General features: G+C 34.1%; 3 protein-coding genes, 1 long non-coding RNA gene and 1 other non-coding gene across 7 annotated transcripts; 1 reads left to right on the forward strand and 4 right to left on the reverse strand.

Annotated features, from left to right (window-relative positions):
* Positions 1-898: 898 nt before the first annotated feature.
* LOC112278427 (uncharacterized) lies at positions 899-6357 on the reverse strand. Its single transcript, XM_024511908.3, has 3 exons — positions 2063-6357; positions 1732-1864; positions 899-1610 (listed from the first exon to the last, which is right to left on the reverse strand). Exons 1-2 carry the CDS (start codon positions 5225-5227, stop codon positions 1733-1735), a joined length of 3297 nt encoding a protein of 1098 aa, XP_024367676.1. The 5' UTR covers positions 5228-6357; the 3' UTR covers positions 899-1610; position 1732.
* A 10711-nt stretch (positions 6358-17068) lies between these two features.
* On the forward strand, positions 17069-17139 carry TRNAG-CCC (transfer RNA glycine (anticodon CCC)). Its single transcript has one exon. It is a non-coding gene; the product is annotated as a tRNA-Gly (tRNA).
* Positions 17140-17363: 224 nt separating this feature from the next.
* Positions 17364-28495, reverse strand: LOC112278366 (uncharacterized). 2 transcript variants are annotated; one of them, XM_024511717.3, is made up of 21 exons: positions 26678-28495; positions 26181-26296; positions 25591-25799; positions 25192-25311; positions 24947-25078; positions 24644-24769; positions 24342-24400; positions 23929-24028; positions 23309-23426; positions 22820-23044; positions 22355-22676; positions 22099-22192; positions 21691-21799; positions 21093-21364; positions 20725-20852; positions 20038-20461; positions 19406-19689; positions 19082-19301; positions 18609-18851; positions 18155-18240; positions 17364-17968 (listed from the first exon to the last, which is right to left on the reverse strand). In XM_024511717.3, the coding sequence occupies exons 1-21, from the start codon at positions 27556-27558 to the stop codon at positions 17821-17823; spliced, it is 4416 nt and encodes a 1471-aa protein (XP_024367485.1). In that variant the 5' UTR covers positions 27559-28495; the 3' UTR covers positions 17364-17820. The 2 variants fall into 2 exon arrangements, with proteins under 2 accessions (XP_024367485.1, XP_024367484.1); XM_024511716.3 differs by having other exon boundaries at positions 19406-19692.
* Positions 28496-32354: 3859 nt separating this feature from the next.
* LOC112278395 (putative xyloglucan glycosyltransferase 9) lies at positions 32355-37960 on the reverse strand. 2 transcript variants are annotated; one of them, XM_024511812.3, is made up of 7 exons: positions 37650-37960; positions 36431-36836; positions 34959-35821; positions 34407-34715; positions 33994-34284; positions 33737-33850; positions 32355-33606 (listed from the first exon to the last, which is right to left on the reverse strand). In XM_024511812.3, exons 3-7 carry the CDS (start codon positions 35658-35660, stop codon positions 32941-32943), a joined length of 2082 nt encoding a protein of 693 aa, XP_024367580.1. In that variant the 5' UTR covers positions 35661-35821; positions 36431-36836; positions 37650-37960; the 3' UTR covers positions 32355-32940. The 2 variants fall into 2 exon arrangements, with proteins under 2 accessions (XP_024367580.1, XP_090103510.1); XM_090247384.1 differs by having other exon boundaries at positions 36431-36839; positions 37650-37945.
* Positions 37961-40954: 2994 nt separating this feature from the next.
* Positions 40955-45473, reverse strand: LOC141045023 (uncharacterized). Its single transcript, XR_012216899.2, has 3 exons — positions 44879-45473; positions 43540-44497; positions 40955-42834 (listed from the first exon to the last, which is right to left on the reverse strand). It is a non-coding gene; the product is annotated as an uncharacterized LOC141045023 (long non-coding RNA).
* Between the last annotated feature and the right edge of the window lie 26616 nt (positions 45474-72089).

Raw genomic sequence — 72089 nt, forward strand, 5'->3', positions numbered from 1 at the left:
TGCTTGTCACTACTTGGTAATTAGGGTTAGATATTTGCTCAGTAACACTTGTGCCGTTTACTCTGGTCATATAAATTTTTCCTCGCCATTACAGCCTGCGATAATCAGCAGCAGAACGTATAACCTAAGTCCACACATCATGGACTGTGACCTCCTGGACCTGACCTTCTCTAAAGCATCAGTAGAATTTGTTCAAAGTGCAATGGACATGAGACCATGGATCTGGGATTAGGCACACTCTAGCAGGTAATAGTCCAGTTTAGGATGCGAGATTCAGATTCATGGCTTCACAAATACTCCAGCATAAGCTGCGTTACCTGATAGTCATTGAGATGGAATTATTTTCTTCAGTGGCGACTTCTGTTCAATTTTCTTATTTAAGGTGACCTTCCCATGAGTGTTGATATTTTTAAAGCGACCGTTCATGCTCTTTACTACCCTGGTCCGTGTCTACGTTTCACGTGGAAAAGATTTATTCTCTGGAGAGCATGATGTTGATTGTGGCTGCGTTCAATTCCTGAAGATATGAAATAATGGATCTATGCACATGCTCAGATTTTAAGACTCTGCCACTTGTATATCGTGATTAAAATGATTAGGTCGCTTTTCAGTGTATATTACAGTATGAAAGAACCAGTTCAGATCTTGACTAAGTGGTTGCACTTGCTTTCGGTATCGACGAATCAAGATTTAAATGCATGGCGGAATAGCTCATGTTGTGAACGGAAGTTGTTAGTGCGCGATTCAATGAGTCGATGCCCCTTCCCGCAGTTAAAAACGTTCTTCTATCTAGAATTCATTTATTCATTATCAGCAAAGTAAACTGGAGATGAAGCACGACGTTTCTGCTTGTTCCATGTTCATAAGACAGACCTCAACTTTTGTTTGGAGATGGAAGTAGTCCGCAAGCATCGCTTGAAATTCAATAAGTTTGTATGCCTCCCTTTCAGACCAAGCAGCAAGACGAGATGTCAGAACTGCTCTTTCGACATCGACCACTAACCAAATTTGAGCTTTCTTTCATATCAAGGGACGGTAGGCGTATAAGAAGTGATTCGGCAACAGCAGAAGGGCTAGGAGAGACATTGTGAGCTATGAAGCGTTGTTTTTCATAGAAGGTTTGCCCTGTCGACGAGTTATGGCTCATCTCTACATCGGTAACGGTGATCAAAATTCTCAACCTTACACGCTGAGAATCCTAGACAGATTTTCTAGGTCAGCGGACAAAATTGCTACATCGTATGAAACCACGTCGAGGAGATCGAAGCGCAGTCTGATTGATGATACGGTAATGTACATAGTCAAGTATCCCAGAAGACATGGATTTCTGCGGCTGTGTACGAGGCACACAACTGAACTCCACCACTAACCTCTCCGCGGAGCCACTTCTCAGATTCACAGTGCGTTTTCGACCATCGTCTGAAAAAGAGGGCCGGATATAAGCATTTTATGCTTGTTTGACAGCTGTAAATGTAGTCACAAGATTGATTTGCCCAAGAACACGCGGGCGAGAACCTCATCTGCGAACATTCGCGCCCGAGAGTTGCGTGCACGATGTCGCTTCATTGCCTCTTTCGAGATGCTTCTTCGCATTCGAGCAATTGCTTCAGCTGCAAGAAAATCGATGCTTTGTTAGTCTCATGAAGCTGAGGGTATTTTAAGAGTACCGGGCTAAGTGAAAACTTCCACATGAAAAGACAGAGCTAGTGTGAAGCAAATGCGATTAAGAACCTTAGATGTAGGTCGTTTTGATGTGATAAGGCGTAGGTGATCGCCCTTCAGAGAGCGTCAGTTTGGGAGGTTGGATCGGCTTGTGAAACCGTTGTCTGCATAGGACGCGCCTGAGAGTTCTGTAGATCGACAGCTGCTCATAGTTTCACACGGGCAGGATAACAAATGTTAGTACGACGCTTGAGTAATGACGTGTAACGGAGCTATTGAATGCTATGGAGGATGCTTCAAAATCTGTATCATCACATGTAAGCAAACTCTAAACCCTAAATCTTCAGAAAATTAACTCGAGATGGAGGATTCCCTAGAACCGAAATGCACTTATGCTCACCACGAATCGGGCGCGTCGTCGTGGTTTGGAGTGAGCCTTAGTGAGGGCATTCCTTGGAGTTCCCAAGCCTTTACGTGGCTGCGCCATGAGACTTGCTGCGGGAGATAAAAGCTCTAAGGACGCCGCATATGCTGGAGATATTGAGACCTCCTCCTCACGGTTAGATCTAAAAGATAGATGCGCAGAGGTGTAGTCACCAGAGTAGCTAGCGGAGCGCCTCCTCCCTGAGTACTGGCGCAATATTCGAGGGCTTAGATCTTGAATGAGTTGTCTTCTGACAGAACTACTGCAGGAAGCTAGAAATTGCTCTGTGGCAGTGTACATGGTGTGAGGGAGCCTGATCGGACGTTTTGGAGATGTTTGAGTACTCGAGGCCTCTTTCTGCTTTGCTACCGACTGCGTTGTAGGTAAAACGTTGCTGGAGATTGGCTCGCCTTTGCTGTTGAGATAGCCGCTTGAAGTTGGAGCTCCATGCTTGTCTAGGAGACCAGTTTCTTCGCCCAACGCTGATAATGATGTCTTTGTTTTCGTCGTTGTTAAAGCCTCACTGAGCTCTAGACGTTGAAAGTAGTTGATAAGAGAAGCCTCTGAGTTGCGTGTTGTGACTAATCGGTGCTGGCTTTTAGTTTTGGACAACGATTTGCCAGTTTTGGAGGGCTCGAAAAAACGATCGTTGTCAGAATTTCCTTTCGATCTGTGAGCATAATAATCTCTTGCAGAGATGTCCGCTGCAGCCGGAGATAAAGCAGGGATTGATGTAATTTGAGGTTCACCAGATTGCTGAAAATCAGTGGATGGAGGAGGCAGAAACCTGCTGTTCAAAGGGCTGGGCAGTTCAGGGAAATCCTCTTGAATAGATTCGTATGATGCACTGGAGCTCGTTATGGATGCCATGTGTTCAGAATGGTTCACCCGTCGCGTAAAATCTTCTATGTCTCCGCTGGATAAATTGATGTTAGACGCTGATGTTTGGCTACGACTCCCATCTGGACCAGACAAAATGCTGGTAGGTGATGAGGGTGCATGGATGTGATTTTTCTGCACCCACGAAGGAGAGTTCTTCATCTCTGAGCTGCACAGACTTCTGGGCTTCAGAACCGGTGAACTGGTTGTCGATAGTGATTCAACCAGTGACTTCTCGGAATTGCAATAAGTCGAAGTGAGAGATTTCGATACTCTGATTTGGCATCCTTCTTGAGGCGTTGAACTGCATCGACCGACAAAACTATGGCGTTTCCGGCGATCGGGTGAACCGGGAACCCTTGGAGGAAGGCTTCTACTGGACGCATGCTGCACCGATGCACGGTCACTCTGTTTCCGATGTGCTGGCGAAGAGGCTTGCATGCACGGCCCGAAGAAACTAGCGAACGGGTGGGAAACCCGAAGCTCCCGAGAGAAGCTGTCAGCACTACGATACGTTGGGACAGCAAGTCGGGGAGGCAACTGTAGCATGTTAGGACTTCGTGCTACAGTCTCTGCTTTGGGTTTCCCTGGAATATCCTCCCATTTGAAAGGCACAGCAAATGTCGGCGAACCTCCATGCACGCTGGGTGTGCTCGAAGGTGATTCAAATGCCTCCACCAAGAATTTTGCTGCTGCAGATCCATCGAGGTCGATGTGGGCATTCCTTTCACGAATACTGTACCGTCTACTTGATCGTCCTAAACTTGCATCTCTTGAATGGCCTCTTAATCGCGGTTGACCATAATATCTATAGCTGCTGGTCCGTCCCACGTCACCTTTTCCAGTTTCTGGGGAGCTTCGTACCGATGAGCTTCGTGCTTGATCAATTCCTTTACAGGTAATACTATTCTCCACTACCTCAGCGAAAGGTTTTACATCGGATTTCGACTGAGTTTCCGAAAAATTGCCTACCTCTATCCCCTCTCGTGTCGCCCTGCGAGCTGGTGCAAGATTTGCAACAGCGGCTATGGTCTTGGGTCTACCAGGCTCTTCCTCCCACTTGAAAGGAACTGCAGCTAGCATAATTGGAGCGTGGTCAGGTGACGAGTCACTCACATTGCTCGCCTTAAGGGTCTGCGGCTGCTTGCAAATGATAACAATCTGCTCTTGAATAGAGCTGTTTTTTAACCTGGATATTGGAGTTGTCAGGTGCTCTTGTGAGGACTGTGCAGATCTATGAGGACTGCCTCGAAGTTTAGATGGAGAATTCCCCTGTCGACTCTTCTCTCCAAGATTTGGCATGATCTCTATCCCTCCGAGAGCGTTCCCACTGAGCTTGCATTGCGACTGGGTTAAAACCGGGTACTCCTTGCTAACTGAGGTGGAGCTACTCTTGCTAGAATCGTTTGACGACAGTGGTAGTCTTGTCCCCTGCCTGTGGTGAAGGTCCTCTCTCGTTTTGGCTTTCTCCTTGTCGTAGTTTACGGCGTCTTCTGGCGCAAGTCTTGGGCTTAAAGGGTGAGCCTTCAAATCACTCAACCTTCGAAGAATCTCACTCCTTCCTGGTGAAGGTGGTACAGTCAAACTGGTGTTGCGAGCTTCAACCTGCCACATGCTTGGACTATCTCTTAATTGCGCATCACATCCTTGTATCTCGTTAGCAAATGCATTGAGTAACGCAACAAATCTGGTTGAGCTGTGAAGTTTCTCCAGCTGCCTTGGCGGCTTGAGGTGCCCGTATCGGTCTCTATTTAGTTCCTCAGTCCCGTTGCGTGCTGATCGAAAGCTTCTACCTGGAGTCTCCGCCAAGCTCCTGCTGTCGGCTATCTTTCCTGTGTTGGTTTCTCTGGAGCTGAGTGCATCCTCCTCCAGCAAAGCCTGCAGCCTCTCGCCATCTTTTGAGTCGAGCTCGAAGCGGAAGCAACTTGCTGATGCTGCGATTCCTTGGCTGCCCAGCGGCCAACCTGCAGACTCATCGTCGTTGAAACTCACATCTCCGTTGATCTCGCTCCAACAATGACTGACTTTGCTACTGAGGTGTGAACTTGTGGCAATTTGAGATGCCGACTTTGTGACGACAGGACAATTCTTAGGAGATGTGGGAAAGAAAAGAGGAAGTTCTCCGTTATTGACATTCAAGTCACTAGTGTCTGTGAGCAATCTAGCATGCTCTACCCTAGTAGTCCGTTCATTATTGACATAAATGTCCCCCTCAAAAATGCGTTGCTTACTGCTACATTTGCTACTCTTATTTTCTCCCATCGGCGGCCCCAGCTATCTCTCCGAAAACCATTCATGTACAATGTGCTACATGTAGAATATTCGCACACTTTCCTAAATTGTACGTATAGATGGGCAGCAATGAAACTTTCGAATTGCACTAATTCCAATTCTTCTCGCATGTACCTTCTAGCGCCGTGAAGAAGATAGGCGGTCTCTTCTACTCGAAGGCTCGACGGCCTCTGCTGTCGTCCCTCTCCTTCCAGAAGGAACTGCTCAGATGCAATAAAGCCTAGACTGATTAGCACTGCTGAGCTTAGACAGCTGACAAATGTGATCAGGGGCAAGAACACAGGGCTCAAAAAGTGCACGATCTAGATGAATATAGACTGCTCTGCCGGAAAGCACTGAACATTGGTCATGTTCAGATGCAGTGCAAGGAGAATTGAAATGAAAGGTATTGCGATGGAGCTCCTGGCTTCGGACCCATGAGAGCAGTTCAGGTACAATGAATGTCGGTGGCGTTCGATGATGCTGCCTCTGCCATGTGTCAAAGGCCACGACATCGAAAAGCAACCACTAACGCGTACAGAGGAAGAGAATTCTAAAACAAAAACTCAGACATCCTTCTCGGCTATGCGAGGGATATCAAAACTCTTGTAGCTCTCCAAAAGCGTGTACACCTGCGGCTCTGGTGCTGAAACGTTACTTCATAGTTGCACGAGCAACACCTTCGGAACGTGTAGGCATACATTGATGGCTGCTAAAAGTTTGTAATACCTAATAACAGGCCCAAAAATCTGCCTTTTAACCTACAAGAGATGAAATGGTCTCGCGTTCGTGCAACGCTCAAATCGAATTTACAGACACTTCAACCGAGAGGTGTGAATATCTGCACCAGAGGTGCGTGAATAAGATATCAAGATACGTCACAGATTTGCTCGACACCGGCCGACTTTCAGTGGGCTGAGCTACAAGCAAATGGTCATTAAGTGGGTGGTACAATTTGGGGGTTGAACAGGTTACCGTGTCGATTTGACACACCTCCAGCGCTCCGCCCGAATGCAGATAAATCGATCAACAACGGAAGGCTCTCGACCAGGTTCGAACGACCTTGCCGATGATTAGACTCGCCACCGCAAAAATGGAAAAAAAAAAAAAAAAAAAAAAAAAAAAAAACTCTTGTTCTCAAGTCGAGAAGAGTCTTTATCACCAAGAGGCTCACTAGAGAAGCAAATGTACTCCCTAACCCTCACAACACAAACAAGTCGGCTCCAACTCAACAAGAAAGAAATTCTGACTTGGAACTCAAAACGCAGGGCGATTCTCCACCAGATTCTTCCAATCGAAGGCAATTCTTCGATCTCGAGCTGGCATCGCAGCTTTTTCAAGTGTGTCTCGAATGCGCACTCTGTAAATAATGCACCCAGGGAGCCCCGTAGAGCACAGTGATACAAGTAGACGCAGTTGAACCAGTCCACTATCCACGCCCACGCTCTCGGAGGAGGATCTCACATTCCGAACGCGACCTCATAAAGACCAGGGTAAGACTGTTCGTAAGTATGCTCCCATTCAAATTGAATCCTATACACTGCACTGATGAACTGAGAATTGCGATGATGAAGAGACGGAATTGTCGATGTGGCTTTGGTGGCAGCGGCAGGCGAGCGCATCTCATGGTTGACTCAAGTCGTCGAAGGGTTGTCGCCGGAGCTCTGAGTTGTCCCAGTTTCATCTCTCCAATTGTTTGAATTAATAATTCCTCAAAATAAATATATATATATATATATATATATATATATATGCAAATATAACAACAAGCTTGTATAACCATAGCCTCAATGCTGCATATGTACATACGTACACACTAATGATACTCCGAGGCAGCTGGCTATAGCATGTTGCAGGAGCAAAATAATGCCATCCCTGCAGGAGGTCCAGCCTTAGAAGTTTGAAGTCAAGAGATGATTATATTTAGGTGGGTATTATCACGATGCTCATGGCTGTGCATTGGCCTCGGTTGCCGTGACACTGAACTTGCACTGCATTGGTGGCATGGATCTGCCGTGTGCGCCTTCCCTACCAGATTAGACCTGCAGCAGCGACAATAATTGGAAAGAAATTTCCCCGCATTAATTGTGAGCAACCACGTCTAAATCGAGCTTGAGCGACATAAGGACGGGTGATTAGGATCCCTTATGAAGGTCTGGGCGTGGTCTCTCACTTTGCTGCTGGGGCTACGGTCCCTGCTTCAACCCTGGCCGTGTAGCGTACGAACACTCTCCTGACCCACGTGAGCGCCCAAAGGGCAGCTCAGTGAAGGGGGTACCCAATGCCAGTCGCAGTTGTGCTCTCTGCAAATCCTGTTTGAAAACTGTATTCAAGGTTAAAGCAGGAAGGAAGAAAATAAATAAAATGAATAAATAAAAACTTCCACGAAATACCGTGGTCGCTGTGACCAGCTTGAATACCTTTGCTTGCATGTACTGTAATACGGAAAGGCTCCGTCGAGGGGAAGACTCTTACATATAACTGCTCACTACATTCCTCCAAACCATATGTGGGGCAACAGTAAGAAAATTTCACCTCCTTTTTCACTGTCTCTTTCTGCTAGTTCACTGAGGCTGTCTTTTATCTCTTCAAATCCGACGACAAATCCAAAAAACTTTATAGAAAAAAGGACAATGGAAGGGTTTAGATTCAGTATCGGCTTCTAGCAGCGGACCCAGTGATACGCACAATTCGCCAGCAATTCAAGTTACACACAAGCGAACCATTTGCAGGACGCACACACATGCTCGGCTCAGCATTTTTTATTTTTTATTTTTTTCCGAATCCCCTACACCCATTGAATAACGCGTCCTCTTGGAATGGGTTCCTCGACTGGTGTGGGAGAGAGATTGCACCACTGTTGCGCTCGATGAACGAACCGCCGGAAATGCTAACCCTTGCAAAATTCCTGGGGCGCTTCCTGGCCTACGAGACTGGTCATCTGCGGCCAGGCAGGGATAGCGGTACCTTTCGATGAAGTGAGGGATGCACGGATTCGCACTGTTTTCAGACCTTCGACAAGGGAAAAGGGGTGAGGAACGATTCAAGCACCAGTTTCTCAACAATCAGTTAGTGTAGGTGCCGCCGTGGAAGAAGATTCCACCTCCGCCCCCGCTGTGTTCAGATACCCTGCGGGCTTTCGAAGGGTAAGCTTCTACCCCCCATGGGAACACAAGCCTCGTGTTCCCAGTGTTCCCAATGTTTCCAGGGTTCCCACTGTTCCCTGCGCACTGTAAACATATGATATGTGGATAAACTATACTTTTTATATTATAATTTATATTAAAAAATATTTTAAATTTTATTGAATTTTTTATTTTAATTAATTTATTTATTTATTTATTTATTTATTTATTTATTTTTAAATTTTACTTTGAATAATAAATAAACTAGTGACTAAAAATAATTAAACTGGAAAGTATCAAATTTGTCTTTTGGATCTAGATCATATATGAAATTGGTTATTTATTAGATTAAATTATAAATTGACACATATGTATACATAGTATTTATAATAAATAAATTTACTGTAAATTCATAAAATATGATGTCAAAGATTCTTATGGATAGTACAAATTATAATTAGATTATAAGTGCTTTTAAAATAATAGGAGAAAATAGAATAATTCTATTGTTATAATATCCGTCTTTTGTATAATTATAGTAAAATTAATGATTTTTTATAGTTAACAATTATCTTGAAAAAAACAATAATAGAATGATATAATGTTTATATTTGTTTGTAATAATATTATACTTAATGCAAAATATTATGTGTTTTTTTATTTATGAAACATTTTTTAAAAATCCGTATAGCACAAAATAGGAGTTACAATAAACATAAAATATATGTGCATATATATATATATATATACCTTAAAAGATTATAATAGAATAAGTACAAATAGTAATTATTTTTAATAGATTATAGTGTTGCAAAACTTATGGAATTAAAAAAATTGCTACATCAATCCTAAAAACACAAAATTTAGTATTACAAGATATACAAGATATTTTATTCACTATCATAATCATACAAGATATGTTATTCACTAGGAGATTAAATAATAAATTTTATATTTTTATGAACATTAGCAAATACAATGTAAAAAATATTGGTTATTTGCAACATTTTTTTTGTGCATAAAAAAATAAATATCTATATATGTTTTATATTTAATAAACATTTGTAGGACACTTCTCTTTCAAGATCTTTTCAATACATAGTAAATAATTGTTTGCAATGTAATACTATTCTTTGATATATTCTTCTAACTATTAAAAGGATATGTGATGACACAAAAAAAATTATATGAGTGATATATAGGCGACTGAATATATTATATGATTGTAATACCAATATATATAGAGAGAGAAAAATGAAATAAAATAAAATAAAATAATACTAGCTAAATTGATTTACAATTTTATATTCTAAAAAAATTAATGATAAATATGTCTAAATACATGTGCAGAATAACATCATAGTTGTACAATTTTGATGATGAATTTGTATGTGTCTACACTTTAAATAGTAAAAAATAACTTTTAAAAACAATATAAAACCTTTTCTACATCAAATTAAGACAATCTTTATAAAAAAAAGATATTTTATATGGATATAAGTAATTATCATTATAGGCATGGGATGAATATATATATATATATATATATATATATATTTTTTAGAAGAATATTAAATAAACCTATGCTTTTATTAAATAGATCCATTTCTAAAAACAAATATAGTAATCATGATAAATGTGGTTGATTTTTATTGGTTGCAAATCCAATAGTAGGAAAATGAGTCTTGAGGGCAATACTTTTTTTCATGACTTGATTAAGATAGGTGGGTTTATTTAACATTCCACTTATTTTATTATGATTTTAAATTATTTTAAGAAACAAAAACTAGTATTGCTTTAATAGTTATGAATTTTCTTCATTGCTATTATCAATATGATTATTATTAATTAAACCACCAATTTAATTTGGATTTATTTCTTTTAATGTTTTATTTTTTTATTTTTAATATCTTATTCTCTCAAGAATGTTGAAATCATGAACATAATAATTAATTATAATCAAGTGTAATATCTCTCTTTCTTTCTATATATATATATATATATATATATATATCATTGCAAAAATATTGTAACATCTAGTTGTATAAATTTATGTTTGAAGTAAAGCTATAATTTATAAAAACATATAATAATTATATTTCTTATATTTATATATAACAAGATCTCTAAATAAATATAATATCATGTATTTTTTTTTAAACCAGTTTAGATCGGCATTGAAAAGTCACATGTATTTCACAACATATTAGAAATCATCTCCAATCTTATGTCAACAAGATTCAATATGGGTATATAGAAAAGTGTGAATAAATAATGCATACAAGTTTGCTATGTAGATATATACACATACACATTTTTAATTTATAAATTAAAGATTATATTTAGATGTAGAATTCAAATTTGCAATTTGGATTTAGTATTTGGATTTAGAGCTTATTGTATCAGAACATTTATTTCTACTTCATCATTAAATGAAGATTGTATGGATGATTTGAGATTCGACATTTATACCAAATACTCATATCTTTGTATACATGTACTTAAGACTACTTTAGCAGTCTCATAATAAAGCCATAAGCTCTTTTTATTTAGTTCATTCATTTTATTGTTCTCTCATGGTTTCAAAAAGGGTGATCTCTCCTCTCTTTCTTTTGGATTCTATTCTTGTGCTCACTTACATCTCTCTTTTGGATTCTTATTCATTTCAATTCTTTTCAATACTTTTTAATTTTTGTTCTTTCATTGGTGATGGCTTTCTTAATAGAAAAGCATATTTATTACAAGAGAGATTCAAATGTTATCTCGACTTCACATTCTAGAAAGCCAAGAGGTAAATTAAAGCTGATGCTCTATTTTGAGGCAACATTAGACATAGGAATCATGTCTTTCTTTAGACAAAACATTGTTTTCTTAAACATTGTTTTTTTTTTTTTTTTTTTTTTTTTTTTTGAGATGTCATACTTTCTTATTCTCTTTTTTATGTCTCCTACAAGGTCATTTTTTTGTTTTTTTTAATCTAGAATTTCCTAAATAATCAATCATTACTTAACTCTTATCTTATCATCAACAACATTATTTTTTATTGTAGCTCTTTTAAACACATGAGCAACCTCAAAACCATATATTTAAAAGAGACCATACTCATAGGTTTGAAAAATTACAAATATTGGGCTATCCTTCTCCAAAGTATCTTCAAGAAAGAAGATCTTTGGGATCTTATCAAACCACAGCCATCACCTATTACAACATCTTCTATCAAACCAAAATCCAAGACATCATCAAATTCAAATCAATCAAAATTTTATATCATTTGACAACAAAAACATAAAGCAAAAGCTATGATCTAGTTATCATTAGTTCTAGATTTCTACCACAACATCATTAATATATCAAATCCACGTGACTTTTGGCAAGCTTTGAGTACCATGTTCAATACAAACAACATATTTAATATCATGATTGTATTAAATTGCTAGAAAAATACTCAAATAGAAGATCATTAACACGTCACAACATTCATACAGAAGATAAACCACACAATTTGCAACCTCAAAGCCATCAAATAGATACCATCTAATAAATTTTTAGTGCATCAAATTTTCAATCAATTACTATGAAAATTTGATAAATTAGTATCATAAATTTAATCCAAGAAAGAAATTCTCAACTTATAGGAACTTTAGAACAGTCTCCATATCAAAGAAACCAATGATCTCTTATTGCAAGCACATGACACCTCAAAAGAAGAATTGATGATGCGTATACAAAATCTACATAATAAAAAGATCTACTATAACATATTATCTTCCAATGGCCCACAATGGACTCAATATCCTTTAGTAGCATCCATCAGGAGGACAAATCCAAACAAAATCAAAAGCTTACTCTCACATCTAATAGGTACTAATACTCAGTCTAAAATTAACATTTCTTTTGCACAAAACAAATCACTCTTATGGCATAAAAGACTAGTTCATTTAAATTTTTGCAGTCTACAAGCACTCTAAAATCTAGTTACATGCATTTCAAAGTTTTTAGTTTCTACTTTCAATTGTCTCATATGTCATGATGTAAAACAAACTAAAATCAATATATCAAAATAGTCACTTACATGGAAATCTTTTCTGCTTACTTTCATTCATATAGATGTTTTGTGGGCCTCTTCCTATAGAATTTCTTAGACAAAATTGTTATTTCTTACTACTTACAAATAACTATAATTTTCTTATTGAATTTATTTTATGAAAATAAAAAATCAAATTATGAGCATGTTCCATCAATTTTACAACATGATCAAAAAAACAAACCTTACACTGCATCATCTATATGTGATCTAATTGTGGTAGAAAATTCACCTCTGTAAAATTTGATCAATGTCTCTAAGTACATGGAATCCTATGATAATTGAATATTACCTAAATACTCCAACAAAATGGAGTCTCCAAGAGAAAAAACTACTTTGTTGTGAATTGAATTTGTACTGTGCTCTTTGGTAGGCATGTTTCCACTTTTTTTTAGGTTGAAGCAGCTTAGATAGCTGTACAACTCATGAACTCAAATCTTATTGGCTCCATTAATGGAAAGACTTATTATAAAGTAATCACAAGTCAGTATTCGAACCTCAACAAGACCAGGGTTTTTAGTTGTGTTTGTTTTATTCATCGAGATTAAACACAAAGACAAACTAGAAGTCCGATCCACTCAAGGTATTTATCTAAGCTTAGACGATATTTCCAAAGGCTATAGAATCTATCTACCAAATTTTAAAAATATTCAAATTATACTTGATATTTCATTTGACGAAGATAATTTTTTCATTCAAAAATCTAAACCATATAACAATGTTTTTTGCACCTTTGAACCATCATCAATAGACCATTGGTATAGAAACATCAAAATCCATCTTGACGCTCAAAATTTATATGAAGACCAACAATTTTTTCTACCCAACTTAAACTCTAATATTAAAGAACCACTTCAAATTGAAACTTAGATTCTTTATAGTACAAATACTTTTTTAGAAGATCATCATCCAAAAAGAACATCTCTCAATAAAAATTCACTACTAGCAACAAATTTTGCACCTTATTCACTTGATTTCAATACAGTAGATAAATGGCTAACTTCTAAAGTAATCAATGATATATCCTCATATTTAGTAAACGACATTAATACATCTCAATCAAAATAATTCTATTCCTTCACATCTTCTGAACCATTGAATCAAAACTGTTGTACCACAAAATGTCCAACTTGGCTTCAAGATTATTTTTGCAATTTTTTAGAATTCTCCATTGAACCAAAATCATATGACAAAGCTACTAAAGATGAAGGATGGAGAAACACAATGATTAATGAGATAAAATCTATTCATGATAATAAGACATAGTCAATTACTATTCCTTTAGAACACCAAGCTATATCAATAAAGTGAGTATATAAAGCAAAAATAAAAATTAATGACACTCTTCAAAAGAAAAAATCACGACTAGTTGTTTGTGGTTTTGAACAATAAGAAGGCATTGACTATGAAGAAGCATTTGCTCTAGTTGTCAAAAAGGATACCATAAGAATACTCATTATAATATCTACACAAAACAAATAGAAACTATATTATATGGATGTCAAGACTACTTTCCTCCATAGTAATTTCAAAGAAGAAGTCTACATCACACAACCTCAAGGCTTTGTAGTTGAAAGGCACAAACACATAGTATGCAAACTACACAAAGCTCTTTATGGCCTAAGACAAGCACAAAAGGCATGATATGATAAAATTGATTCTTTTCTTCAAACTCAATGATTTACAAAAAGAGAAGGTGACTACAACCTTTATATTATTAACCATTAAGAAAAAATACTACTTTTAATTCTCTACGTAGATGATCTTCTCTTCACAAGAAATTGCATCAAATAGATCACATGGTTTAAATCACAACTTGAATCAAAATTTGAAATGGCAGAACTAAGAGAAAATGATATGACACTCTATCTCATGGCTGAAATAATCAAATTGTCAAAAGGATTTTTTTATGATACAACAAAATTATACATTATAAGTAATTCGTCATTTTTGCCTTGAAAGATGTCAATCCGTTTCAACTCCCGTAGTTGAAAGACTAAAGCTCACTCTTGGTATAAACAAAGACATTATTGATCCAAATTATTATCAATCTATAGTTGACAAACTTATATAATTAGATCACTCTTGACTTGATTTTTCATACTCTATTGGGATTCTTAGTTGTTTCATGATGAAACTACAAATACCACATTTGACAATAGCAAAAAGAATTTTAAGGTATATTATAGGAATATAAGATTATAAAATATTCTACCATACAAATTGACTAACAATGCTATTAGGATAAGTGGATACAAATTGAACAAGAGACCTAATTGATGGTCAATCAACAATGGCTTTTGTGTTTTAATTAAGCGCCAGTCCAATTACCTAGCTTTCAAAGAAACAAGCCACTATTGCGCTCTCATCTTCAAATATAGAATGTATGGGCCTATCCACAACATCTAAAGAAGCAACATATTTGAACAAACTTGCATGTGATTTTGCACTTTAAATCAAAAAACCAATTCTAATATATTGTGACAATGAAGGAGTATCAAAATGGCAACAAATTCAGATATCAATCCAAAAAAAAAAGCATATAATTACACATCATCATTTTAGAAGAAAAAAAATAAAAATGGAAGAGGTTAAATTAATCTATGTACCATGTCTTGAACAAATAGCTGACATCTTCACCAAACCCTTGGGGCATGGTCTATTTGAGAAATTCAGATCAAAATTGAATATCATTCCTATAGGAGAAGCACAATCCTAACAAAACTACTATATTTCTCATCTTCTCTCTCCATAGCTCATAGTTGTAGGCATAAATTAGCACATTCAACTTAGTAGAAAATAAATCGTCACTTTCTCCTCTCTTATCCACTGCCTCCACATAATAAACCCTTGAGATGAACCTTGGACATCTAAAACAAATTCCTTCACAAACTAGAGTCAAAGAGTACAAGTAGTTTATTAGTGAGTGTCAAAACTGATGATTTCGTAGTAAGGGGGAGTATTGGAACATTCATCCCTACTTCATCATTGGATGAAGATTGTATGATCTGTATGTAAGAAAGTAAGAAAGATTGTATGATCTGAGATCCGACATTTGTGCCGAATACTCAGATCTCTGTGCACATGTACTTAAGACTGCATCAGCAATCTCGTAGTAAGGCCGTAAGCCTCTTTTGATTTGTTCATTCATTTTATTGTTGTTCTCTCATACCCATCTACACCACTGCGGATCCGCTCCCTGAAAACTGAAACGTATTTGTGTCTTGCATGCTCTGTGTTTTTAGTTCAGGGCTTTGTGAGAGATTAAGGGAAGCGACTCTCTTGAGAATTGAACACATAAAGGGGTTTGAGCGACGGGATAGAGAGAGCGACGAAGGAGATCGCGGTACAAGCAGAAACCCAATGAGCGGAGCTTCGTTGTGTGCAATATTCAGCTCACTCAATGTGTGTGTGGCTCTGTCTATCTGCCGATTTGTCGTGCTCTCTTCCTCCTCGCCACCTATTCAGCTATGGTGAAATGTCACACGACTGCATATTCACTATTTCAGGCTCCTGCCACTCTTTTCCTAAATCAAAGAAAGTCAACTGCGAACCCCCTGTGGACGGAAACCCATTGTAATGTCGGGCATCGAGCGCCCCGCCAAGCGAGAGGGTAGCCAAAAAAACACACTCAACCAAACAAACAAGGGCAGAAGCAATAAAGAACAAGGAGAGAAAGAGCAGCAAACAAAAACGTGCCCAGCACTTCAGGGCGGAAAGCAGAGGAGGCCAAGGAAACTCCGTCGCCAGCGTGCGAGCGCGAGGCGCATGATGCACAAGAGACAAGCCCCGAGCTCTGCCACACCAGAGTTGATTGTTCCGAGGAGGCCGCCCCTGGCTACGAATCCCGTGGCTTACGATCTCTCCACGCCTGGGCAGCGTCGGTCACGAATTCGCGTTGGCGAGCCTCGCTTGGGCACCTCTCCTCGCCATAGCCACGATCTGAGCTGGCGGCTTCGGAGGCCATAGCCAGGGCTCAGAGCGAGAGAGCAGGCCATTGCGCTTTTACTTTCTCACTCACTTTGTCCTTTTTCACATAAAGGTAGATTGCGATTGTTGTTTTATTTGCATTTTTGAGTTGGGGCTCTTGACGTCTGGTGCTTGACACCGTGGATGCGTCATCTGTCTTGCAAGAATTAATCTGTTTCTTAAAATATTTTACTTCGTTTTTGGTTATTATTGATACTGATAATATGTTCTTAATCACTTGAAAGTGTAAGTAGCTATATTAATTCTTTTGTTTACATTGTGGCTAGTTTTTGCGGTTGCTCTAAGCATCAAGTTTGATTACTTGACCTGTTTAGTTATTTTCTTTCATGAGAGGCTTGTGGGTTGATTTCAATGGCAAGAAACACAGCCCTGGAAGATAAAAGCAGCTTTGGAGGGAGCCTACTGGTGAGGTTGGGGAGGGGTGGAAAATCAAGGAGAAGCCCTCAGAACATTGCTGAGGTTGTGCATTCGGTAGAGTGGATCCCGTCGCGGGGAGGGAGAATGGGAAGCTGCGACTGAATTGTTTTAGATGAGGACAATTTTAGCCATATCTACAAGGAAGGCGTTGAAGGCCACCGTGACATGGAGAACCGATGGAGTTCCGATCAAGGTGACGGATCAATTACTTTAAAAGCGCAGCTGGTGTAGTGGTATCATAGTACCCTCCCACGGTACTGACCGGGGTTCGATTCCCCGGCTGCGCACGATAAAGATCTCTATCTAATGAGGTTAGTATCACCAATTTTTGATTGGAATAGGTACCCAAAATCCAAAACTATTCTACCAGGAAATTCAAAAATACAAGAAGACTTATCAAACTAAATCTTCAGAATTGTTATGCAAATGCATATTCAAGCTCTTAGAGAAATATGCTCTGAAGTTGCTATAATTTACAACCAGGTACCACAGGCTCTCTTGAATATGGTGATACGGTTTGAAAGCAATGAGGTAATTATTGACTTGATTTTCCAAGGTCTACAACACCTTGAGGATCCAACTTTGCATCTGCCACGTATCTACATTATGACCAGTTCATCCCTACGAAGAATGTAAAAGCCCATTCTACGGTCTAGCACAACTTCAACAGAGTGTGAAACCAGTAGGATGTGCAAGCAGCAAACTATTTGTCCTAATTATGACGTCAAAGGTAACCTTTTTAAAATTCGACGGAGCATTTTTCTAGAGTCTCAATAGCCACTCAACCATGGGGTGGCAATTTCAACTGCACTAACTCCAGATTTCATAATCTTACAGGAATGAACAACTCTCACATGTCACTGCGTTTAAAAGGTTATTTGGAGACTATGGTGCAGCAAAGCTTACCAATTGTGATGTGGCAGAGTAACTGATACCTTTCTACAATATTTGGAGTAAAGCGATCGCTTCTACGGGTCCCAAAATTTCATTGGGTCACTTGCATACAGAGAGCGGTCATGAATTTCAAGGTTGGAAATATACATGTCAATCATACGGGCTTGCAAATGTTTTGTCAGCAGCAGCAGAGTGGGTAAAAACCACCAGCTACCTTCTTCCCTGCACAAACGAAGTCTTAGAAGCAATACTTGTTCGAACGCTGAAACAAGTCTAAATATCTTTACATTAATCCACCATCATTCAGTTCATATGCGAATTTCTCAAAAATATATTGTGCATTTTCGTGAATGCGGAGTTCATTTGGAAAAAAAAAGGGGGGGGGGATTCAGAGAATGAAGCGCATACGTGTTGGATTGTCCAGCTGGCGCTTTGTTATAGCCAGGACCTACTTCCAAGCTGTAGTGGATGAAGCCTATCACCAATGCCACCAACTGCAAGGATAAAAAAAATAAAAAAGAACATCCAATTTCAAATCAAATTCATTAATATTATTGGCTCCCTCCAACCGGAACCACCAGGCTCCATTAGGAGAAAAAATAAAATTTGAAACCATCTCTAACAAGTCAAAAATTGAGCTCCGACCAAGAATTTACTTGTCCTGTGAACCTCTCAAAGAGCCAAGTTCTAAAAACCGACCTCTCACTAACAAGCACTAAAGCGATTTCAGCGAATGATCAATAACAAAAGAGGCATTACAACACGCTAGTCTAAAGAAGTATCAACCAAGCTGAGCTTCCGCAACAGACGTAGAAATTTGCGAAAAACTAGGTTTCATACGAAAATACTCTGACAAGCTTACCACATTTACAATGGAAGTAACATTCCACAGTGCATAAACTCGGGCAAGGCCAGTTGACTTTCGTGCCTCAGAACTGAACAGAGCATTCAAGCCAGCAGCAGTAGGTAGAAGTGCAGCCAACGGCAGGACTAGGACAATAATTAAGACTGCCTCTATACCCACGGAGTAAAATTGCAGCAGCATGAGCAAAGATAAGGTCAAATCAACGAGAAGAAATAGCGATACGACCAATCCCACAGCTTCCTGCGGTCACAACCAAAACACATCTATTAAATAGTAGTAGATAACAGACGAGAAAGGAAAGCTATCAGCAACAATCATTTTTAGCCTAAAGGCCTAAAACATCTGCGGAGCTGGTATACATATTGGCTAGACAAAAATTGCTCGAGAGAGAAGGGGAATAAATTAGATATCATGTATGCAAACACAGAACTGCAGAAAAAGTTGTGGTTCCACGATAATTTTGTGAGTACCTGATGGCCAGTAGCTCGGATGTTCCTGAGAAGGCAAGACAAAGGGAAAAAGTTATAATGCCTATCCTCCAGTGCTTTAACTGAAATCACATCCAGCGTGGCTCCTCCAATTCGTCGCCTAGATATACCAAGAGAAGAGTAGCTTGGACTGAGATGCCAGGACTGCCGTCGTCGAATCCGCTGCCCATCATCGGGTTTTTTATAGCCCCCAGAGCTTGCACTGCATTAGAAATGGGTTTATCATGTCAACAACTCCTAAAGTTTAAGAACAATAAACAGGATAAAGCTACAAGAGGCCACTTTAAAAGGATGAGAACAATATACCTGCCAGGAGAGCGAGGCACTGTGAGCATGTCTAAGGGTTGGAAGTTATCAGGGACCTCGTCTGCGTCGTTCAGTACTACACCTAATTGGTAGTATCCTGATGCGGTAGCCTGACACCAGGCCAAGTCGACACGCAAACCTTTTTCGAACAGCCATGGATTGGCGTGGGTTTCGAGCCAGGTAATGAGTGGCAACAAGGTGGTGCGTAGTGAACCCTGCCGAACAGTACGAAGCTGTGCATTTATTCCAGCAACCAGTCTGTACCACATTGTTGCCGGGACAGCCTGCTTCTTACCAAGAACCATTTAGTGCAAGTTTCACGCTGAAGAATAAAGTTGGAAATAATACAGAGCAAAATACAATACAAGAGCATTCAGGTCTGATAAATACTGTGAGGTGTAAATTATCATGATGTTCGTCAATTTCCACGACCTCTACTTGACCAAACATAATCCAGTAATGTGTACATACAAGTGTTCAATTAAAAAAAAATTTCTGTTGAAAATGATACACTTCCCCCACTTTAGTGTTCTTCAACATATTTCAGAGCCCCAAACTCGATAAACTATGATCAATATCTTGTTATTGGACTTATGGAGGATCATGATCGAGAACTCAGTGAGGGATGATACCTGGGAAAGAAGGCTTGTAAGAAGATTGTCACTATCAAGACTGTAATAAAATAAGTAGCTTCCATCGCCCCCAAATATGATAGACATTGGCAACCTTTGTCGTAATTTAGGTGGTAAGTCAGGTCCCTTCTCATCTCCTCCGAGGAACACATCAACGTATCCCAGGACTAAATCCGGGGTAGCAGCTACCTTTAGACCCTCATAAAGAGCTCGGGACCGACAAGAACGTAAACATGCATGATCATATTCCGACCGTACAAATTCCTGCAGGCGATGTAACTTTTCCCGCCTTCGCCATTGCTGCCATGACCAGGAAAAGGGGTAGGCAAGCATTATCAGGATACTATGCACGGACCCTTCCCACCATTGATATGCTGCTAAGCTATTGACGTCCTCCACAAACCTGTTAAAAGCATCCTCATATCTGCATAAAAGAAGGTTGATCATAAGACTAGTAAAGAACTACGAGTTACAAAAGAAGTTTCATAAAATAGACGTTACTGATTTACAGCAGAGGAGAGCATGAGGCATTAGATAACCGGGCATTAGCTCATTCTCTTTCACTTCTAACCTTTGGGGAGAAAATTACCAGAAATTAGAATAATCAAACAGCACAGTCCAGTCAAAAATAATGCAAATACATGGTTCCAGGAGTTCATCTTCGGGTCTAAGTATGCAGGTACGTACACAAAACCAGCAATCTGATCTGGAGGAGAGTGCGGTAGATGCCAAGGCTCGCCAAAGGAGTTTGATCCCATGAAGTACATTCGATGTATATGACTTTCTGAATCCTCATCACGATTCGTTTCAAGCACCTGCATCAGCCCAGAATTGCTTACAATGACGTAGGAGGATCTTGTCACTATGGATGTTTCTCTACCACCCCTCTACACCTCATTTCTATGGTCAGACATATACCATTGTACATTCTTTTTAATCTCCAAATTTCAAATGAAAATATTCGATTGGAATATTGTGATAATTTGAACCTAGATTGTCATAGAATTCTAGTAGATGCTAAGACCATGTGCTAGCATTGGAAAACCGAGCATTACCTCATTCAAAGACTCCAAAAATGGTAAAGAATGATCTATTTGTGGCCCATGAGGAGTAGCAGCAGGCATGGAGAAGTCGTCATTTCCAACCAATTTCATGCGAGCTACACTTAGCACACAAGCCAAAGTAACCATTACACATAACATCAACAAGGAAAATAGATGGGGGCCTCCAAGCTTGTGAATCAAGTCCTCAAGCACGGTATAACAGTGTGGCATCCGATACTTATCAGAGGTGCATTTATATGGGCAAGTAGGTTCAGAAGCACCACCTGCAGCAAGTCGAACAACAAAAGCATATTTTCAAGTTAGCCTAAAAAACTACTTCAATTTACAAATATGTGCGAAGGATATGGCATCCAAAAATAAGTTGTTCAAACGAGCATAAACAAAATTAGGAAAGAACGTCGGTGTGGTCACATTCAGTGGTGGAAGCGCGAAGCTGCCACTTAAGATTCGTTAATCTAATCCACAAGTAGGTGCATGGAGCTATGCATGACTATTAAGGAACCAACAACGAGCAGTTTTCTACACATAATGATACTCCAGTCCAGAGAAAGTCACGAATGAAATCAAGTGAGCTGGTATAGAAGCTTGCCACGAACATAAATGTAATTGGCACGACGAGGGAGCTTCTCAGGAGGACACCGTCTGCAGAGATCTTTTGAAGTCCCTGTATCATTCTTGTACGTCCCGACAGGACACTCCTGTTCGACAATGAATGCCAATGTTTTGTTTGGAAATCATTATCATTATAAATAATATTATAGGATATAAAAAGAAACAAAGAAGAAAAGAAAAGAAAAGAAACTCGAAGATAAATGTCAAGAACGATAATATGATCAGGTCAATATAAACGATAGGAATGTGTCAAGAAATACTCCACATTCAAAGACACTAATGTCTAAATTAGTTCAGTTATAGTCCAAGAATTTAAGGAAGATCAGTTATTATTATTCAGCAATCCTAAGGTTCTTCAACATCAATCAGAGACTCGTAGACCTACCTCGCAAAAAATGCCAAAGAGACCCTGCGGACACTCCTTCCCAGTAATAGAGCCGTGATCTCCATGAAATCCTGCACCTCTACTTATTCCTCCACTGGACACACAAAAAATGCAACCGCAATGTCGAATCAGTTCAACAAGCAGAAACTAAACGACCTTGAAGCATTATCAAATTCAGCATTTTATAGTACTCTGTCAAAAGCCTTCTTCTGTAAAGATGACAGCACAAATGGAAGTCGAACAATATAACCTGTACCTTGTTACAATGCGACCTTCTCCAGTAGCAACGGGCATGTATTCATTCCCGGTAGGAATCTTGGACCAATGAAAGTGAACTCGCCCACCTCCCCCACCACCCCCACCACCTAAACCACCATTGCCACCTCCAGTAGACAAAAGTGAACCATTACCGAGAAGGATCGATGCTACGAAGAGAAGAAGGCTTCCACCAGAGCCTCCACCTAAGCCTTCTACCTCAGCTTCAGTCGTGCTCCCCACTTCACTTGAGCTCTCTCCATTCGCAGAGAGGGCTCCAAATACCTCCAGTGTTGTTATTGGGTGCTCCAGAGAACCCACAACTGTACCAATTCTTGACCACGGGAGAAAATTAGCCTTTACAAACGGATAAATCATAATCTTATGAATGGATTAGTCAATAACTCGAAATTGGAGCTGCAGTAACAAGATGAAGTGAATACATCAGGTCAAAATACACACTAACCAATTAGTCCACCGCCAGCAGTAGAACTTCCAAGGCCAGGATTGCCACCCCCACTACCGAGCTCACAAGGCAATTCACTGCTACCATATGTTATACCTCCGTCGAACCTAGAATCACCCAAAACACCGTCGCCACCTTTGCCCCCGTGCCCTCCACCTCCCCCAGTCCCCGCTTTCCCGCTTCTCCCTTTTCCACTCTTCCCTTTTCCCAAGCCTTCATGGCAACCTGTAAAAAAATGAAGATGATCAGAGAAACGTAGTGTACGTGCGGTTTAAAAGCAGCGACGAGATCAATGGAGCGATTCACCTCAATTCATGCATGAGGAAACGTTGGAATGAAGAAGATGTGTCCCTTAATAATAATCGATTTAGCTTTCCAAATTGACAAAAAGTTGAAAAGCGCGAATATGTAAGAAAATAATCACTTGCATACCAAACAAAGATTCCCACTTTCATTGCGGTTTTCTACTGGAAAACTTAGAGAACTCACCCAGAGCAGTAGCAGATACGACACCCTCAGGACTAATGGTCACTGTGCGAGCACGCTGTATGTGCACAATACTCCCAGATACTTCCCCGAAAATATTTACATCTTCTACCCGACAAATCTGTTTCGGTGATCAAAACGTCCCTCAGAATGCTTAAGCATAGAATATTCAGCATGAGTATGCCTCTGAAAGATTAATCCTAAGACATTACGACCAACACGAGAAAATTTCATGATCGCTTCATTCAACAACAAACGAGATAAATGCTTCTTGAGTTTCACATAAATAAAATAAATTAAGTGCAGGATGTTATATATTGATTATAGCGCTTCGACAGATTCAAAAATACTGCTGAAACTAACAATACATGTTCACTTAATCCTTATGAATGGAGACCATCGAGCAACATGAGACTGATACAAAAATGTCGCCGACTATTTCCTGCTCTACGATTTTTCTATATCAGAGTGGAGGTTATTTGCACGTTTAAGCGCAGGAAAGTTTGGATGGATTATTACCAACATCTGGTTACCTTTGGATGCGACATAACCTGGAACGTTCCATTTAATTTCATTCACATGTAATACTTATAAGGGAGAAGTAAAATCTTAGGAGTACGAACCTGAAGGGTAAACGGTGATGAGGTATTCACGTTGCAATCCTCAGACGGTCTCAGCACCTCCATGGGACAAAAATTATTCTCACAGTACATAGCGGTAATTCTGGAAAACCATGAAGATCTATTGTTAAAGCTACTCTTATCCCCTGTACTGAGTTTTGACCCATTGACACGTACTCCTTCTCCCTGTAATCAAATCCTTCATCTAGTTACATATATACCTAGATGAAGGATTCCTTCTCCTTGTAATAAAATCCTTCATCGAAGTACATATTTCGTATAAATTATGTGAACATTGTCCTCTAGTACCATACACGTACGGTAAAAAAGTAGCTATCGTCATCCATACTATCAGACTACAAAGTGGTATGTGAAATGCAAGAATTACATCAGATAGAGATCTAAATAAAACTTACTCAGATTTGATAGATGACGATGATTTTAATGGTGCCTGCAAGACTGCCTTGGGACCAATCTGCAAACAGGTAACGTCAACATACTACACTGGACCCCAACGGAGAAATGAGACCTAGGGATGTTTGGAAGCTATGAGGCTCACACAATTCATCCCCAGATATGAGATGAAAGCAGATTAAATGAAAGCTGAAACGAATCTAGACATCATTTTCGAAATTCATGAGCACATTGAGCACATCGCTAAAGAAGAAAAGTGTTCCCATTTATTCAAAATATAGACACCAGCGATGTAGACACTTACGGTAATGTTATAAAACAACGAGAGAAAGAGACGTTGCGCTTTTATAGAGTCTCCATAACCCTGCAATTGCAATCTGCCTTGGCCGTGGACTCCTAAGTTCGCATTCGACCTGATTTCTGACCCACCCTGATGAACAAACTCAACACGAATCATTCAAGAAGAACGATTAAATCACGTGGATGAAGATGTTTATAATATAATCATGAATATGACGGATTTATCCAAAAATGCACGGGAGAAAAACAATTGGAAAATAACAGTCCTACTCCGTCTCTCGTGAATACGCAGAGAATATATGCTCACCCCTACATATGCGATGTTGCTCGCCTCCACAGTAGAGGTGCCTACCATCCAGTCATCAGAACCAGCTACTATATCAATTTTGGATTGCTTCAACGTAAACATTTTGGAGACCAGCCACAATGCTCCATTTACCTGCCTCCAGCATAAATGGATTACGATTCTTAAGAAATTCATCACTTTGAACTCAGCAGCTGATTCAAAAGGAGTATACATGGGCACCCAAAATATTAGTGAGAGAATCTAACCGTGAGAGTAGAGTTTTCCATTGTGTAATCATCTGCATACAGCTCGCTTTGTGAAGTAGGGATTTTTGCATTTCCAAAGTTGAGGCAGCTTCCTGACGACAGATTCACAGTTCCCAATACCTACATTTGCCAGTTTGAGAAAATTGTTGGTACTTTCATGAAGCCATGGTCTTCAAAGAGTTCTATAAAATTCGAACCGCTGACAGATCAATGAAGTTTACTGCAACTGCATCTTTCAGCAAGCATGCAAATGTTAAATATCAATATGCACAAGTTAGCTAACTTAATGGGAAGAGAATGATTAGGGCTAGCAAAGATTATCCAGAAAGTCTTCGCAGTCTTGTTTTTTCTTCCTCTACTGCTTGCAAAGATGAGTTGCGAAATTGAAGAGCAACTTACCTGAATTCTGCTCCATTGCAAAGGAACTCCAACCCTCGCAGACTGCTCCACGACCAAGTTACCCCAAAGAGGTCGAAGAGGGAACGTAAGAAATACTGTATCAGTTTTGGATTGCTTGTAATTATTTGAAACATACAATGATTTCGACAAGACATCGAATCGAGTGCCCGCTGCCCCCGCATTTTGTGGACATCCTAGACTATCACCACCTGAAAGTCAACAACAATTCCAAATAGTTATACATCTTTACTCTGCGCATTACGATGAACTACAAGTCCTATTAGCTAGATTTAGTAAATCCAGAATCCGACCTACTCAAAAAATTCTAAATTGTGACACAAATCCTTCAATTTCAACTAATTCTTCAGGTTAGAACATGGCCATGACCTTACAACCACAAAGATACGACTTCGAACCCTCGACGACAAATATACACCTTTGAAAACCACGTATCATGATATTATTCAGTCAACGAGGCAAAAGGCAAAAGTCTTCACAATCAACTCAAGATATCCGAATTAATATCAAAATAATATTTGAATCTACTACGAATGCAGCTTTAGAAGGAGACATTAAGGTGTAAAGCACACCGTTAACGAAGACGTCAACATCCTGCATTTGCTGATAATCGATGGCGATGCGACCTCCTCCGCCGCCGCCTCTCCCTATCCCTCCAGTAGCAGATATTTTTCCTCCAGCTCCTTCACTACATTTTCATCCAGCACAATTCAGTGAGAAATTGAAACTCTATCGTGTAACCAATCATCTTACACCACTTGATGGACCTTCTTCATAACTCTACATGAACCTCTCCCAGCACGCTCCGCAAAATATTAAAACCAGTTCTGTGGAGTTTTAATCTTGAGCATCTCAATCGCGACAAGAGGTGTCAAAGCCCCAACATTCTCAAGAGGTACTGATGTACAGAGTTGACACACGACTGGCTGTGCCGAAGAATCACCCCAGTAATTAAGTGACTCGATCAAAATGTAAATGCCTGATTCTCGCATTATTTTTTTCCATGAGAAAACGTCAAAAACACCATTCGCAACACTTCTGAGCAAGACTGAAAGCCAATGTTACTCACATTCGTTGCGCTTTGATCATGACACTTCCACCAGAGCCTCCACCACCCCTATTTCCTACAGAGCCTCCATTAGCTTCTATGGTTCCAGCTAACTTCAGTACATCATCCACTATGATGGAAATGCGGCCGCCTCCCTCTCCACCTAAATCAGATACGTTAACTTCGGTGGTGCCACCACGGCTTCCATGGACCCATGGCTTGGATAATTTTTCCCAGTTGTATGTGTCCCCTCCCCATGTGTTAACCTGGTCTTTGCTTTCATCGCGCTCACAAGCTGCGCCTCGACCTCCATGCCCACCTCCTGCTCCTTCCAAGTCCTGAGGCGTCCCACTTGTTTGAGCTGGAGGGCTTCCTGCCAAAGATGAAGCTTCGATTGATGCATGATTACCAACGGTCAAGTTGGCGGCTTGGATTGTTACAGTGCCGCCTCTAATGGTAGAATTCGATCCTAAGATGAGATTGCTGGATATTAGAATAAGAATTTCACATCCAGGCTGTGCACAAGACAGAGTCACATTCTGAAAAATCTCTAGGGTTCCCTTTCCTACTAAAGCGGAATTTGCTCCCAGCTTGACCGATGTAGTAAGTTTGCAAACAGTGTCTAAGGATCCAACACCACTCAAGTCGGCTTCACAAAGAAGTGACTGGTTCGTCAGTTCCTCATAACAATGCGCCTTGTATCTAGGCTGAGAGCGCTCACATTGCCGTGGATCATAAATTGTTTCCCATAAGCCGGGATCAGAAGCAAAGCTGGAAGAGATATTTGTAGAAGCCCGCTGGTAATCTGAGCTGTTTACGTCGAGGCAGCGTACCAGCCACGTACAAAGTAGTGCGTAAAAGAAAAAAGCTACAACCAGTCCTTGTGAGGTGAAAGACATCATGTTTAACCGTCCTCTTCATATCCCAAGTTCTTGATCATTTCCTGATTAACAACTGCTCCTGTGCAGTATACAAAATAGTTGACGATCGGGCTTTCCGAACTATTCTCACTACCGATCATGTATTAATTTCGCACTCCGAAGTTGGAAAGAGTTCAGTGTCAGCGATGCAAGGAAAGTGGCAAGTTCTCCATTGCTCCTGGCGCATAACTCTGCCTGACGTGAAAATGCGCACAATTCGGCAGCCAGTTGATAGAATCCCAACACTTATTGTTCTTCTTCGAGTATTTCTATTTCAGCAAATAGCCTAATGCATGCGCCGACCGCATACATCTTTGATTTTTATACTCATATCGTTCAACAGTGAACAGCAATCACAGCCGAAGTTACCTAAAACTAGAATTTAGGCGAAAACCTCAGGAACTAATCATTCAAGGAATATTCAGCATAGACCGCTACCACCACAGCGCAACCTGAATTCCACCACCTGACGAACTAAAATCCACATTACATAAAAATAAAAAAATAAAAATCCGGGCTAACCGCTCAATTCTAGCCTCCACTTCCTCCTGTTCCTCCCCAAGAGCGCAGTTACCGATTACGTTGTCACAATTCGACAAAATATTTCCATGTCCACGGATTTCTTCGCTGCGATCCCCAGCTCTCGGCGACATGCATGCTCCTAAGCTCCTAATCTAAACCCCGGTAACTCCATGAAGAACCCGGAAACTCTGCACAAACTCAACAAACTTTCTTCTAACCCTTCATGCGCAACTTGCCACTAAGAAAATTAAGTCACGCGCTAAACATTACACTAGAGCTCTCTCTCTCTCTCTCTCTCTCTCTCTCCCGTTTGACGCTCGCTCCCACCGAAATCAACAAAGATTTTCCTCGATGTCGTGTTCGCACGGAAATCTCACTGCGCTCGCTGAGTACCAAAATAAGTTGCTGAGTAAGCAGGGCAGGCCCTCCGATCCCGTGCGTACGTTACCACTTCTCCGTCGTGCCGGTGCAAGTCGGAGACGAGGAGGAGGAGGCCCAGACCTTGTATGCTTCTTCTAAGGTACTGATTGACCTGAACCAATGTCGTGACTATTTTTATGATGTGAAAAAGCATATGTATCTTTTAATTCATGTTAAAATTTTCAGAAATAATTAAAATCAGAAAGAAAACCACATGTTGTAATTTGTATTATTATTATTATTATTATTATTACAAGAAATGTAGATGCGTTTAAATTTACAATGTCATATATTGAAAAAGCAACAACTTTTTTGTCTGACATGAACCCACAGCAGAAAGCATGGTTCATAATAAAAAATTGAGATCAGAATAATTCCATTTAATATTCAGAATATACAATACGAAGTTCAGTAATTATCAAAATAGATTTGACATACACTTTTTCTTTACAATAGTGTATCAAATATTAAATTTACAATATGTATGATTTCTGTTGTAAATTTGAACCAATCAAACATGTACAAATATATGCAGACATGTGTTGAATATATACAAAGTGCCTTCATTAATATGCAGTAACATTGTGGTATATGTTATGTTTGTGTGTCTCAAAAATTGCACGAAGTAAGGACTAGATACTTAATATAACACTTCAATTTTATAAAATATGATATTTTTCATATTTTTACATTGATCAGAGTATACAAACAAGAGGAGGAAGAAAATAAATAAGTAAATAAATAACAACAACAACATGGAGATTATTTTGAACAAGGAGCAACCATACATACATACATACATACATACATACATACAAACAACAAAATTTAATAAAATGGTTTAAATTTATGATGTGCAAACGCACTCTATGATTAATTTATTAATATCAATATATATGTATTAAAATATTTTTATAATTTAATGATTATTTATTAATTAATTACTATTTAATATTTATTTCTAGAGGTACACAAACATATATTGAATAAATGAAGCCGTGCACGAATTGGGGCAAGGTGCGACGTGGTGGCCCCTCAAGGTTGCTACCTGTCCGCCCAGCACTCCACGGCAATTTGAAGCAGTTTTCCAGACCTGCCCGACTAGGCAGGGTCTTAATTTATTTGTAGGTGGCCCGCGTCCCGAAACAAAGAGAACCGATTTCATGCACAACCATGCCCTGCGTGCATGAACCTTGGGACACGTCGAACGGGTCGGGTCGGGTTGCGTGGTGGTGGGTGCCGGGGGGGAACCCGGCCCGGCCCTCTCTGAGACATCCTTTTGTCTTTTTGCGAACATCCTTTTGAGAATTAGTGTCTTCACAATGACAAAGACAAAAAGGGGGTTCACATGGATCGGGTCTTCTGGACGGGTTTCGGATCCCTTCCCGTCCAGTCTGGAATGTTCGACCGAGTCATACTCTCTCTTTACTGTGGGCGCAGTCTTGAATTTTGTGTGGTTTGATTAAATTAAAGTGAGTGTGAATGGAGTGTCTATGGGATAAGAGCATAGCTTTTCACAAATAATTTTTTTTTTTATTGAAAAATGCTCACGATAAAGGCTCTAACTTACAGACATCTAGAGCAGTTTAACAAATAATAGTAATACTAGTATTCTATTTAACAATCTTCAGTCTTTAGTTGTTTTGCAGTAACACACCAACAAAGTTTAATTTCTTTTTGTCGTGGAGAAATTAGTTTTGGACATCCTATTTTGTGTGTGCGTAAATACATACATACATATATATATATATATATATATATATATTATCACTCATGCAACAGAATTATACTTATATTCATTTATTTATTTATTTTTCAGATTTAAATCATAAATAAAATTATTTATTTATTTATTTATTTATTGTAAAAAAATCAAACATGGACTCTGTATTATATATATACTCTTAATCTTATATCCCTTATGAAATTCAACGTTGTGATACATATTTTTAACCTTCCATCATAGAGTCAAATATTTTCAACTAAATATATACTACTAAATTGGGTGCAAACATATACATATATGTACTTTGTCAATAGCTGAAATTTGATACTGCATCATATCCTTTTCAAAGAGTGTGGAATCAACGAGACTGATTTTCAAATTAATAATTGTTCACAATTAATTGTTAAATTATGATAAAAAAAAACAAAACACAAAAACAAAAACAAATGAAGGAAAAATAATCAATACAACAAAACCTACTTTCTTCAAAATTTCAATTCTGCAGCAAACCACAATCAACCCATATTTTAATTTGCAATTTAAATGCTTGTGCCAAGTATAAAAACTTCAAAATAATGAAAAATCGCCAAAAGGTCTTGATGTGGACAATACCTCTAGAAACAATAATACTGATAATAAATCTCAATGATATGTGTGGGCGTTTGTTCATCTTTAGTCTAGATCTAAAGACTTTTTTGTCGTTTGGATAACAAACACCTAATCCAAACAATAAATGTGGGCTATTAATCATCTATGGTCTAAGTCTGTACAGTATTCATCTTTTGAACAAAAAGATGCCACAACTAAAGAAACCAACTTTGATGACTCCAATTATGGACGACTACAATCACAAACAAAGGTACATCCCAACAATAAATGTGTGATTTTTATGCATCTCTGGCCGAAATCCGTAGAATGTTGATAGTTGAGAATGCCAGAGACCAACTTTGATGACTCCAATCACAAGCAAAGTCACCGAACTAAAGGAGGTGAGACGGCGTTTCCCAAAGGAAACAACCTCTCAACAGTAAAACAGAGGGAGCCGAATCACGTTGTGATAGCGGAAAGATTGGGGCTTGAAAAGAGACGCAGTGTTGATTTCTACAGTTTAACACTTACAACTAAAATTATATTTGGATAGCTTGCATGCCAGATGTCCAATTCTACAGAAAAGCAGAAGGTTGTCGATCAAGTGGCATCATGATGTAGAAAATTGTGGTCGACTTGAAGATCACCGCGCCAGGTGTGAGTTATGAATGCGAAGAGAATGCCGAGAAGATGATGTTTGGTGATGATGAGCGGTGCAGAGAGAAATGGGTTTTGTGCAGAAGCTTGTAAAGACATGGACCCAGTTTCAGAGTGCCATGCAAAGTTGGAATGAGGTCGATTGCTTCGCAGGCTGGTGTCTGCGATTAATGAAGGGGAATATGATCTTCTTGAATGTGGTGCAATTCTTCAGTTGAAAGGAACTTACAATCGTGGCAAAGAGCTGCGTTTCTTGGTGGGAAACGCGTCGATCAAAACCCGAGGTGCTTTTTTTTACTCAGGCCTGCAAAGAGCGCAGATATGTGGTCCGTGCACCCCGCTTTTGAACAATAATTCAAAGTGGAACCTTGACGTTGCAAAAGCTGTCGCGTAATTCGAGTTTCACAGGATATTCTCGGACTGCGTCACTTCGCACATTGTTATCACTATACCTTGGTGCTGCGATTCATTCGCTGCAGTCGAATATAAATTGAGACCATCAGCATCAAATTGCTAGCCAAATTGACTGGTGCGATGTGCAGTGTAGATTTGTAGAGATGGTAACTACAGGGCAAAAGCACCCACTCTTCAGTGCATACAACATACACACATGGTGCGCAGATGTTTGCCTATCAGAGGATGCTTCCTCTACGGTCAAGTAGCACGTAGTCTCCAACATTTTGAGGTTTCCTCCATAAATCCTATCCACAGTTTATCAATATCTCATAACCAGTCAATAATTGCAATAATTGTCATACTCACAAGAGTCTGAAAAAACTGCGGATATTATTGCTATGAGACTATGAAAATTGCACGTAAAATAATAACCGAAGCACAACAAGCGAAGGAGAACGACAGAGCATGGTGAGATTGAATCGTCATGTTTATTTCTTGGGTGGAGCAGCTCGAAATGTTGACGAGTTGCAGCACCGCTGAATGTAGAAGCATACATTACTGGTGTTTAGTTCTGACACCAACGACTGATGGTTTATTCACATAAGCCCAAAGCGCAATCCGTAGTTAATATTGACTAATGCTAGCGCCTGTCGTAAAGGCATCTGAATAAATGTATTGGCTCAAAAGAATGGTCTGACGTTGAAACAACTACTAATAGGGTGCAGGCTTGGCCGCGACGAGCGTACCCAGCATGGGCTGGCATACCCTATTGGCTTGTCTCCCTTTGCCTCCAGCAGGCCGCGCAATGAACACCTCAAGCTCCTACCAATGTCTACCTAATGTGCACAAAAACTTGACACTTCAGAACCGCTCTGGAGCATCAAATGCAACTGCACCTGCAATTGCACAATCGAATCGCTCATCCTTCCAATGTGGCTGCACCAAATTCAGGGTTGCTTGCGCCTCCTGGGACGTTTTAATACGGAAGCAACCCATGATTTGGGGCAGACACACGAGATTTTAACAAGGACCACCCACTCAATGATTTACACAATTCAGCTCACTTGCTCCCCGATCAGGTCGAGCCCGACTACGAGAAATGAGACACCCTGGAAAAGCAAAAAGTAGAAGTGGAGCCCGTGCTCTGTCAGCAAACTCCTCATCGCAGCTGTGAGGAGCAAGCATGCTAGTGCAAGCTCGTTCCAGTACAGACGATTCTTTTTCTTTTTCTTCAGAGAAGGAGCAGCGTTTGGAACAACTACAGCGCTGTCCTTTTGCACTTTTTTTAACGCCTCAAGACCAGATTCCGAAGTGACACGATTCAGCTTCTGCAGCTGGTCTTGAGGTTTAGAATCTTCAACGCCAGCCAGCAGGTCTGCTTCTGACGTCCGACCGGACTTCTTTGTCACCACCCACTCCAGCGAACTGCTCAACTGCAACAGCCCGGATATCATGGCTTGAAACTTCGTCACCGACATGGTGTTCTCAAAGAGTAGATACGGTATCAAAAATGGGAAAGACTTTGGTGACGGCAGAATATTCATAAAAGACATCACCGCTGGAATGTAGCAAACAACCCACACTGGCAGCTGGGCTTCCGGTACAAACATCGTCAACGGTAAAATCACGCAGAACAGCGTAAAGGAGTAAAATGGCAGAATCAATTTCCTCAGCAAGAAGAACAGGAATATCAGATTTGACTTCTGTAGACCCGTCACCTTCTGCAAATCCAAACCGAACACGAGCGTAAGAAGACCAATTCAAAGACCGTACTCGGCAGACCTTGCAGAGTAATCACCCAACTAAAACCACGCAACAGATCAGAAGGATCGATGTGCTACAGAAAATCACCTTGGACTTAATGATATCTGGAAGACACAGGCGGAATAGTTGCATAGGACCCGAGTGCCACCGGTGCTGTTGCTTCCTGTAAGCCTCGTAAGATTCCGGAAGCTCACACAGACACTACAATCCATACACGATCGGATCAGAAATGCAATGGGAATGTAGAGTCATTACGGCCATACACTCGCAACAACGTCAATTCCAGATGCCTTTAGTAATATAACAAATCAACGTAAGAGAAGGGTGCTAGAGCGAAGCATTACTCGAACATCGTTCAGGAAGATGAACTTCCAACCACAGAGATGTGCGCGAACTGCAATATCCATATCCTCCACAGTTGTGCGATCCATCCATCCGCCACAATCTTCCAATGCACTGATTCGCCAAACGCCAGCTGTGCCGTTGAACCCGAAGAAATTCAAAAAGTGTCCGTTCACTTGCTGTTCCACCTCAAAGTGGAAGCACAAATTGATGTTCTGTAGCCTCGTGAGCAAGTTCTCGTCCTTGTTTACAAAAGCCCATCGTGTTTGCACAAGACACAGCTTCGGCTGGTCCTGTGATCAGAATCAATGCCACCGCACCCAACCGTAAGCTAGGTTTTCCTTCAATATCTGGTCAGCAGTAACATAAAATTAAAACGAGAACTCATCTTATTCAAAGCGACGACGAATGATACCTTGAAGTGTGGCATAGAACGCTTGAGGAAGTCAGCTTTCGGTTGGAAATCGGCATCAAATATCGCCACAAATTCATAGTCTCTCACATAGTCACACTCCATAGCTGACCTCAAGTTACCAGCCTTATATCCTGTGCGGTTTTCCCGATGCCTGTAGACAATGTTCACGCCCTTCAGTTGCCATTTGTGAACCTCGGCTGCGATCAGCTCCTGTGTCTCCACGTCATCCGAGTCGTCAAGAACCTGCACCAGCATGCGAGTTCTCGGCCAGTCTATTTGACAAACAGCAGAAATTGACTGCTCGTACACCTGTCGCCATCAACAATCGTCACGACATCAAATTCTATGTCCGCCCAAAATACACCGCCTTCGTCCCTCTGTATAATGAAGTGGGGAAGAAAGAAAGAAAGAAAGATGACCTAACTTCAACTTTTCACTGAAGCATAAAAAATGCTCCGAAAATTCATTAGTAACTCCAAAATGCAGTGAGGCGCTTCCACAAATGTAAACGAATGAGACATTGTAAAGGTATCGGTCGAACAAATTAAGCACCTCTCGTTCATTGCACATGGGTATTTGAATCAAGACCATGGGGTAGCCTTTGTCAGGCATCTCGGGGTCATCAGACTCAAACGATGGATTCGCCGGAATGGGTTTAATCCCCCTAAATTTCACGTACATGAACCCCATAAACTGCGTTATTCTGTCTGCCGACTGGATCAGAAAAAGAACTATGCAGCTGTCGGCGGCAAGTTGCAGAGCTGGACCAATGTACTGCAGTCGGATGACCATCCATCCCATGTAAATAGCATGCGGCAGGTTTATCAGATTGACACCAGCTGGGGGGGTAAAATGCCATCCAAGCATGTGAGCGCCGTAATCAATGCCCAACATCACAAGCGCAGTGACCAAGAAAGCCCTGATGAACCTGTAGAGTTTTCCCTTCACAGGTTTGTCAAGTTTCACGCCAGATGCTTTCGGGGCAATTATACGATTCTGAATAGCAGACAACAGCGTCCACAGTCCTGTGGCCAGATATGCCACGCATCCAGCTGCTCGATGTGCCTTCAATAGCAACACCCACGTCAACTGTTTCGCGTTCTTGTTCCTCCCTTTGCCAATTTCGCCACCTGACTGGGGAGGGCCGTTCAGTTCTAACATATCCCAATTGGGATTTTCCATTTTAACTACAACGGGTGTTCCTTCGTGCTCCTCCTTGGACCACCAATCTCCAAAATCAAACCGAGGAGCCATTGATTCGTAGTACCAGGAGTGCTGACCCCTTCCGGAACTTGTGGATTTGGGACAAGTTTAAGAGAACTGTGAATCGACGACTGCAGCCAGCTCTATATCATTTCCTGACGAAACATATATAACATCCCTGAATTCTGGACGACAATGGCAATCTCGCGAATCTGTGCACAAAGCAATCACGACTTGAGATGGAGTACATTCACAAAATAGGTGACAGCATGACTATCTCATTCGAGACCATTATTATTGTGGAATAAGTGCACACCAAAGTTAAGGAAAAAGGAGGCAAATAAACATTGCTTCCATTTAATCTAGTCTCCACGTAAAATTTCTTACACTTCGATAGGAGATTAGTTGGATGTGGCACGGGTTACCTTCCCGAGGAAAAACCTCCATAAACACCCATTCTTGCTACTTTTACCCCTATTTCAGGTCAAGTCTGAGGAACAAGAGTCTCATCCTAGAAGAGGGAATTGATGACCACAGTTGTTTGACTGCAATCGGCACTCGCTCAAAAATCTGTTTGATTCCACAAACGGAAACAAATTGCAAGGAAGCGTCCACACGATAATAATGTAAACGGATGTCTAAGATGCAAACGACCCCAAGTAGGAGAGACAAACATTGCAATTGCCGGCTCGAAATCAGGATTCTGCACGAGATAATACAATACGGATCCAGCCAGCTTGAGTGGACCAGGAGCGACACAAGTAGAGCCGCAAAGAATTTCAACAATTACCGGAAAAAAAATATAACAACGTGGGGCTCACCATTAAGGGCCAAGCAGCACTGCACATTTCCGCGCACTGAATCCCTCGTAGTCGTTGCTGGCACTCGAAATCGGAAACAGTGTGCTTCGTGCTTGACTACTGCAACACCGCCATCAGTGAGCCCGAGCAGATCAGGTGCCGCAGAACAGAAACAGTAGTGCTAGGTTGATGATGCACACTGACGGCGACGTCAGAGGAGGTGGATCCAAGGCCAGTGAACTCGTCCACATCCAGATGGATGAAAAATGCGTGTCAGAATCGACAGCACTGGATTAACATCTGACACAGATGCAATGTGTCGAGATCCCTAACACATACGCCGTCTCAGCTGGTGGTGGTTAAAAGACGTGAGATCGTTAACAGCATCAATGCAAACCACCACCAAATGCTCGCCTCTGCGTCTCACCTGCTGTCAATACTCGACGAGAGGCCAAGTCAATGATGAGAATGCAACTGTCGAATCTCGACTCTTGAAGGAAGCGAAGCTTTGACATGGTGAAAACGCTAGAATCGGTCTCTTCAAACACTCAAAACTACCACATTGCCATTAAGCACACTGTTTCCGATTTACACTGACACACCAAATCCATCGCCAATGATCAAACATGTTACCTGATTACCATCTGGTTTCATGAAGAAAAATGAAAGATATACGCACGGCGAGTATGCACATAGTAATCAGTGCTCATTTTACCCTCACATACGAGACCCATATTCGCTAACTACAGTCGCACACAAAGGAGAAGCGTCAATGCTGGAAGAAATATACTCCAGCAATAATAGTGTCAAGATATCGTATTCCCAGCCCTCGAATAGACCCAATGCAGGTGCTCTAGAGGACACTATCCAAAACCAACTCTCAACTCCACCGCTACAAACAAACAAAAGTCGAAAGTACAACCACCTATCTCAATCCATCACATCCCATGCGGCCGAAACCCACTACACATCCTGTCAGCTGCTCTCATAGACATTCGCACGACCGAACCTACATCTAACACCACCTTCAGCTCCAAAACCACTCGAGAAAAAACCAAAAAAAAAAAAAAAAAAAAACAATTACCCCAAAAAAAAAACCAGAAAAAAAGTCTATGCAGCACTCTTCATCTCACAAACCCACAAGAGACTCAGTTCACTCCTCCCCTCAGCTCCTCGCTGACAATCTCTATTCACAGGAAACACCCAAAATCCACGCAGGTGGAAATGCAATAAAACTCACCTCCAATATCTCAATCCCAATCCTCCAGCGTCATGTTCCCTCCTCCTCTTCTCCCACCTTGAGACTCTCCCGATTATAACAAAGATGGAATGCCACTCCAAACCAGGCACTGAATGAATCCAACTGAGCTTGGAGGCAGCAATCTGGGACAACCCAGGCACACTAAGAAACGAGAGGGTGGAGGGAGGAATCAATCAACTGGCGATGGCAGAGAGAGAGAGAGGAGTCGGGGAAGGGGAGAGAGAAGTACGCAAAGAAGTGAGTGAGGGGCCGTGTCCACAGCCCTTGCACAGCTCACAGTAAGTGCTTACCCTCCTGCCTCTTAGCACAAGCTCGCCACTGCCCAGCCTTAGAGCCCTGACCCTACCGCCGCGGAAAACCCCAGATCTCATCCACGGAAACCCGGTGCTTATGTCTGACATCGAAATTCATCCATCCGTCGCACATCCAGGAGCAAATGGGGGAATCGCGCTATTGTCTGCCATGTTGGAGCATCTCGTGGCTGCCACGTCGGATCTTCGTCTCTCCTTTTGGGCTATATTTGGCTGAGCTGGACTCTCGTCTGGGTCTGGGGCTTTTTCCACCTCTACTTTTCCCATTATTCTCTCTTTTTTGAATTCCGTTTGTTGGGGACGCAGCTTTCTACTTTCGTATGATTATTTTTTAATTTATTTTTATCCTATTGTTTTGTTTGAAATCGTTACTGTAGCATCATATGGGAATTGTTACATCGATTTTTCAGCTCCATTTTCCATATGCAGAGTATCTAGAATTCCAGCAATCTAGTGGTTCTTTTTAGAGAATGATTTTTCTGTTCCATAATCAGAAGAGAGCCATGGCCCTCATGAAAAAAAAATGGTATTTTGTCGGAATATTCTATTACGTCTGGAAAGCAACCAAATGCACCGGAATCACATGGGAAACAATGGAAGTTAAATTTTATTTTAACCTATCTTATAACAAAAGCGGTGTGAGATATTGGCCCCCATCATCTTTCTATCTCTCGTTCCCTGTCCTTCCCTCTATTTTTATGCAGATGCTTTTAACCACTATGGTTTCCACTATGAGATGTCCAAAGGAAATTCCAGGCAGAACTGTTGCACAGAGACACTGGCCCTTGCTTGAACAGAACTGGTAATTCCCATCTACACAATACTTTCAATTTGTTTGGTGGTTTTAAAAATTATGCCACCTGGCAAAATTTTAGGGAAATTTTTATTTAAAAAAAAAACAAAAAAACATAGTTCTAAAATTACAAAGTATGAAAATTTTAATGTATGGGTGTGGGATGAGCAAAGACATTCTATGATATCCCATTTTTTCTCACATATTAAATATCACACTAAAATGTCTGTAAAAATCTCAGCTATTTTGGGAATGTATATTAATTGCATTGTGAACATTTGGGTGCATGCATATATGTATGCACAATATGAATTAGGTGTATTAAAACTATTGTGATTTGAAATAGTGTTTTAGTTACATAACATTCTCCATTATAGTCATTATGTTGATCCACAGTGAACATGTTTGATGGAATGGCTAAGTAACATTGTAACACCTTGTGAGCTTCTCATTGTGAACAATAAGATAGATTTGTTAGAAGAAAGACAATTCAAAGTAATATTGTGGGCCAAATCCATGCCTATACTCAAAAAACCCTAGTTCAAATGGTAGAAAAAACACAACCCCAAAATAGAGCACACATACTATGAGGAATGATTGACTTAAATCATTGTGGAATACTCCAATTTTAGACGCACACATGTGTTGCACACTTAATGGGTAAATAAACATAAAACAAGTAAACAAAGATTCAAACTCAAGCACACAAAAGCTAATGTTCCACATTGTGTGGAAAGTAGGCAACAATTATTCATTAAATATATATATATATATATATATATAACTTGTCTTCCATCCAGGATGAGAGGTTAATGGCTACACCACAACACCCCATGTTTATACTTCACTCCCAATGCCCCACCTCCTTAAATAGTTTCTGAAATATTTTTTTGATCTCTGTGCTATGGCTCTAAGTTGGGCTTCCATTTCTGGAAAATTATACATCTATGTAAAAACTTCATCAAATGCAAAGTTGGTTTTTGTAAGATAATAATTTAATGTTACTTTCTCTAAACCAAGAGTCTTTCCTAAATAAGTATAGATTTATAGACATCAAGAGGAGGGGGGGGGGCTACAGAATGTCATGCTCAGAAGCTATTTCCAGACCAGCTAATTTGATGGGGAGACATTATTCAGGAGATTGTTTGATTATGGTCATTTACTGATTCATACAAACATACATATACACACACACATATATTAATTTATATATATATATATATAGCAGAGCTCCAATCCCCTTGGGGTATGGCTGAAAGGGAGCTGTAATCCAGGGGAGTCTTCAGCCATTTGGATGCAGCATTGAGAGAAGAGGAGATTAGCATTGAGGAGTTGACTTTGGCAAGACCCACTATTCTTCTCAAGTCAATGCCCAGACCTGAACAAAGCAAAGCACCCCAATAAGGCCTTTTCAACTGGCTTGAAATTAGGTTTGGTGGCTCTGAATTCTACTACACAGTCATGAGAGACAGGAGGGAGCTGGTCCCAATGCTGCTATGTGTGTCCCAGCACTAGTTTGAAAATGCATGCCTGTCAATGGACTCATGGAATGTGTGTGTGAGTGAGTGTGTGCTTGTTCTGTTGACAATTTCTAAGGAAAACTATTAACTTATTGTTCCTCAAATTGTAATTCATTTGTATGTTGAAATTTTCTATGTGCTTATATTCAGTCATTTATGCTTGGAAAAAAGAAATATACTTTTTCCTGATATTGTACTGTGTTCTTCACATTTTTGCAGTACAAATGTGAAATATATTTGTACTGACCTGATCATTGGTTTGTTGTAAGCAGATTAATATAAGATGTAGAGGAAATAACACTTGAACATGTCACAATATCATACTTTGTTATCATGTATTCTGTTGAGAGTGTTAAACTATGTTGTTTCATATTCCATACAGTTTTGATAATATACAAACATATATATATATATATATATATATATATTTATTTATTTATGTATATAAATAATCCAGGTTGATTAGAGATTAATAGGGACTTTATTTTATTCTGAGTTCTCCTACACTTGTGTAAAAGATTCTGAAAATTTAACCATGTACTAAATTGCATAATCACTAATCACTGCAAATAGATATTTGCATCTAATTTCCAAAAAGAGTTTTATTTTTTTTATTTTTATTACCATAATATCATTATTATTATTTATTAAACTCACATTATATTTATTTATTACAATTTAAATTACGTTAAGTTTTGGGTGTGTTTGCTACTATTTTATTGCAAGTGGTCTTGTTTCAAAAAACAAATTAAAGCATGTTATGCTTATTCAAATAACATCATTTGAGAAAATATTGGAAACACCTAGAGTTGAAAGATTATAGAAGATGAGGAATTTTGCAATTGTAACAACAGCTTTTGATCCCCATTAATTCTTTTTCATGTGAGTTTATTCATTTAGATTTTATAATTAATTTGTCTTGGACAACCTTATGCCCATGTTTTTCATAAATTATTTAAGCATAACCATCTTTTGAAACATTTTTGAGACCTTAAGAGTTCAATGCCTTTATTGATGATGTGTAGTGCATTTTTTGTTGAAGAGATCTTGACACTTTGGGGGGGGGGGAGAAAGGTGAGTGGCTGCAAGTTCTAAATTCTTTAGGTGGTTGACCAATCAACCAATCAAATGTTTTAAACCTTGTGGCCTCTCACATTCTCCACTGAATATAAAGCACCTTATCATTTAATTACACAGCATTGTTTTCTAGCAAAGCATTGCAATCCAAATGCAGTTCAATGCAATCCACACAGCATGCACCAAAAACAAACGTGCATTACACCCACTCAAAATTAATTGATTGGGTAATTCATTTGCAATGGACAAGGTGAACACCAATGAAATCAATTGCAAACTACAATATAAAAGCCTCCAATCGGGTCAAAAGGAACAAATGCAAAGGCCACCCAAGTAGGAAGGAAGGAAGGCCCTCCATGCAACCGATTTCCACCTCCACAAAAAGCACCACTTGGAACTCACATCCATCAATACAATAAAAGCAGAGATATATCACCTGTAGATGGGGCATGACTTGCAACTATTGCTTTGATGGCACTTGGGAATGGGGGAAGGGGCTGTAGGGTGGAGCCGCTCATACTGGACAGGCAGGGTGTGGAGTGAGAGAGGGAGAGGAGAGAGTGAGCACAGGAATACTGTGGTGGTGTGGTGGTGGAGGTGGTTGAGTAATGCCAATGCTGCCCATAATTGGTCTTCTGGAAAATAGCTCTCTTGTCCTCTTCTCACCAGGCTGGGTTGTTGTGGTAACCCCTGAGCCAGGTCTCTTGGTGGGGGGTCCTTTACATGTGGGCTCCATCAACCCCCATAGTCTCTCTTTTGCTGCACAATGAGCCTTTGGTACAGTACTCTCTCTTTCCCTTCCCAGACGGGTTTTGAAAGATGGATTTCCCCTTCCCCTCTTCTGCCCAAATGTACCATTTTTCTTTTTCTTATATATATATATAGATAGACTTTGAAATGGAGTGATTTGCTGTTTAAGAAAAGTCATCAATTACTTCTAAACTTTGGCCAACACCATCTCTACCATGTCACCATATGCCATGGGTGTGGGATTTTCACTTGTATGTTCCTTTGTGTTTACTTTGGTTTGTTTTTGTGGTCATTGGCCTCCATACCAATGCAGACACCATACTAATCTTTGATTATGGAGCTCAGTGAATTGGAACACATGGGATCCTGTTGTGGTATGAATAATATATGATACTTTTTCTTTCCATGGACTGGGTGTTGCATTATTGGAGAAGTCACAAGGCTAAAGCTCTTTCATGACAGCAGTGTTGCCAAGCTATTCTAGGTTGAAAAAGAGGTTGTGGTTGTGGCAAGCCCCATCAAATGCGGAGCAAATTTGTTAAGGAAATGGTAAACAGTTATTGGGATTTCCTCCTGTGTACATCCTATAATTGGATGATTTATTTGATGAAGGCTATGTTTTGTCATGAAACTTGATGTTTTATTTTAGAACAATCCAACTTAATATCTCCTATACTCTTCAGATTTTTTATTTCCTTTTTCTCCGCTTTTTCCTGTTAGAAATGGTCATTTTTGTATTATTTACAATATGTGGTGGACAAACTGTTGGAAAGTATACAGTCTAATGCTTTAGTCCCTTTCACATGGAAACCAAAAAATAATGAAAATAAAAGAAAATAAAAGTATTATTTATCTGAAGTTCTTCTGTGAGAATGAAAAGGTTTAAACTTGAGCTCTGTGGAACAGTTCCAAAACAGTATTTCAACCATTTCTCAACTTACAAGAACAAAAGAAAGTAAAAACAGTTTGTTTATGCAAGAGAGAAATCTCATACATAGAATCAGAATGGATGGAGGTAACCTTTTGCTGTCCAATAGTTATTAATTACATGCATACTATGTAATGTATTGTAATTGCTGTAACATAAATAAATAAATAACATTGTCTGTGGAACCATGATAAGCATCATCACAAACGTACTAATATTATGTACTTATATCCTTTTGGCATACTTTAGTATTTTAACACTGGACATTTATGACCACTGAACTTTTGGGGAATGTAACCATATTTCAAGTGAATTTTGTGCAAAAGCAAGGAGGGTCAGTCAGTGGAGGTTGGAAATAGGGAATGAATAAATTGGTTATTTTTATTTTTATTTTCACAGACAAACATTGCAGCTCCTTTGGGAATCTTGGTTTTTTAGGGTTGCCATGTCAGCAGTGCCAGAGAAAAGGAGGCTGAAAGGGTATTTTTGCCTTGATTGAGAATGAGGGTATCCTAAGTTCGCATCAGTTTCAAGGCTTCCCTTTGGGCTGTTTCCAACACATTATTATTGTGGGTTTGTCTCCCTCCACTAGAGACAAACAATAGCAGAGCCCTCCTCCTTAGCTTACATCCTCAAAACCCAAGTTGAAGTAATCAAATGTAAGTACCCACCATGTGCAAATGTCAGTAACAAACTGACTAATCCTAGAATGATAGAATAAGGGGATTAAATGCTTCCCCATTCAATGATATCCAGTAGCAGTTTTATCTTCATTTTTCAGTTGGCAACAAATGTTTGAAGAATGAGCAGCTTGTTGACAGAAAAACATTTTGTGAAATAGCCAGTATTCATTGTATTAATAATCTACAACCAGCCCTGGACTTCCTCAACCTTCAAAAGGAATGCTGTATGCAGATTTCAAGGAGTTGACCATGCGTCTCTCGTATGTTTGAATCCACTCTAACCTCAACAGCAAGCCTTATTGTTAACCACCTTCTCACAAACTACTACAATCATGCTCTGCAACAGGGGACCCTATTACCATGGAGTAGAGAAAATGATTATGTGAAGTCGATCACCCTTATCATTTAATTGGACTAGTAGTGTTTCGGTTGGTGATCTTGAAGCCATGTTTACGAATCCTAGTATACAAGTTCCTGTTCTTTCCTTAGATTTTTCTTGCACAAGGAGCTTGAAAGCAAGCTGCTTTCTATTATTATTATTGTTTAAATAGAAATTAGCTGATATATACCTGTAGGTGGAAAGAAAATCCAATGAAATTTGAAGTCTTTTTTCTGTCACTTTCCCTGCCAGCATATTGCTTTTAACCCTCGACCAACATTTTGAAAACTTTAAATTGTTTGTTTGTCATTGCTTTGCCCACATTGGTAACTGCTGCTGAAAACTTCACTCTTGATGGCGCTGTTTCTTCCCCAGTGGTTCATGACCTTTGTAAACAGAATGGAAAATAATAATTTAATTTAATTGGAATTTTATGTGTTCAGCATTCGAGTGTTGAGATCTTTTAAGAAATGAACAGGGTAAGAAATGATTCTACCTATATATATATATATATATATATATTTAAAATCCTGATTCCCAAAGAGAAATAATTACAAAACCCTCCCAAGTTAAACAAAGCAGATATTGAGCTTTATTATGTTAATTGTGAGAGGATCTGGGCAATAAATGCCATGTAGCAGGTGGGTCGCTTCAACTTGTGAGTATTTTTAGGATCATGATGCTTGACATGCACTGAATATCAACAAAACAAAAAAAATGCTCAATCGTATATTGAATGATAATAATAGTGAAATTAAATTAGAAACCCAAATCCGTCCTCCACGTGTGCGCTCCATGCGGCGGGCGTGCTTTGTGTAGTTCCCTTCTCTTCATCCAGAAGCCTGTTAACTAGGGGTTCACGGCCATGGGCTCCATCTGGCAATGGGCACTCCCCGGATTTGCCACTCCAACAGCATAGACACAACAAGTGGATCTCCATTTGGCCGCCAAGTGGTGAGTTGCGATTGCATTCCTCAAACCCTAATTTTAAAATTTTCGCAGCCCTGGGTGTTAAGTTAGGTCTTCTCATCTTCTTGCCCAACTCTCAGTTCTTCTTCCTACTTCCCCTCAAAAAGACCTGAAATAATGCTTTCTGAATACGCCCCTAGTGATGCCTCCTCCAATCTTAGGTTTTGATGAGAACCCACTTTTTCCCATTTTATTTCACACCCTGCGAAGCTGATGCCAGCCAAGTCCACAGTGGGAACGACGTACACTATTTTATCCATAGGGTGAGAGCAATGAGGATGCTGTGGCACCAACAGTTAGACTCAATTGATTCAGTGGACTGGAGCCTTTAGCATGTCAATCCCCCTTGGGATTGTACTAAATAAAGGGAACACAGCAAGTAATTCATGTCTATATTACTCGGAGCACAGTCTTATTAGATTACCCATCAGGGGAAAATCATAAATAATGCAACTAAGCTACCTGGACAAACTAATCTGGTGAATCCGCCACTTCAGTTTTATTCACGTCTGTGAGGAAATTGTGCATCACAGATCAACGGAAATGGGTATTGGATTCTGTAGGTGAGTGATTCTCTGAGAACCTGTAAGAATGGCAAAAAAAAAGTCCCCCCCCCCCCCCACCTCGGTTCCTTGATTGATTGCCATAGCTGGCCATTTCTGGATTCTACTAGTAGAATGCAACTCAAGAGAGCCTTCCTTTATCCAGTGTGTTCCTGGTACCAAGTTTTATGGCTAGCAGCCAATGAGAGAGAGAGTCAGAGACAATGGGACTGAATCCAATCTAGTTGGCAAGTTGGAGGACGACGATTCCACTCCGAATTGTGTTCCCCTGCGTGGCCCCCCCCCCTGTCTGCCATGAAAGGAGGGACAGCCATCAGACTCATGCTGGCAGGAGAAATGAATGAATGAATGAATACGTTAATGGATGAATAGATGGACGATCATGGATGAAACTGTGCTTGCCATCTCATATATATATATATATATATATACGTACATTCATATAGTGATATTTATACAGGAGCTGGACATTCATACAGCAAGTGATTGGGTCTGGGGAAATTCGTGTGGCTCAGTCAATCAATCAATGAGTGAGTGAGAGAAATACCTCTTTAGGGTTTCAGAAAGTAGTAGAGGATTTTAAGGGCTTGGCTAAGGAAATAAAGCAAAGTATGTATTCACAGGTGTAAGTTAAGCTCCTTTGCCAATGTTACCAAACCAAGGGTCAATAATAATGGGGCTGCTGCATGACTTCTTAAAGTCTGCATGTTGATGTAAATCAAATGCAGCTCTAGTTCTTTTTTTCCTCTGTGAAAGGTCATAGAGTGTTTATAAAGTTTTCCCCATATATTCATTAAAGCTGGAATTACATTATATATATACACATAACAACTTTGTAAACTCATATAGACATTGTTTTGTTACTTGTATTGTATATCAGAAGGAGAACAAGTGAGATGATTCAACTTCATAGCATATCAAATAAAAGCTTCTAGAGGTTGTGTGGGTATTGTTCCTATTTCAGTGTTTTAAAGCATAGTCTACTTCTTATTCACATGTTTGAATTCCTGTGTCAATTTATCAGTATTATTACTTAAAGAAAATGCAGTGAATGGCTGCATTAATTTGTTATAAATGCAAAGAGAATATTGTCTCATATCCTCATTGATGTCAATGTTCATACTTAGAGTAAAATTTTGTGGTTGTAATTAGTATTGTCTTACATAGGATTGAATCCACACAAAAGTGTGACCTCTGATATAAGCTTTTGTGTTTTTTGTAACAAACACATTGTGTCACAAGCATAAAATAGCATACACGTATATATATATATATATATATAAAGAGAGAGAGAGAGAGAATCAACATAATTAGAACTTGTGATAATTTTTTCTTTTCTTGTGTTTTGCAATAAATAAAATAAGATTATTTACAATCTCTTTCAAATGGCAAAGTGTCTACTTGACTGCTTTCAAATGTTAATTTTCTACAATTATTGTCTGATTACTCACTGTACCTACAATAAGCAAGAAATGCAGCCTAATATACACCATTGCATACATGAGAGTTCCTATTGCACTTGCATAAAAAAAACACTTAATATTTTCTCTCTCCTACCTTCAATGCTAAAACATTGTGTTGAAGATAACAAAAAATTAGATGCAAAAGGGGTGTTTATTAAATTGATTTTTTCTATGCCAGAGCACATTACTGATGTTTTAATATACGTTTTTTTTATGATATCTAAGGTCCGTGTTCTCTGTACTTGCTGCAAATATTGATTCTACTAGAGAAATTTACATATTTTTATATTAAAATGTATACTGAGTTGCATATTTAATATATATATATATATATATATAACCAATACAATGTAAACATACACTATAAATATGGTATAATCATATGTTAGTATTTTAAATTTGTTTGAAATATGTAGATTAATTAATATTATTGTAAGAGTATCATACATTTATTATCATCATCATTGTATATATATATATATATAATTTATTTATTGTTTCATTGTTTTAAGTTTTACATGTTAAGTCAATTAAAAAATATAATTTTTTTAAAGATAATTTTATTAAAATTTAATATTTATTCTTAAAAGATGATATATTTTTATATTTTTATATTATTTTTGAAATAAATAAATAAATAAATAAATACGTAAAAAAATCCATTTTTTATTAGAATACAGAAGAATGTTCAGAATACCGAAGAAAGTGTATTTTTATATTGTAGAAAATCTGAACTACTACTAAACATTGTCCGAAGAAGTATTATAGTTATAATATTTTCAAATCGTGACTAAAAACTAACATATTATGCCATTAATTAAATTTGTCTAACTACTACAAGAACTATTAAGTTAAACTCTTAAATAACATCATCTTCTGAAAATTATTTTCTAAATCATCTTTTGCTTACTAGTATAAATGCAATTTTAATTAAAATTTTTGGAGATTTGAAATTATTTATAAAATAAAAATTAAAATATATTTATTTTCTTCTAATAGAATAGTCAAGCTTTCCAAAATTCCCTTTAGTATTCTCATCACAAAATAAAATATTTTGTATTTAAAGTATATTTAATATAATATCTATGAAAAGTATGATTAATAATTTATTACATCTTGAACTATACATAGATATCTAAGCTTTGATATCATAATTTTTTACTAAATTTATATATGATTTGATAAATGGTATCCTCTATTACATCTAAGGTAATTTTGTTTTTTTTTGTTCTTTTTTTTTAAAAAATTAAGTAATAATTAAACATATTTTCGTTTATAATATACATAGAAGTTTAATCTTTTGTATAGTAAAATCTTAAATATATAATATAATTAGTCAACATGAAGAAAACATATATAAAATTGAATTCAATAAAATTAATTGGAATGTATTATTTCAATTTTTTTTTTTTACATATCATTTAACATTTTGATAATGTTTAAAATATTCTTTGGATGATATTAATACAAAATTTAGTATTATTTTGATTTTGTATATTTTTATTATTTCATACTAAATGTTTTAAAATACATATTTTTTTTTTTAATAAAGCAGCACATATAATCAAAGTAGACTAGTTTGTTGTTTTTTAAAAGAAAACATATGTTTCTGAAAAAAATAGGTGGGCTTAAAGTTGGATAATACAATAATTTATTCCATTCAGTTTTTTGACTTAAAGCTGATAAAGGCCCAATTCTTATTTATATCATTATTAAGTTACATAAACAAAAAGAGTGTATAGATAATATTTTCAATTTTTCTTGTTGTTGATTTATTAATATTTGAGATTTATAATATACTATTTAAATTCATTTTTTAAATATAAATATATATATATATATATATATATATATATATATATATTTCCATGTTTATACACACACATATGTATCCACACTAAAATATAAATGAAGAAAAATTCATTCATTTTAAGATTTTATGGGCAGCTTGTTGCACTGTCTGTGCAATGTATATTTTTACATATTTAACGTATGTTATACATATATTTTTTGAAAAATAGAATTGAAAATTTATTTATTGAGCCTTTAATTGTAAATAATATATTTCAACAAAGAAATAAAAGTTAGTGAAAATATACAAACAATGTTATAATATTTGTTTCTATAAAAGCAATCATTATCTTTTACCTCATGTAAAAATTTCAACTAATATAATTTGTGAAAATATTTAGATTATACGTTTAGAAAGCAACTTCCGAATGTCTTTTTATTTTATTTAGTTTGATTTTCAAAACATTATAATTTCCAAAGGTATTGTTAATGCTTTAATAGTTTATACTATAGCCACCATCCACCACACTTGAGTAGAGTTTTTAGTAGTGCCATCACAACTTACCATCAACCACATGCCACTCACAATCTTTTTCAATGCTAAATATGAATAAAATAAATGAGAAAAACATTTATATAATTATATTTATATTTATATCATTATTTTAATTAATTAATTAATTAATTTTTATTTATATATTATATTATATTATTATAATTATTTTATTAAATATTTTTGAATAAAAAATATTTTATTATTTACTAAAACTTTAATAGAAATTTTTTTTTTTATTTATAAATTTGTGATTAATTTCACCAATATTTTTTATTTTATTTACAATTTGATAAAATATAATTATATTTTTTTATTATTAAATCAAAAACACTAAAGATACACAAATATATATATATATATATATATATATTTATATATATATTTATATATTTATAGAATGGTAAGTTGTCATGGCAACAGCAAAAAACTACCAAGATATTAGAAATATCCAACTTCAAAGGTTTTAATAAAAACAGGAAATATCTATGAATAAATATACTTGATATGTAGGTAGACTAGAAATCTCTCTCTGGTTATGTGTGAAAATATACATGTAAAATGAGGTCAAATATTGCCCCACAAATACCATGGTGTTTTTTTTTTTTTTTTTTTTTTTTTTTTTACAAATTCATGATATATTTTTTCTTTTTTATTGGTAAAATCAGTCTTCACATCTCTACATGTTTTGATCTTTTGGTTACAAAGCTACAAAAACAGTCTGCCATGCATTAGTACATGTTGTGACAGACACTCACTCCTTACGACATCTCCCTTATAACAGTCAATTCTGAACAATACACAATACCCACATAATTCAGAACCCATGTAATAAATGTACACACATTAATGCTGTATCTACAACATTCAGCAATAACAACTTTTTTATTTTTATTTTTTTAATTTTTTAATTTTAATTTAATGCTGCCATCCCAAGCAGAAAAAGTTAGAGGACCAACCTTTGCAAATGCCACAAGTGCCTCTCTAGTCTCCCTCTGTACCAAGGGCATTCTGTTATTAGTTTTAGAGCTTAATTCTGAAACCACTTATCAACCATTTCTTGTGCAATTTGCCCCATTACATATTTGTTTATAGTATTTTAATGTATAATGTCATCCACAGTTGGTACTTGCACTGCACATTTTTTTGGGTTTCTAGGCTACCTATTATTATACAACCTGATATCTATTTCATCAAATTATTTTAGAGGTGTATCAGTATCATGATAAATTATATTGTATTGCATATTGGTGTAGATATGACATTGATAAGATGGTAAAGAATATTTGATTTAAAAATAAAAATTTAGCATTATTTAATTGAGAACCTTAATAAGTAGAACATTGAATAGTCTTATGTTTTTGTTTTCAGCAGATAAACATATTATTAAAAACAAATACAGTTAAAAAAATATATATCTATTTAATTACTTCATGTTGAATGATTCTGATGCAAGTATTGGTGTTAGTAACTCTTTTCGTTGATAAAAAATCAAATCTGTAACTCTGTCAGAAAAAAAATTATTCTATAAATTTATACATCTAAAATATATGGTTTGTTTAATGCTTTGAAATGCTCATGTACTAACAGAACATATTATTTTTATTTTACATTATATTATCTATATTTGAAACTAATACAAGTTTTATATAGAACAAATATTAAGGTGTTATACAACTTTTTTAAAAATTTATCTTTTAACTTAATATCTATTCTACATTAATTTTATTATATTTGTATTAGAAATAAAAAGATTTTTTGTATTGAAAATATTAACTGACTTATTTTTTTTGACATTGTCTTTTTAAAAAATTATTTATTTCTATTAGTTTTGCTATTATTATAAGATCTTAGGTGCATTGAAAAAAAATCACATTTAATTTTTTTTTGATATGATACAAATAATGTTTATAAATATACTATTTACATAAAATAAATCTAAGTTATAATTGCTAAATTTATAAATCTTAATAAAACATAGAAATTAATCTATAATTCTCTAAAAGACATTGGATTCTAATATTTTATATATTAGTATGCACATGTGTTTTAAATTTAAAAAACTATATATTAATTTTTAATATATTAATATCACACTTAGTAAAAAAAAATCTATATATACATATATATATATATATATATATATATATGTCTTAATAAGCATTCATAATTACCGATTGTCATTTCAAAATATTATAATTACTATTTTATTTAATTTAATTTTAAAAAAATTTCTACATATATAAAAATTTATTTTATTTACTTTTGCAACTACGTATATAACATCTTAAATTATAAAATTAAAAGTAAAAGATAAATCTATTAAAATTGTAACAATTAAATACTATATATAATATAAAAATTAAATATAAAAGCATAAATCTAATATTAGTCTAAATAATTAAGCTTTTATAATAGAAAATTTAAACATAATTTTTAATACTATCTAAAGATATAATACAATTACAAAATATCTAGTAAAGATCTAAAAGAAAAAAAAAATTCTATAAAAGTTTATTTATTTATAAATTAAACTAAACTAACTTAAATTTTAAATAATGTTAATCAATAAAAATATTTTATTATAAACTAAAATATCTTATTATACTTCAATATATATATTTTTGAATCAAATTATTTTGATGATTTTAACTATTATTTTATTAATATATATATATATATATATATATATATATATATATATATAAACATTAAGTTTTTTAAAAATATAAAAATATTCTTTAAATATTTAAAATAAAGTAATAAAAATCTATATAAAAATTATAAGTAGTTTACTTGCATCTTGTAAAGAAATCACTTAGAAATTATTTCTTGTAGAAGTAATTGTACTAAGGTCATGAATCATAAAAACTAAAGGGTGAATACACTCTTATGTCATAGTAAAAGAGTAGATAATTACGCAAAAATGATACAACATAAAAAGCAAAATGACTGTTGTCAATGACAAGTAGAATAAATACTTTTGAAGTAAGACTAAGAATAAAACAAGTATTGATAAGAGTGAAGAAGGCTTCAGTCTTATCTCTATATATAATATATAACTATGAGCTATTTGGTTACATTTTCTAAAATCTTTGATATATATCTAATTTGCAAGACATGTGTTTAATGTACAATACAACTTTCTTATATGTGTGCTAGATAGCCAATTTGTACCACAAGTCACTAATATGTATAACATGGAGGCAACTTGTTAGTTGAGTTTTCAACCTATTAATCTTCTAAAATTACATATAAGATCAAAGTCATAGTTATGATACTTTGAAAAAGCTTGTCTATAAGATCTTATCAAATTATATAATTTTACTTATCTTTATGTAATTTCTTAAATCTTTGTAAATATATATGTTTGTAACATTTTTCCTTCTTCTAGAGACAAATTCCATATGGAGCTATAAGTACATGTTAAGAAAGTTCAAGATACAATGATTTATATTTTTTTACATATTTTGATTTTTATTTTCTTTAAAAATATTTGATAGGTTATCTTAGCCATCAATTGTACCTCTTATCAAGGCAAGACAATTACCTTGCTAAATAATTATTTTTGATGACTTTGTAACTTCTTTCAAACTAAATATTTGAAATACATTCATAAGTGCTTCTTGTCTCTAATAATATCACTAAATATTGAGGATTTCTTCCAAGATTGTGATATCAAACAAGTTATCTCTCACAATCTATTTGAAGAAGAACGTGTTATTCTTGAAGATCTTCATCTCTATTATATTGACTTGAAGATTGTAACAATCACAATGTATTGCTTGTCAAGACATCAAATGATAGTTCTTATGTAAAATTTACTTGTTGTTGATTCTTCATCCTCTTAGGGCTTAAAATATACAAAAACCATAAAAAATAATACATGATAGAATGTAATCTTTGTTGAAGTTTGTTTTTTTTTTTTTTAATTCAAATATTTTCTTGATTTTTTATCTTAGTTTTGATAGATATCATCAATAAAAAAATACCAACCTTTTTTTTATTATATTTGTAAGATCTTTGGCTTATTTTCATATGAATTAATTAATATCAAATCTATACTAATATGTAAGATATTTTTAACCTATTTTAATATCGAATTGAATGTAAAACTACTTTAACCTTAAATTCTTCATTATCATTCATATTTTTAGGAGGATGTAGCATTTGTCTTCTTCTTGGCATATTCATTATTTTACATGGCTTAAGAAAAGACATGTGGAACACAAGATGGATCTTTTTCGACTCCAATAGATATAATTATGCCTTTATTATTACATATAGCTCTAATAAATAATTTACCAAAATATTTTGCTATAAGATTATTAACTTTTGTAAAGTTAAAAGTATCAAGTCAAGCATGATATCCATAATTAATATAAAAAGATAATTATTTGATAGAAGAATATGTCATTTTATTGTAAAACAATTCTACTAACAACAAAAGAGTTATTAAATCATCTTAATGGTAGTTTATAGTTCATTTCAAATATGGCTAATGGTGAAAAGTTTACAATCTTAAAAAAACATCAAATAATTATATAAAGCCTTTAACTGCCATTCATATTTAAAGACATCAAAATCTCTCTATATTAACTTTAAGGTCTTATTGTATCCAAAATATATTACAACAAGAAAACCGTAATAAGCTTTAAGAGCATGTAATTTTGTTTTATCATTTAAAATGTATAAGCATTTTTTGAAATAAAAAAATATTTTTAAATTTAAACTTAAAGATATTATAATATTTAAGAAAATTATTTTTAATATCATGATTAAGAAGATTGAAGAAAATAATTTATTGAATTTAAATAAATAAATAAATTATTAATATTAATTTCATAGCTGAAAGATAAAATTACTTTGACTTTGAGAGAATGTTTTATTATTGATAGAAATTTTTATTTCTTTCTTTTGATGCTAGATAAGAATGTCTAAAAAGAAAATTTAACAAACCTTGTTTTTTTGATCAATTAGTAATTTCAAACACAAATATTAAAAAAGCCATATTCAAATTAATTTAATAATAATTTAAACAGATGCTAACATGAGATATTTAAGATTCTTTTGATGTGTATAAATAATAATTAGATAATCATTTCTCTCTAAATAATGGTGTCATTTTAAAAAAAAAATCTATAATTGCAAAAAATTCTTTATTTTGGATCTTACAATCCATCTAAGTTGTTAAAAGTTTCTTGAATAAAAAACTATTTGATGAAGTTTTTCATGTGCTCCTATTTGTGATAATATTGCAAATTGGAAAATTTCAATGTAAGTATTTTTATAAAGATGACTTGGAATAATTAATTAAATATAATATTATTATCATGGACATACATATTTACTCTAATGATTACTAAGATACTATGAATAGGTAAATATATATTAATTTGATAATATCTTATAGAATATTTTTCTAAAAACTTTATAGACGTGGTTTCACCTTTATACATGTTTATAGGTCATTGATAGGTTAAAAACTTAGACAAAAAATTAGCCATGTATCACACATGTCAATAACTTATGGTACAAGCTAACAATATGGTGTATATATAAAAAACTTGCTTTGTAAGTTAAGACATATGTCTTACAAATTGGACACATGTCAGAGGTCATATAGAATGTTGCTATATAGTGTGTAGTTAGATAGTATATATAGAGACAAGAATGAAGTCTTTTTCACTCTTATCAATGCCTTTGTAGTCCCTAGTCTTATTTCAAGACTTTATAGTCTTCTTGTCTTTGGGAGTAGCCATTTGAATTTCAATAGTACATTAATTTTGAATGCATATCTAGTCTTTTTGAACTATATAAGAATGTATTGAGTTTTTGGTTCTTTGAGATTTATATCTTTGATATTTTAAAAAGAGTACTAATTCATTATTTTTATCTTGTTTTAAAAGTGAGTGGACTATTCTATTTTTATTGTTGTATTTTAAAGGTTCTAAAAATTCACCTTCAAACTAATATTTCAGTTTTCTAATAATATATATATTTTTTAAAGAAGGTAGATTTCCCTTCTTTGTGAAAATTTTCATTGGATATTAGAGGTTGCAAATTATCCTCTATTAATTTGATTTATAGATTTGTTTGAGTTGTCTATTGAAAGAAAAATTATAGATGATACTCTTGATAGGAGTGAGAATAGATTTTCAACCATTGAAAATTTTTATGAGCTTGTCAATACTCTTAGGGTGGAAATTTCACGTATTACTAACATCAATTTTTAAAATGAATTCAAATTACAGAAGTAATATTCTAATGCCTATAAAAGAGGTCAATAATGAAGTTTAACTTCTATGATAAGAAGTTGTGGATTTGAAAGAAGCAAGTAGATCAAGTTCACAATTAAATCTAAAAAATTTTAATACTATAAGTATGAAGGAGACAAAGATAAGTATATGGGAAAAGTTCAAAAGAATAAGATCAAAATTTCAAGGATTTCTACAATAAATAAAGTTCTATCTAAAGTTGCATCCTTCTCAATATCTTGATGGATATATTCAAGTTACATTTATAGATGCACTTCTCTCTAGATCTACTCTTTCATTATTTGCACCTTTCGTAGAAAAAGATTCATAACTACTCTATAATTTGAATTCATTTTTTTTTTTTATTACCACATTAAAATAAAATAATTGAAAAAAGTTAACAAAAATTAAATTTGTATTCTTACAAAAAAGATCATATTGAACTATCATATATGCTATTGTCAAGGACAAAAACTAAAAGATGATGCATAAACCAATAAAATCCATGTCAAAAAATAGTAAAAAAATAGAAATTAGAAAATATATATATTAAAAAGAAACTAGAATGGCTTATTGTTAAAAGACAAGGAAACTTGAGACTTTTGAAACTAGATTAGAAGCAAGATAGGAGTTGACAAGAGTGAAGAGAGCTTCACTCTTATCTCTATATATACTATCTAATTAAGGGCTACATGGCGATGTTTTATAGGACCTCCAATATGTGTTGACTTTGTAGGATACATGCCTTGACTTACAAGGCAAATTTTTCTATGTGTGGGTCACATAGTTGGCTTAGTCTTCAAGCTAACAACATGTGTGGCACATGGCTAACTTGTTGACCACTTTTTTATATTAAAAAATTAATTATAGATACCTACAAAGTCAAAGCAGTATCTATAAAGCTTCTAAGAAGCTTCCATAGAAGATATTATAGAATTAACTTACTTTTATCTACTTCAAATTATTTCTACCTATTTATATAGGTAATTACTGGCTTATATGTGTATGTCCGTGACAGCTATTGAATTCTAAAACCTTGCTTGCAATATGGATTGAAATGACAAGGCCCTTGTTAATCAATTTTGATATGTGTTAAAAAATAACATCAAAGACTTATTATTGATGATGCAAAAAATAAATCCATTTGAATGATTTATTGCTCAAGCCATTGCACAAGATAATCAATCGTTTGAAAGATGCCAAGAACAAAGATTTGGTAGAAGAGGTATAAATCAAGTCATGGCAACTGCTTCTAAGTTTATAAAAGCTTATTTACAAAGTCTAGAACCTATAAAAATTACCATAGTACACTTTAAATCTCTTACTAAACAAGAAAGAACTCAATGTCATCAAAAAGGATTATATCTATATTATAGAGAACATAAGCACACTACTTAAGATTATCCAAAGAAGTAATACAACTACAAAATAAAGAGCATAGTTGCCAAAAAAAATAATATGTTGAAAAACTTATTTTTCTAGCTACAATAGAGATCTTACAACTAAAATCTTATATGATATCTAATAAAGGTCTTATCTTTTCTTTAGATCCTTCGCCTTATTTTACAATAGAAATTTATTTAAAATCAAAAATTTACAAAGTCTTAGCCTTCTTAGATTCAAGAGCCTTAGCTTGTTTTTATAAATAAAGATTTTATCAAAAACCATAAAATAATCCTAATTAAAAAAATTAAACATATACACATAGAAGTAATAGATGGTTATTTATTGTATTTTGGAGATGTTATCTATGAAATTATTTCTTTAGATGTAGCAACTAGTGATCATAATAGTTTAATAATATTTATATAATTAATTATCTTTCTAATTCAATTAATTTAGTACTATTATGATAAAAAAAATAAGATCTTTAAATAAATTAAATTTCTTGTAACCTTGATTTTTTACATAGTTTAGTCTAAGATTTTGCTAATCAAATAGAAACTCATAAGTCCAAAACATCCAAATCTTTATTAGTAGGTGCAAGAACTTTGATTCATGCAATAAAAGAATAGTGAACTTTCCTTATATATGCCACATCTATTTTTGATGGAAAAAAGATTTTGAGTAGTATTCTAAGCCAATACCAAGATTATTAAGATATTTTTGAAAAAAAAAATATAAATTTCTTTTATAACATCATTTATATGATTGTTCTATTGATTTTTAAGAAGGAGTCTAATCACCATTTAGACCAATCTATAGCCTATTACAAAACAAGTTGGTTGCATCCAAGAGATACATTAATAAGAATTTGGCTAAAAACTTCATATGCCACTCTCAATCTCAAGCAGGGGCTCTTATCATATTTGTGAAGAAAAAAGATAGATCTCTATGAATATATATATAAACTATCAAAGATTCAACAAGATCACTATCAAAAATAGATACTTTCTACTTTTGATTTTAAAACTTTGTGATCGATTCAATCAAGCAATGAATCTCTACCAAAAGTGATCTATAAGAAGTATATAACTTGATATATATTAAAGAAAGAAATAAATAAAAAACTACATTTTGAATCTAGTATAAGCATTTTGAATATAATATCATATCTTTTGGATTTATAAATATATTATTTATTTTTCAATATTTAATGAATAATATCTTTCATGAATTTTCTGATGACTATGTTATCTGTTACTTGAATGATATCTTGATCTATTCTAAAAACATAAAAAAATATGAACTTCATATTCATTGTATATTATAAAAATTAAAAAATATAGAATTATACATCAATATAAAAAAGTGTATATTTTACACTACTCAAGTTGACTTCTTAGGATACATCATTTCCATGATGGCCTTATAATGGATCTTAAGAAGGTCCAAACTATCATAGATTTGAAGATTCCAAAAACAATCAAAGCCATATAATGATTTTTGAGATTTGCCAATTATTATCCAATCTTTATTGAAAAAAATTCTTAAGTTGTGGTTCTTCTTATATGTTTGACTTATGAAGATAAATTAAAAAAAAAAACAAAGATATTGAAGCATCTTTTAAAGGCTTAAAAATATCAACTATTTTTGCATCAATTTTATATCACATCAATTTTTTTAAGGTATTTTTCTATAAAAAAAAATTATATCAAACTTTTCTATAAGTCCAATTTTACTATAAATACGAGTTGATTATAAGTTATATCTAGTAGCTTTCTATTCTAGAAAATTTTAAATAGTCAAAATTAACTACAAGATCAACAAGAGCTTCTTGCAATTGTCGATTCATTTTAAGAATGACATCAATATCTAAAATGTACTTTTAACGCAGTCACAATGTATATGGATCACAAGAAACTTGACTACTTCATGTTGGGATGTATTTTAAATCTTTGTCAAGTATTTTGGAGCATGTATTTTTCAAGATTTGATTTCAAAATCACTTATCAAACCAAAAGACAACAAAATTTGTCAAACATCCTTTTTAGACGTTCTTATCTTGCACCAAAAAGAAAAAGATGTAGCTTTTAATTAACAAGGAATTTTTTTCTTGAAGTTAGAGCTTTTTATCTTTGAGCAATGAAATCAATATTAATTGCTGATTTAGTCTTTCTCAAGTAAGTTCAATTGAATATATCTTCTAATATTCTTATTTATGATATTAAGAATAATTCTTCAAAGTTTCATGATACTTCTTATTTTGAGTTCAAGAATAATCTATTATATTTTGAAAGATAAATATATATATTCTAGAAAGCAAAGTAAGATTATGTATTTTTTAAGTTCGTGACATATTTCTAGCAACTAATTATTTTGGATACAACAAAACTTAAGAGCTAATATCTAGAGATATTTCGTAGCTTCAAATGTAGAAGGCAGTTAAAGACTTTGCACAATTATGTATCATTTGTTTAAAATTAAAAATTCTTTATTATTGACCTTGTAGAATTTTTTAGCTATTATCTATTCTTTAATAACCATGGTCTTTTGTTTTTATAGATTTTATCATAGATCTTTTAATTTCAAGTTTTTTTGAATCTATATTTGAGACAATAGATCAATTCACTAAAATGGCACATTTTATCATGTGCAAAATCTATTAAAAAAAAAACATCTTAGATTTTTTTTGACAAAATTTATTGCTATCATAGATTGCTTAAAGATATTATATTAGTTAGGAGAATACAATTCATATCAAGATTTTAGAGAATTCTTTTCAAGATTCTCAAGGTGGACATAAAAATATCTTTGGTATTTTATCTTCAAATTGAAAGACAAATAAAGCAAGTGAATTAAATTCTAAAGCAGTATTTGAGGTATACCATCAACTATCAATAAGACAATAGGACCACTCTTTTGCTAATGGTAAAATTTACTTATAATAATATAATATATTCTTCTACTTAATAAATATAAATATAAATATATATATATATATATATATATCTCTATTGCTGATTATGGTTATCCTCCATGACTTGATATCACTCTTGTGAGAAGATGGATTATTATAAACATGGACCATTTTTTTATATAAATAGATTATTTTAATTTCTTATTGATTATACATATCAAAGTATATGAAGATCCATCTTATATTCTATGTATCTCTTTTTAAGCTATACTAGATAATAAATATACAAAAAAAGATAATAAATTCCACTTCTTCTTATAGAAGTGGATAATAACTAAAGATATAAGATGGAAGAAGTCTTAGATTTAAGCCAGTGCCCAAATAGGTTGGAATATCTTGTTCATTGATATAGATATGATATTAGTGAATGCACATAAGGGCCAACTATGAATCATGAAAATGTAACAAAGAAAGTTGATTTTTTATAGATGACATCTATCAAAAGTAAGATGGGGGACAATAAATCTTTGTTATAAAAAAAGTATAATTTAAAAAAGAATACATCTAACTTTCTATTCTTGTTCCTAATTTCTATATATTTGTGGCTCTAAGAAGATGAAAAATCAATATCCAACAAATTCAACTTATAAGCTATTATTTTTTGACTTATTGGACAAGTTATTATAATTATTAAAATCTTTCAGATAACATAATTGAGATGTTTTTCAAGAATGGCATATCCTTTCTTAAATAGATAGTGAGATAATATGTATTTGATATCACAACCTTGGAAGAGACTCTCAATATTTGGTAATTTTATCAGAGATAGGAACAATTCTTATTGGTCTTATAAATATTTTATCTAAATGAAGTTACAAAGGCCTCAACAATGATCAAATAATAAGATGGTATGAGTTCCACCAATAAAATTTAATTAGTGGATTAGTTAAAAATATAGTATTGAATCATTTAATTAGTTAAATACTAAGATTAGAGAGTCTTTTTGACTATTTACATACTTATTAGAATTTAGAAGTATTTATAAGTATAAAAGTCTCATTAAAAGAAAATTTACAAAAATAGAATCTTAGTAAGTCTTGGAGGTAATTATCTTAGTTGGTTTAGTATTTTCACTCATTATGGAGTATTAATGATTAGTAATTGAGACCAATTTCTATATTGGCCTCATATCTACATATATTACTTACAAAAATCCTATCAATGATTAGTTAATAGTCAAAAGAAGCATGAAAAAGAACTTCGTATCTTTTAAGTTATGTATGTAAAAAATAGGGTTTTTAGTGGATTTGAATTGATTTTATTACTTAAAAAAATTACCAAAATATATTATTTTATGAATATTTATATTATAGAAATATTATAGGGTTTTTTATAATTTATTTATAATTTATTTAGGATTTTTTTATGAATTTTAGAGAATATTTCAAGACCTTGGTAAAATTGAGTTTTATCACCTTGAGAGCCATTATGAAGAAATGAAACAAGATTTGAATACTACAAAAGGTTTCTAGGCTAATTGGGTATTTTTAAACACCATGGTATAGTAAAAAATACAAAAAAACTGGTTTTACTAGTAGAAAATAGGAGGACTAGCAGCTAGCGTAGTCCTTATAGGAAGAGAGGTGCACAATTCCCATGTGGGTTGTCGCACCTTGGGTATAGGTAGGAAGATAAGACAAAGGCCTCAAGGCCTCTTTAGAGACCAATACACACTACTTGTGAGCCTTGATGAGGTTCGAACTCTCGATTTCTTAAGCAAGTTACCCTTGAGGTAAAAATTATTCACTTAACTTTTTTATTATTTATATTCTATCTTTAATCTATCATAATTTACTTGTAGTAACTTGGAATTATATAATTTTTATGTCATTGGAAAGACAAAAAAATTATCTATCTAAAAATATAGTTTCTATTTTTTACTTTTATCTTTTACTGGATGAAAATCTAGTAAATAGACTTTGACTAGTTTTGTAGTGTACAATTGCTTGATTGCACTTGTTTCACTTTTTTGGTGTTGTCCTTCTTTTTTTTCTTATTTATTGCTACTTCTAATTCTCAACACCAATTACAAGCAATTCTTAATTGATGCCATCTTATAATTTGGAGTGAGGGGAGAATTTACCTTCACAGATGGTCTTTTTGTCCTAAAATGAGACATTATCAATAGCTGAGAAGATCTATTAATTACTTTCAAAGGAATAAAGATCAAAATATGTGGCAAGTAAACTATGTTGCATCTTGGACTTCTACAACATGTGATCATTGCTCTTCAAGGAATTCATTGCAAGAAGATGGATATAATATCATAGACATATGTATTTATTTCAATGATTAATTAAATACTATAAATAGATAAAATAGATGAATTTAATATTATCTTATAGAAAAGCTTTTTAAAAGCTTTATAGATATAATTTCACTTTTATATCTATATGTAAGTGATTAATAGGTTAGAAATTTGGACAACAACTTAGCCATGTGTTACACATATTAATAACTTATGGTACAACTCAATAATTTAGTGTATATATAGAAAACTTGCCTTGCAAGTTAAGATATATGTTTTGAAAATTGAACACATGTCAAAGGTCCTATAGAACATTGCCATATAGCTTATAGTTAGATAGTATATATGAAGGTAAGAATGAAGCCTCCTTCAATCTTGTCAATACCTCTTTAGTCCTTAGTCTTATTTCAAGACTTTCTAATCTTCTTATCTTTGGCAATAACTATTCCAATTTCAATACTATATTAATTTTGAATGAATATCTATTTTTTTTGAGTTATATAAGAGTGTATTGAGTTTTTAGTTATTTAAGATTCATGTATTTGATAATTAGTGCATAAATAAAAGTTATTTTTGAAGATTTGATTGCTGCTTGAGCTTCTTTATTCTACTTAAGTTTGTCTTTATAAGTCAAATATATAAATAGAACTATAATTTTATTTTATTTTAATATAGATATAATATTATTAAAAAATTCTAAAAAATATTAGATATCTTTTATTTTTTTTAATATTCATTGATCTATAATAGTTTGAACTTTCTTAAGGTTCATCATAAGGACATCTTTTGAAAAACATATCTTAAGAAGTTAACATGAATTGTAAGAAATATACACTTTTCTATCTTGGCATAGGGTCATATATTTCTAAGCTTTTGAAATACATAATGAACACAAAGTTCATGCTCTTTTGTATTTTTAGAATAGATTAAAATACCATTTAGGTATCAGATAATAAAATCTTATAAAAATTCTTTAAAAAATTATTTTTTTAATATTATATAATATTTAATATATTTATTAGTATAAAATAATATTATATTTGAAATACCTATACTTGATCTAAAATGAAATCTTCCATGTATACGCTTCTTTGATGCATTCTAAATTATATATTTTTCATATATTTATTTTAGTGTAGATCTTTATTTGGTTTAATTGATCAAAAAAAATTCAATATTAAGGTAAAGTATATTTATTCTTGATGGTCATCTTGTTGAATCCTTGATAATCTACATGCATCGAAAATGATCTATTATTTTTCTTCATAAATAAGATAAGAGTTTTTTTTCAAGCTTTTGAATAAAATATAAAATTTTAGCCAAGTTTTCATTAATATATTTCTTGAATATAATCAATTAATTTTATAAAAAATTATAAATTTTTTCAAATGGTAATTGGCTTTTTTCTTAAAAATTAATTGAATAATCATAAAGTAGATGTTTTGGAAGAATACCTATATTTTTATTCTTAAAAACGTGTTGATAATTCTTATGCCAATTTAAAATTCTGCATAAAGTCTTTATATCATTAAAAATTGGTGTGGTATAAATAAGAAAAAATGATTTTTTTTTTTTTGAAATATGCTAAAAATCCTTGCACATGACAATAAGAATTTAGATATATTAGACTTATGACTTTCTATCTTAATTACAAAAGTCTAAGATATGATATGAAAAATATAAGATTATAAGAAATCTAATGTATTTAAAGATTATATTTTTTTGACCACAATAAACCAAAAATAATTGACTTGAAGAAATTGCTATTAACATTCAATATTATTAAACTACTAAATCTATGAGTTATTGCATTTAAAAGTTAGTTTTATGGATAACATGTCTTGAAGACAATAAACAACCATCTATAATTGTTTTAGGCACAAACTTAGTTTTCCTGACTAAGAGTATTTTTTATTATTTTAATAAAGTCTTTATTTATAAAAGAAGTTGAGGCTCTTGAATCTAGTAAAATAGAGGCTTTATAATTTTTTTGTCCTTGATAAGTATCTATTGTAAAAGAAGGTGAGGAACTTAAAGAATTAATAAGACCATTATTAGGTATTGCCTAAGATTTTGCTCCCTATTGTAGTTGGACAAATTTATTTTTTAATACATTGTCTTTTCTAGCAACCATGCTCATTAGTTTGTAATTGCATTGTATATTTAGATAATATTGAATATTATACTTATGTTCTCTATAATATAAATATAATCATTTTTTATAATGTTAAGTCTTTTCTTTCTAAGTGAGAGATTTAAAATATATTGTATCAATTTGCATAGGTCTTGGCATTGATGAATAAGTTTTTGAAAAATTAAAAAGTATTATCATGACTTGATTTTTTTCTCTTTAATCAGATCTTTGTTTTTCACCTCTTTCAAAAAAGTTAATTTTTTCATTTGATGGCTTGGATAATAAATTATTTCAATGAGCCTATTTTTGTCATTATCAACAATAAGTCTTAGACATTAACTTTTAATTCATATCAAAATTCATAAATGAAGGCTTTATTATACTAATCCATGTTATTGTGTTGTAATATAATTATATGGTTAAAGATAAAAATATGATTCTATTACAAATGAATGTAACTAAAAAATATAATATCAAAATACATATAAATGATAGAAATGTAATAAAATCTTTTATTTTTAATATTTTTTTAAAATAAATAAATAAATAAATAAATAAATAAATTACTATGTAAAATCTTAAATAAAATAAAATAGAGTAAATGAAAAAAATAAATTATATGCACATCTTTAGGAAAGAATTAAAAGTAGTTTATAATAAAGATTATCTCATGAAACAAAGATTTAATATCTAGAGAGGACTAGTTGTGAAACAAGGTCAAAATCAGACCCTATAACATATAAATATGTACAAACTATGCTTTTAGGATTCTTTTGTTGATTGGAGAGCAAGACTAGAAAGAAGATGGTTATTTTAGAATATATTTCAAGTGATTTAGAAAGATATCGAATTTTTTTTGGAGCTTTATAAAATAAGAGATATGTTAAATGATTTTGAATTTTTAAAAATAAGAATAATTATGTATATTTAAATAATTTATAAGTATTATTGAAAATATATTATTAAAAAACTCTGAATTCATAAACGTGTTTTTTTTTTTTTAAAAATAAAAATAAAAATTTGATGTCAACCAAAAGATTAGATTTGGTTGGATTAAGACCTCAAATATTAGACTTAGTGAGATTTTTTGTGATCTTGAAAAATCCACAAATTGGATTGGAACATAATATTTTATTAGAACATAGTAGACTTGAATTTTTATATTTTTGCTGCTTTAGAGAGCAATTGAATGCTTCAACAAGGAGTAATTGCTACAAGAAGAACAACAACTTCTTTGGAGCAAGAAGATAATTGATACCCAAGAGTATTAGGATTTTTTTTTTTCTCACTTGATAAGTTTGATTTTTTTCAAATTTTTTGTATTTATTTTTCACTTGGAGATTGAAATACAAGAAAAGCTTTAATCAAAATCGATTGTTGGATTAATAGTTATTAAAGTTTTAAAACTGCTTTAAGAATTTGGTTAGGATTCATTTAGAATTTATATATAATTTGGTTAGGATTTACTCAACATTTGTTTAGATCTACATTAGAATTTTATTAGATTTTATTTAGGATTTTTTGAGCTAAATTAAAATTTATTAGAATTTATTTGATATTTATTTAATTTTTTAAAAATATTTTTATAAGATTTTTTATTATATATATTTTTTATATTTTATATTTATTTATATATTATTTTTAATATTTAAAATTTTATTTTTTATTTATTTATAATTTCTTTAAATAAAATATATGATTTTTTAAAGATTATTTTTAAGAATTTCTTTAAGATTTATTAATATTTAACTTAAATTTGATAAGGATTGTTAAGGTTTAATTGAAACTTACACAATTATATTAGAGTTTTTAGAATCTTTGTTATAATAATTTCTAATTTATCTTCCATAGCTAAGTACCTAATATATTTTCACGCAAGAAAATACATTATATAACAATATTCCAAACAAGGCTTTAGAATTCAACAACTTATAGTTAATTGTAATTTTTTTTGTAATGATAAGAGTTATGTATTTGCTATCTTTTCTTAATTTTTTTAAAATATTATTATAAATAATTTTAAAACTAAATTTAGATAATATAGTGATTGTAGATCTATTTTTAATAAAGTTGTAAGTAAGAGAAAGTGCTTTCATATAGAAATGTGCTTACTAATCCAACTTGAGTAAATCCATCAAAATATTATAAATGATGTAATCTTAGATAAAACTCGATTTTTTATAAAAATCCTTGGAATTTTGATCTTGTTCTATGAAACTTCTTTGGCATACTAATCTTTTTTATACTTTTAATAGTAATATTTCTTAAATTCAATTATGAAGTTAATTTATTTTCTTCTCTTAATTATTATTTTTTTTAGTATGGACATTGAACTTCATTGTTGACTTTTTGTATAGGCATAGGAATATTAACTCTATGGTTGATATTAGTAATATATAAAATTTCTACTCCAATAGTATTAACTAATTTGTAAAGAATTGCAATAGATGTAAATTATTTCTTATTTCTTAGAAATATGATATTCTTAATTTTTCTTCTATTTTTATAATAAGTCACTTCAAAATATCTATAAGTCAAATTAAAAGAGAATAATTTGCAACCTTTAATATTAAATTAAAATTTCTATAAAGAACAGTACTATATTTTTTTTAAGAAAAAAATCAATATTAAAAAAAAAAAAAACATTAGTTGAAAGGTAGATAGTCCACAAGTTTTAAAGTACAATTAAAAAGTAATGAAATTCACTTACTTCTAAAATAAAAAAGAATTTTAAATTAGCACTACTATCAAATTATTAAGAAATGAATTATAAACAACCAAAAGATCAATGTACTCTTATGTCACTAGAAAAGAATAAACAATTACTCAAAGATGGTATAATATAAAAACTAAATTGACTACTGTTAAAGAGAAGAAGACTAGAAACTCTTGAAACAAAACTAACAATAAGAAAGGCATTGACAAGAGTAAGAAAGGCGTTATTCTTATTTCTACATATACTATCTAATTAGGAGGTAGATAACAATGTTTATAAGATGTCTAAAAAGTATCCAACTTGCAAGATTTGTGAAGAACTTGCAAAACAAGTTTCTTACATGTGCACCATATGGCCAACTTGTTCCACAAATCACCAACATATGCATCCTGTGGCTAAGTTGATGGCTAAATCTCAATCTACTAATTACCTACAAACATGTATAAAATCAAATCCATATCTATGAGGTTTCTAAAGAACTTCTATATAATTTATTTTTAAATTTACTTAGTCCTATTTATTTCTATGTAATTCCTTAAATCTAAGTAAATAAATAACTATATATATATATATATATATATATATATACAATTGTAATATTATACTAAAATTGAATTTTTATCAATATTAAATTTTTTATTTTACATAATTTTTAAAGAAGTCAATAATTTTTTATTTTTTTTATTTTTTATTTTTTTTGGAAATATGTTATATTTTCAATCTACAAAAGAATATAGTAGTTATTTGTATATACAATATGTTTTATATATTTTAGAAAATCTAATTCACTTCTATTAAATATAATTTTTTTAATAACTTCTTCAGATTTGTAGATCTATCTTTAAAATGTGATATTGATTTTAATCACTATTTCTTTATTATAAGTATATACCAAACACAAAAACTTCTAATTTTTTATATACAGATGTGTCTTGAATAATCTCTATCAAGTCTATTAGATCTTGTTTTATCACAATATTTAATTGATTTTTTTAAATATTTCATGCAAATATCCAGGCATAGTAAATTTTATATTTAAAATTTTTCTAATAATATAATATATTTACTTTTTAATTTCAAAATTAAATGATCTTGTTACAAATTTTATAACAAAGTTATTATTTTTTTATTAAAAATACATAAATATATAGAGTTATTTATTAAATACAATCATACAATCAAATAAGAATACAAGTTTTTTTTATGAATTTATTTAAATAATATTAAGAATATAATACATTTATTCCAATATGTTTTCAATTATCTCTAATTTCTACATGATTGGCAATACTCAATTTATTTCTTTTCAATTTTAACATGTGCATGTATCTTTTTTAACAAAATTCTCACTTCAATAATTCTTTATGGTACAATAATATTAATGCTATATGTCAGGTTTTATTATATAAAGTATATAAATTCAAATAAATAAATAAAATATAATTTTGTTAAATACTCTCATGAGGTTAAAGATTCAAAATAAAGGTCAGTGAATAAAAACAAATTGTTACATCCTGAACATTCATACACATTCTTGTTACACATAAAATTCAATTTATTTTTTAGTACAACTATGTACAAAATTCAATAATTATTAAATGGAAGATTAAATTCATTTAGATTGAAATGCATTTGAATTCTGAAGAATATTACTATGTAAGACAATTTATCAAAATATTTATTCAACATCCTCCTAAAGCGATGTCAAATATCTGTCATAACACTGTTTAGAATTATGAATTTTAAAATCCTTGTTGAATTTTCCAATAATTGTTTCGGAACAACACAATTTAACTTGATGAGATTAAATTTGGTATTCACAAAACAAATGCTTGTGAGTCAGTTTGGCTTTACAAAACATAACCTGCATGTGATGCAACTGCATGATCAGTAATAAAACCACCTTGTTTGACGAACACACCTTTGAATTGCAGGTGTACTGCAAAATTTGAAAGAGTTAATCTATTTCATTGTATACATGCATATCCTAAGTTTCAAGTAGTGTCAAAACATCACAACAGCCAAGTTAATAATTGTTCAATATTTATTAAACAGAATTGCCAATTTAATATCCAAAGTGACACTATTTTAAATGTTCATATAATGTCATTAGTAATCATGTAAAAGAAATTATTAAAAATAATCCTTGAACAAGAAAAAAAAAAAAAAAACTAGTTAAAATTTTTATTTACCACAATGTTCTACATAAATCATATATTGGATATAATTAAGTTTTTTTTTTTTTTTTTTTTTTAATTCAATCATCACCTCAATAAAAAAAAAAAATTATTGTATTTCTAATAATGTATTTGTAAAAAATATCTCTGGTGTTCAATATAAAATATGATGATAATTTCTTTTAAAATTTTCAAATGCTTTCTCTTGTAACAAATAAAACTTGAAAGAAACTTCACCTCCCAGGTTTCTAATCACACACTGGGTTCAGAGTTGTTAGATGTGTAACTGGGATTGATACCCGCTCAAGGGGCACCCACCAAGAGTTGATACCCGGAACCCACTTGGTCTGATGTTGGATTTCAATTCAAGGGGGGGTTGTGAATTAATGTTCCCACTGGTCATGCTGATCTGACTCTGGTCCCTATTAGTGTCCATCCATCATGGGTTGGTTTCATGGCACCCACTTCTCACCAGCAACTCTGTAAGTGTGTGTGTGTGTGTGTGTGTGTGTGTTTTTTTTTTCTTTTTGCCTTCCAAGTTCCCAATGCATCCCCACATGAAGACGTGGAACATGGCAGTGCAAACTTGGGAATGTGGACCAGGGAACACAAGAATGAGAATGAGGCATGATTGAGTAGGGGGCAGCCAATTGAATGCAGTATAATTGACAGGCACACAGGCAGGCAGGCAGGCAGTGTAGGGGCTTTGAGACAGCAATCCTAACTTTGTATCATAATAAGAGAGAGTGAGAAAGTAAGTTCAAGACATGAGCTTAAGGCATGGATGGGAACACCAAGGCTCCCTCTTGTTCCCCACCTGACATCCTGCTCTCATGCAACCAAAATAATAATAATAATAATAATAAAACCCAGAACTTCAAGGCTCATAATAGTTATTCTCTATTTTATTTATTAGTTCTTTATGTTTTTTTGGTTTGTTTTCATTCATTTATCATTAATATTATTATTTTCCTATGCCCAGCAGACAGTGATAGTGGTTGGGGGGTGAGGAAGTGAGAGAGGGGAAGAGATAGAAAATAAAGCCTGGCGGGTTAGTTTCGACTGGACACATGAATTTATTTTCTTTTATTTTATTTTCTTTTGAGCTCCTGCATTCTGAACCATCAACATTTGACTACTGAGATCTTGTGCCATGGTCCTGGGCCGTGACGTGAACTTTCCATGTTCCCAGTTCCCAGAACACTCTGCAAAAATTTCCCCCTGTTCTAATTCATCACAAGAATGTTGCAATTTTTCTATATTTATTTGTTTATTGGGTTTTTCTATATTTATTTGTTTATTGGTGAGGGTGTGTGTGACAATGCAATGACCAACGGCAGTCACAATGCAGTTGCTGTCAAGAGGGTTGTGTTTGGATGGGGCCATATTGCTAGCCTGACACTGCATTGTGCAGGTGGTTTTGAAACCCCTTCCAAGGGATCCCCAGTCAATGGCTCCTATTTCAAGGTGTGACATGGCCGGTAGCAAATTTTCACAGCAGCAGAATGAATGGAGAATGAAGGGGATCTATTGCACTGCCACCAATTAAAGACCCTTGTGGAGGTTTGGGATGAAGCTTGATTTGTGGTGGCCTGAGAGAACACCGACCTTCATCTTCTACCTCCCATAAAAGTGAGCTAGAAGTGCTTTAAATTCATATCAGTTTTTTGTCATTGGAGAATGCTTCAGAATAAAGAAAAAACAGGATCCTGGCAAAAAGTGAGCAGAGGGATCTATTCTAGCAATGAAGATCTTGGTATCAATGCCAATATTCATATTTGAACAAATTTTAATACTCCTGTTGAATTTCAACTCTTTTAGCTGTGTTGAGTAATTCGGTTGGACATATCAATTTAAAGTGGTTTTAATGTTGACTATATTAGTTGTTAAATTTATTTATTAATTTATTAATTTATTTTTATTTTTTAAAGTTTTAAATCAATAATCAGTTCACATGTGCAGTAATTTGGTAAGCTTTAAAACTAAACATGTTTTTCAAGGATCTTTAGTTTTATTATCTTTAGTAATTGCTATTCTAATTTCTTCTTGAATATAGAGACTTTTTCATTCCCTTCATATTATACTTCTTTGAGACACATGTCACTTGCTTAATTACATTTTTTGAGTTCTTGTCCTTAATAAATTTACATGAAAACACTTATAATATGAAGCTTTTTCTTTTCTTAATTAAGATTAGATCATTTCTTTTTTTGATAATACACAGGCATATTAGAATTTATAGATTATCCACTTCTAAATTAATATTATTTTAAGATTTTTAGAAAAATTTTAAATCTTTATTTTAATTTATTCTAATAATATTAACAATCTTTTTTTTTATTATGTTAATATGACAAAATATGTTGAATGAAGCATGCACTAGCACAAATGGAAGAACAAATAAAGTACCCCATGCTTGCAATGCATCAATTTAATTCTATACCACAAAAATATTGCTTTTTAGCAAAGTTTTCATCATTGCATAGAGAATATGATGCAATTTGTGGTATAACCAATAATATTTATATTTTTCATCAAAGAAATCCTTTAATATTACTATATGCTTTATAAATTTAAAAACTTGCAATTAATATAAAGTGGGATAATGTTGCACTTATCAACCAATTTTTATAATTGACATCTCATGTTGACAACTTAGACTTGATTTTGGATGATGGAACACCATCTATAGATTATTATATCTTGATGCTAGATGTTTGGAACACTTTTGTATGAGAGCTATAATA

Source organism: Physcomitrium patens, chromosome 25 (assembly GCF_059467195.1).
Source record: "Physcomitrium patens ecotype Gransden chromosome 25, ASM5946719v1, whole genome shotgun sequence".
Classification (NCBI taxonomy): Eukaryota; Viridiplantae; Streptophyta; class Bryopsida; order Funariales; family Funariaceae; genus Physcomitrium; species Physcomitrium patens.

Bases quoted from the DNA above. Each gene is read 5' to 3' on its own strand.
- LOC112278427 (XM_024511908.3), bottom strand. From the start codon at position 5,227: ATGGGAGAAAATAAGAGTAGCAAATGTAGCAGTAAGCAACGCATTTTT. The intron at 1,865-2,062 runs GTGAGCATAAGT...AACTATGAGCAG, and splicing joins GACGACGCGCCCGATTCGTG to CTGTCGATCTACAGAACTCT.
- LOC112278395 (XM_024511812.3), bottom strand. From the start codon at position 35,660: ATGGCTCCTCGGTTTGATTTTGGAGATTGGTGGTCCAAGGAGGAGCAC. The intron at 34,285-34,406 runs GTATCATTCGTC...TTCTGATCACAG, and splicing joins GTTCTATGCCACACTTCAAG to GACCAGCCGAAGCTGTGTCT. The intron at 33,851-33,993 runs GTAATGCTTCGC...TATGGATTGTAG, and splicing joins TCTTCCTGAACGATGTTCGA to TGTCTGTGTGAGCTTCCGGA.
- LOC112278366 (XM_024511716.3), bottom strand. From the start codon at position 27,558: ATGATGTCTTTCACCTCACAAGGACTGGTTGTAGCTTTTTTCTTTTAC. The intron at 24,029-24,341 runs GTAAGTTTTATT...ATGGTTTTCCAG, and splicing joins TCGTCATCTATCAAATCTGA to AATTACCGCTATGTACTGTG. The intron at 20,853-21,092 runs GTAATGCTCGGT...GGGCTGATGCAG, and splicing joins TTTTGGAGTCTTTGAATGAG to GTGCTTGAAACGAATCGTGA.